This window comes from Coregonus lavaretus (genome assembly GCF_964263955.1).
Source record: "Coregonus lavaretus genome assembly, contig: HAP1_SCAFFOLD_2585, whole genome shotgun sequence".
Classification (NCBI taxonomy): Eukaryota; Metazoa; Chordata; class Actinopteri; order Salmoniformes; family Salmonidae; genus Coregonus; species Coregonus lavaretus.
Genome location: NW_028159210.1, coordinates 1 through 71,871, shown reverse-complemented (window position 1 = coordinate 71,871; position 71,871 = coordinate 1). Strand labels below are relative to the sequence as shown.

The 71,871-nt window shown below is 44.3% G+C and overlaps 4 protein-coding genes across 4 annotated transcripts in view; all 4 read left to right on the top strand.

The window, feature by feature from the left end:
- The window catches only part of LOC311123180 (kin of IRRE-like protein 1), a gene marked incomplete at its 5' end in the record, with an annotated part of 7,961 nt that extends 6,474 nt beyond the window's left edge, over window positions 1–1,487 (top strand). The window contains one exon of the mRNA XM_084197442.1: window positions 1–1,487. This exon is cut by the window's left edge and continues 1,513 nt beyond it.
- A 19,381-nt stretch (window positions 1,488–20,868) lies between these two features.
- Window positions 20,869–31,638, top strand: LOC311123181 (NADH dehydrogenase [ubiquinone] iron-sulfur protein 2, mitochondrial-like). Its single transcript, XM_084197443.1, has 13 exons — window positions 20,869–20,988; window positions 22,074–22,177; window positions 22,556–22,746; window positions 22,966–23,086; window positions 26,237–26,349; window positions 26,541–26,615; window positions 26,836–26,999; window positions 27,102–27,221; window positions 27,566–27,695; window positions 27,971–28,066; window positions 28,429–28,512; window positions 31,050–31,107; window positions 31,388–31,638. The coding sequence occupies exons 1-13, from the start codon at window positions 20,882–20,884 to the stop codon at window positions 31,423–31,425; spliced, it is 1,401 nt and encodes a 466-aa protein (XP_084053569.1). The 5' UTR covers window positions 20,869–20,881; the 3' UTR covers window positions 31,426–31,638.
- A 210-nt stretch (window positions 31,639–31,848) lies between these two features.
- LOC311123182 (high affinity immunoglobulin epsilon receptor subunit gamma-like) lies at window positions 31,849–46,800 on the top strand. The gene is made up of 5 exons (XM_084197444.1): window positions 31,849–32,001; window positions 43,373–43,464; window positions 45,524–45,580; window positions 46,085–46,108; window positions 46,264–46,800. The coding sequence occupies exons 1-5, from the start codon at window positions 31,938–31,940 to the stop codon at window positions 46,324–46,326; spliced, it is 300 nt and encodes a 99-aa protein (XP_084053570.1). The 5' UTR covers window positions 31,849–31,937; the 3' UTR covers window positions 46,327–46,800.
- A 1,592-nt stretch (window positions 46,801–48,392) lies between these two features.
- Window positions 48,393–71,818, top strand: LOC311123179 (nectin-4-like; the record flags this gene model as incomplete). Its single annotated transcript, XM_084197441.1, has 8 exons — window positions 48,393–48,447; window positions 50,852–50,973; window positions 51,082–51,157; window positions 51,489–51,656; window positions 52,121–52,399; window positions 53,145–53,262; window positions 71,227–71,378; window positions 71,659–71,818. Coding segments are annotated over 8 exons (1,130 nt in total), but the record flags the coding sequence as incomplete, so codon positions are not given.
- Window positions 71,819–71,871: the final 53 nt, after the last annotated feature.

Sequence of the window (71,871 nt, the reverse complement as noted above, 5' to 3'; positions counted from 1 at the left end):
ACTGAATTATTTTTGTCATATTTCTGTGAAGGAAGTGTCTGTGGACCAAAATGTTCAAACTTGAGAGCGTTTAGTATTTGTTTGGGTGATATTCACCTCAACAAACAAAGAGAAACACAAATAAGTATTTGTGGACCTGTTTCTGTCAGCCATGATGACTGGCAGAATTCAGGAAGTGGGGGTATATACAGGAAACTTTTTACCAAGTGTCCATGTTGCTCTTTATTTTGATGTAAATCTTGGGTTACAAGCATTTATGCAGTAGAGGTCCTTCTATGGGCAGGTGTTGTGTGTTGCTAGGCCTACCAAGGGTTTCGGTTCCGGGCATATGGAACTATAAGCCTGGTACCCTGGGATTCAAACGGAATTTGATTTGTTACACCATTTATATGAATATACTACATCATTTATATGGTGAAACATTGCGAATTCAGCTTGGATCCAGACTATAAGCCTTAGCCTGGTGCCCCCTGCTGAAATAGAAAGAGGAGATGTGGTAGCCTGGTCCCAGATCTGTTTGTGCTGTCTTGCCTACTCCTATGGTCATTGTCACACTTGCGAACAAACAGACATGGGACCATGGCTAGTGAGATGGTGTGTATGGGGGTTTAGAACAGAGTGGCCTTAGGGAACATGTCGTAATGCTTTCTTTACTCATACTCAATCACCCATGATGACGAGGCCAGAGGAGAATGTGTATGGAAAGGTGCAATGAAGGTTTTTCTACAGTATTGACATATAGTGGCGTGTGAATGTGTGTGGGTGAAATAAATAATGAGCAAAAGGGAGAGAGAGAGAGAGAGAGAGAGAGAGAAAGAGAGAGAGTGTGCAGTGTGTGTGTGTGTGTGTGCGTGCACATCTATTTGTACAGTGTTTGTATAGATGTGTGAATGGCTGTGTGTGTGTATGTAACGCATATACATACAGTACTCTACCTGCGTGTGTGCGTGAATATTGTATGCATGTCAGTGTGTACAGTATGTGTGTGTGTGCATGTCTGTATGTGTTTATGTGTGTGAGTGTGTTTCAGTAATACAGCGTTTCCCAAACTCGGTCCTGGGGCCCCCCCTGGGTGGACGTTTTGGTTTTTGCCCTAGCACTACACAGCTGATTCAAATAACCAACTCATCATCAAGCTTTGATTATTTGAATCAGCTGTGTAGTGTTAGGGCAAAAACCAAAATGTGCACCCCTTGGGGTCCCCAGGATCGGGAAACACTGCATTAATATGTCCATATCATTTCTCTTCGCAATCCTGTTACAATACTTTTATACCTCTGGTAGGACTGTATCCTGTATTATTGTGTCTTTGAATTTAGAAATACAATGTTAATCTTATTGTACTGTTCTACGTAGCAGAGAAAAACTGTTCAAAAGATGTACAACAAAAATCACATTTTCATTTTTTAAGTTCATTATCTCCAATATTTTTTAAAAATGGTATGTAATTATTTTTCCACAGTATTACAGAAATAAAAAGCACTGTTTTTTAGAAAATAAAACATGTGGTGTGATGCTTTCAGGGGAATGGGATAACTACCAATTCAGAGAATACAGTTTATTTTGTGTTTTCCCCTACAATCAACATATATTATTACCTACAACCCAATGTAATACATATATATATATATATTTTAATAATCTTTCATTAGAGCCAAATTTGAACAATTTCTGAAAATGTGATTAATCACAGCAAATCAATGCAATTAACTTTATTAATATCATTTGACAGACTTTATCAGTACACATTCAATTTACTAATAATTATATTATATAAATGTGAAAAAGCACAACAACACCATGCTTATATACTTCTACTGGGCAACTTGACTATTTTTCTAATTTCACCTTTATTTAACCAGGTAAACCAGTTGAGAACAAGTTCTCATTTACAACTGCGACCTGGCCAAGATAAAGCAAAGCAGTGCGATAAAAACAACAACACAGAGTTACATATGGGGTAAAACAAAACAAAGTCAAAAATACAACAGAAATACATATATATACAGTGTGTGCAAATGTAGCAAGTTATGGAGGTAAGGCAATAAATAGGCTATAGTGCAAAATAATTACAATTAGTATTAACACTGGAATGATAGATGTGCAAGAGATGATGTGCAAATAGAGATACTGGGGTACAGATGAGCAAAATAAATAACAATATAGGGATGAGGTAGTTGGGCGGGCTAATTTCAGATGGGCTGTGTACAGGTGCAGTGATCGGTAAGGTGCTCTGACAACTGATGCTTAAAGTTAGTGAGGGAGATAAGAGTCTCCAGCTTCAGAGATTTTTGCAATTTTGTTCCAGTCATTGGCAGCAGAGAACTGGAAGGAATTGCGGCCAAAGGAGGTGTTGGCTTTGGGGATGACCAGTGAGATATACCTGCTGGAGCGCAGACTACGGGTGGGTGTTGCTATGGAATTTGCCTAGCAGTGATTTATAGATGGCCTGGAGCCAGTGGGTTTGGCGACGAATATGTAGTGAGGACCAGCCAACAAGAGCGTACAGATCACAGTGGTGGGTATTATATGGGGCTTTGGAGACAAAACGGATGGCACTGTGATAGACTACATCCAATTTGCTGAGTAGAGTGTTGGAGGCTATTTTGTAAATGACATCGCCGAAGTCAAGGATCGGTAGGATAGTCAGTTTTACGAGGGCATGTTTGGCAGCATGAGTGAAGGAGGCTTTGTTGCGAAATAGGAAACCGATTCTAGATTTAACTTTGGATTGGAGATTCTTAATGTGAGTCTGGAAGGAGAGTTTACAGTCTAACCAGACACCTAGATATTTGTAGTTGTCCACATACTCTAGGTCAGACCCGTCGAGAGTAGTGATTCTAGTCGGGTGGGCGGGTGCAAGCAGCGTTCGGTTGAAGAGCATGCATTTAGTTTTACTAGTGTTTAAGAGCAGTTGGAGGCTACTGAAGGAGTGTTGTATGGCATTGAAGCTCGTTTGGAGGTTTGTTAACACAGTGTCCAATGAAGGGCCAGATGTATACAAAATGGTGTCGTCTGCGTAGAGGTGGATCTGAGAGTCACCAGCAGCAAGAGCGACGTCATTGATATACACAGAGAAAAGAGTCGGCCCAAGAATTGAACCCTGTGGCACCCCCATAGAGACTGCCATAGGTCCAGACAACAGGCCCTCCGATTTGACACATTGAACTCTATCTGAGAAGTAGTTGGTGAACCAGGCGAGGCAGTCATTTGAGAAACCAAGGCTATTTAGTCTGCCAATAAGAATGCGGTGGTTGACAGAGTCGAAAGCCTTGGCCAGGTCAATGAAAACGGCTGCACAGTACTGTCTATTATCGATCGCGGTTATAATATCGTTTAGGACCTTGAGCGTGGCTGAAGTGCACCCATGACCAGCTCGGAAACCGGATTGCATAGCGGAGAAGGTACGGTGGGATTCGAAATGGTCGGTGATCTGTTTGTTGACTTGGCTTTCAAAAACTTTTGAAAGGCAGGGCAGGATGGATATGGGTCTGTAACAGTTTGGATCTAGAGTGTCACCCCCTTTGAAGAGGGGGATGACCGCGGCAGCTTTCCAATCTCTGGGGATCTCAGACGTTACGAAAGAGAGGTTGAACAGGCTAGTAATAGGGGTTGCGACAATTTCGGCGGCTAGTTTTAGAAAGAAAGGGTCCAGATTGTCTAGCCCAGATGATTTGTAGGGGTCCAGATTTTGCAGCTCTTTCAGAACATCAGCTGTCTGGATTTGTGTGAAGGAGAAGCGGGGGGGGCATGGGCAAGTTGCAGCGGAGGGTGCAGAGCTGGTGGCCAGGGTAGTGGTAGCCAGGTGGAAAGCATGGCCAGCCGTAGCAAAATTTCCACTACGACTGCATTCACTATTTCTACTGTTACTATTCCACTAAAGGCTACTATCCCACTACTACAAAAGTCATACTTCTACAATACACTAGCGTCAAATTTTCAACACTAACAATTTTAACTTCTTCCACTACCATAACAATGCTTTTGGAGTATTGTCACACAATTTTTCTAGCGCCAACTCAACTTCCATTATATTTCAGTACGATAGGTGGCAGTAACATAATTCTGTCATCTTTGCTTCCCAAACCAAAAAATAAGAAAATAATTGTCACCGACTGCACAGCCAGAGATACTTTTGAGGAGATGGGAAACTTCATTGGAATAGCATAAACGCCTATTGTGTACATTGCAAATGCTACGTGAATGGGCCGTGCAGTGCATTCTGGGCGATTCTGGGTGAAGGAGAGCTCTTCTTCAAGGATGAATGGGAGTCAATTGAACATTAGATCAAAAACCCATCATTAGCATGACTTTCGTCAACAAGAAGTACAACATTACAAATCTTTTCAGAGATGTGAGATAATTAACTTGCTATATATGATATTATATAGCTTTGGAATCGTGACATTATGTATTTTCAAACAAAATAGGCACCTTTCTCAACTCATAGCCTGACTTTGAGAAGAGATTGCGTGATGATTAACTTTCCATTCATTGCCCAATGGGATTCCTATCTCCTCCTTTCTGTTATACACTACCGGTCAAAAGTTTTAGAACACATACTCGTTCAAGGGTTTTTCTTTATTTTCACTATTTTCTACATTATAGAATAATAGTGAAGACATCAAAACTATGAAATAACACATGGAATAATGTAGTAACCAAAAAAGTGTTAAACAAATCAAACTATATTTTATATTTGAGAATCTTCAATTAGCCACCCTTTGCCTTGATGACAGATTTGCACACTCTTGGCATTCTCTCAACCAGCTACACCTGGAATGCTTTTCCAACAGTCTTGAAGCAGTTCCCACATATGCTGAGCACTTGTTGGCTGCTTTTCCTTCACTGCGGTCCGACTCATCCCAAACCATCTCAATTTGGTTGAGGTCGGGGGTTTGTGGAGGCCAGGTCATCTGATGCAGCACTCCATCACTCTCCTTCTTGGTAAGATAGCCCTTACACAGCCTGGAGGTGTGTTGGGTCATTGTCCTGTTGAAAAACAAATGATAGTCCCACTAAGCCCAAACCAGATGGGATGGCGTATCGCTGCAGAATGCTGTGATAGCCATGCTTGTTAAGTGTGCCTTGAATTCTAAATGAATCACACATTGTCACCAGCAAAGAACCCCCACACCATAACACCTCCTCCTCCATGCTTTACGGTGGGAACTACACATGTGGAGATCATCCGTTCACCCACACCGCGTCTCACAAAGACACGGTGGTTGGAACCAAAAATCTCCAATTTGGACTCCAGACCAAAGGACAGATTTCCACCGGTCTAATGTCCATTGCTCATGTTTCTTGGACCAAGCAAGTATTTTCTTATTATTGGTGTCCTTTAGTAGTGGTTTCTTTGCAGCAATTCGACCATGAAGGCCTTATTCACACAGTCTCCTCTGAACAGTTGAAGTTGAGATGTGTCTGTTACTTGAACTCTGTGAAGCATTTATTTGGGCTGCAATATCTGAGGCTGGTACTCTAATGAACGTATCCTCTGCAGCAGAGGTAACTCTGGGTCTTCCATTCCTGTGGCGGTCCTCATGAGAGCCAGTTTCATCAAAGCGCTTGATGGTTTTTGCGATTGCATTTCAAGAAACTTTCAAAGTTCGATTGCAAAAGGAAATAAGAGAAGTACAGTGGTAGTGGAAACTAGTAATTCCAAACCTAGTCCTGAGTCTTTTTTGGATCGATGTTGTTACCTGGGAGATCCGTTTGAAGTCTTTTAAAATTGTGGATGCGTTGGATGAGGTTGCGTCAATGAGAATAACGAGAAGTTGGCTTATTTAGTTTTTTTGTGTTTCTATGGAACAGAAGGAGCGTGCTCTGCCCCTCAAGAAGATGTCGGATTGGAATGTGTCGTATGTGGATCTTCGAAGCAGGGCGCCTATCAAGGGCGTTATCTCTGTGGTGGCGCTAGAAGTAAATGCAAAGGATATATATGTGAAGAATTGGATCAGGTGGTTGGTGCACAACGACTGATCTGCATGGTAGATGGAGTGCAGAAGCCCACTCCATCCATTCTATCGTTTTTTTATGAAGTGTCATGAACCCTGCATCCTGAGTCGGTTCCTGCCTGTGTTGCCATTTTTCTGCTCGGAATCTCCAGTTTCCTGAGGGTTCGTGAACGCTCCCGGCCTGGTTGCCGGGCAACGTTGCTAGGCGGGAGATCTCCCGATTAACCGCACCTGCATCTCATCAGCGGTCTGCACACCTGGTCCTGATCATCACCCTTCTTAAGCCCTGACCTGACATCCATTCCCTGCCGGATCGTTAGCCATGAACAGTATGTTTGTCAGTGTATCAGCCTTGGAGTTTCTAGCGTTAGTTTTGTTGTTTTGCACCTTGTTGGCTTGCCGTGTACCTACCTCCGTTTTGTTTCTATCTGCAGTCAATCTCCCGGAACCTTCACCCAACCCCTGCCTGGTTGTCGGCGGCTGCCGAGCCATTCTTGGATCTACCACTGCACCTCCACCAACTCATCTCCGCCGTCCGCTCTGTCCCCTGGATTATTCTACATCGTTTTTTTGAATCTGTTAAATAAATACTCACCTTCGTTTCAACTCACCTTGTCCTGGTCTGCTTCTGGGTTCTGGCTTAGTAAACCGTGACAGAACGATCCGGCCAGAAATGAACCCAGCGGACCTGGACTCTGTTCGCCATGCCATTACCCATCAGGAGAAGATGTTGGGACAACATAGCACGGCGCTACAGGAGATAGCTTTGTCCGTTCTGAACTTTTCTACCAGTCTGACGAAGATCCAGGCTCAACTCGGTTTGCCGGTGAAAAATCCACGACCGGTTTCACCCATCTCGCCTGCCGCTTCTGGAGCTGTGCCCTTCCGTGAGCCCAAGGTTCCGACGCCTGATAAATATGAGGGGGAGTTGGGAAGATGCCGTTCTTTCCTTATGCAGTGTGGATTAGTGTTCGATCTACAGCCCCACTCTTATGCCACAGACAAGGCTAGGATAGCCTTTGTCATTGAGTTGCTGCGTGGTCGAGCTCTGGAGTGGGCTTCAGCCGTTTGGGAACAACAGGACACCTGCATGGCCTCATACCAGGATTTCACGGCCGAGATGAGGAAGCTATTTGAGCATCCCGTCCGAGGTATGGACGCAGCTAGGCGCCTGTTTTCGCTTCGCCAAGGAACTCGCACCGTTGCCGACTTCGTGATCGAGTTCAGGACTTTGGCTGTGGAGAGTGGGTGGAATGAGGAGTCTCTGCAAGCGGCCTTTTACCAGGGGCTGTCGGAGCAGCTCAAGGATGAGTTGATCTCCTATCCGGAGCCTAGTGACCTGGACAGCTTGGTAGCCTTGTCTATTCGGGTGGATAACCGAGTTCGAGAGAGAAGGAGGGAGAAGCAATGGGGCCCGTCCACTTGTTCCCGGCGGTCGTCAAACTGCTCGGCTCGCTAAAGTTGGGAGGACTTTTAGCGAGCCAGTTTCAACCTCTCAATACCTCTGTCAGACCCCGTTTCCCGGCTACCCTCATGAACAGGAATCAGAGTCTAGCGATTAACGCTTTCGTCGATTCAGGTGCCGATGGAAGCTTTATTGATGCCGAAGTGGTGGAACAGCTGGGGCTTTCCAAGGAGCGATTACCGGAAGCCATTGAAGCTACCACTCTGAACGGCAGTAGTCTGGCACGTATCACGATGAGGACTGAACCGGTTAAGATGCTGTTGTCAGGGAATCATTCTGAGGTGATCTCATTCTTCATTCTGCCTTCTTCCCATGTTCCTCTGGTCCTTGGATACCCCTGGCTGAAAGAACACAATCCCATGTTCGATTGGGTGACTGGCAAGGTAACTAGTTGGAGCCTTGAGTGTCATGCTAACTGCCTCAAGACTGCCTGTTCCCATTCTGTTCCCAGTCAGGTGATTGAGGCTAGACCCCCAGATTTGTCCCTGGTTCCCGAGACATATCACGATTTGGGGGAAGTGTTCAGTAAGCAGAGGGCTCTGTCACTCCCTCCCCACCGACCATATGACTGTGCCATAAACCTGTTCCCTGGAGCTGTCTATCCCAAGGGACGGTTATACAGCATCTGCCGACCTGAACGTGAGGCTTTGGAGACCTACATCAAGGAGTCCCTAGCGGCTGGTCTCATTCGTCCCTCATCATCACCCCTGGGGGCAGGATTCTTCTTTGTGGGTAAGAAGGATGGCTCTCTTCGACCGTGTATTGATTATCGGGGGTTGAATGATATCACGGTCAAGAACAAGTACCCCCTGCCCTTGATGAGCTCTGCCTTCGACTCCTTACAGGGTGCTACTGTGTTCACCAAGCTAGACCTACGCAATGCGTATCACCTGGTCCGGATCAGAGAGGGGGACGATTGGTTGACGGGTTTCAATACACCGATGGGTCACTTCGAGTATCAGGTGATGCCGTTTGGACTGACCAATGCTCCAGCAGTGTTCCAGAGTATGGTGAATGACGTCCTGAGAGATATGATCGGTCTCTTTGTGTTTGTTTACCTGGATGACATTCTTATCTTCTCAAAGGAACCTTCCAGCCACGTCCAGCATGTCAGGCAGGTTCTGCAGCGATTGTTGGAGAATCGCCTGTTCGTGAAGGCCGAGAAGTGCGAATTTCACGCCCACACTACATCCTTCCTCGGGTACATCATCTCCAGGGGAGAGATCAGGATGGACCAGGAGAAGGTTAGGGCGGTTCTGGAATGGGCCCAGCCCGGTACGAGATTCATCCGGGATTACAGCCGTGTGGCCGCTCCTTTAACTGCCCTGACTTCCAGTACCAGGACCTTCAGTTGGAACCCTGAGGCGGACCGAGCGTTCCTGGATTTGAAGAGGCGATTCACCAACGCACCGATTCTCTCTCAACCTGACACGGCCCGTCAGTTCATCGTGGAAGTGGATGCGTCTGATGTGGGGGTTGGCGCCATCCTGTCCCAGCGATGCTCCACTGACGGGAAACTCCATCCCTGCGCCTACTACTCTCGTCGTCTTTCGTCTGCGGAGAGGAACTACGATGTGGGTAACCGGGAGCTTCTCGCGGTGAAGCTTGCCTTGGAGGAGTGGCGCCATTGGTTGGAGGGGGCGGAGCAACCGTTTATTGTCTGGACCGACCACAAGAATCTTGCTTACGTGCAATCGGCTAGACGTCTCAACTCCCGTCAGGCCAGGTGGGCTTTGTTTTTCGGACGCTTTAATTTTTCCCTGACATTCCGACCTGGGTCTAAGAACGGCAAGGCGGACGCCTTGTCCCGGATGTTCTCCAAGACGGAGGAGAGTGGGGCCAAGACCGAGACGATTCTTCCCCGGAACTGTGTCGTGGGAGCAGTTATGTGGAGGATTGAGGAGGAGGTTATGGCGGCCCTTCGGACGCAGCCCGGTCCCGGTAACGGTCCACCCGGTCGTTTGTTTGTGCCTGAGTCGGTTCGTTCTGCTGTCCTCCAATGGTCCCACGCCAGCAAGATGGCTTGTCACCCTGGCGTGGCCCGGACGATGGCGTTACTTCGCAGATGATTTTGGTGGCCGGCCATGGGAGAAGATACTCGGAGGTTTGTTGCTGCCTGTCCAGTGTGTGCGCAGAATAAGAGTGCCAACCGGCCCAGCTCTGGACTACTTCACCCCCTCCCTATTCCCCGGCGACCATGGTCGCATCTGGCCCTGGACTTTGTCACTGGGTTGCCCTCTTCTGAGGGGAACACGGTCATTCTGACCATCGTGGACAGATTCAGCAAGTTCGCCCACTTTGTGCCCATTTCCAAGCTTCCCTCGGCCTCTGAGACGTCCGAGATCCTGGTTAGGGAGGTTTTCAGGGTCCACGGGTTGCCCAGTGACATAGTTTCCGACCGTGGCCCTCAGTTTACCTCTGCTGTCTGGAAGTCTTTCTGTTTGGCCATTGGAGCTACAGTCAGTCTCACATCTGGTTTTCACCCCCAATCTAATGGTCAGGCGGAGAGAGCCAACCAGAAGATGGAATCCACGCTATGCTGCCTTGTCTCCTCCAACCCCACCTCCTGGGTCTCTCAGTTGCCTTGGGTTGAGTATGCCCACAATACTCTCCCTACATCTGCCACTGGGATGTCTCCCTTCCAGTGCCTGTATGGCTACCAACCTCCCTTGTTTCCTTCTCAGGAGAAGGATCTCTCAGTGCCCTCTGTTCAGGCCCACATTCGTCGTTGCCACCGGACCTGGCATCGGGCCAGAAAGGCCCTCCTTAGAGTTTCTGACCGGTATCAGCTCCAGGCGAATCGTCGCCGGATTCCCGCCCCCACCTATACCATCGGAGATAGGGTCTGGTTGGCCACACGGGATCTTCCTCTGCGGACTGAGTCTAAGAAACTGTCACCGAAGTTCATTGGTCCGTTTGTGGTGGAGAAGGTGATCAATCCTGTGGCGGTTCGACTCAAGTTACCTAGAACGCTCAGAGTCCATCCCACCTTTCATGTCTCCTGCCTCAAGCCTGTTCTCCTCAGTCCTCTGTTACCCCCTCCGCCTCCTCCTCCTCCCCCTCGGATGATCGGAGGTGGTCCTGCCTACACGGTGCGCCGCATTATGGATTCCAGACGGCGGGGCCGGGGTTTCCAGTATCTCGTGGACTGGGAGGGGTATGGTCCTGAAGAGAGGAGTTGGATTCATCGGCGCCAGATCCTGGATGCTGACCTCCTTCGTGACTTCTACCGCCTCCATCCTGGCGCTCCGGGTAGTCCGCCCGGTGGCGTTCGTCGGAGGGGGGGTACTGTCATGAACCCTGCATCCTGAGTCGGTTCCTGCCTGTGTTGCCATTTTTCTGCTCGGAATCTCCAGTTTCCTGAGGGTTCGTGAACGCTCCCGGCCTGGTTGCCGGGCGACGTTGCTAGGCGGGAGATCTCCCGATTAACCGCACCTGCATCTCATCAGCGGTCTGCACACCTGGTCCTGATCATCACCCTTCTTAAGCCCTGACCTGACATCCATTCCCTGCCGGATCGTTAGCCATGAACAGTATGTTTGTCAGTGTATCAGCCTTGGAGTTTCTAGCGTTAGTTTTGTTGTTTTGCACCTTGTTGGCTTGCCGTGTACTTACCTCCGTTTTGTTTCTATCTGCAGTCAATCTCCCGGAACCTTCACCCAACCCCTGCCTGGTTGTCGGCGGCTGCCGAGCCATTCTTGGATCTACCACTGCACCTCCACCAACTCATCTCCGCCGTCCGCTCTGTCCCCTGGATTATTCTACATCGTTTTTTTGAATCTGTTAAATAAATACTCACCTTCGTTTCAACTCACCTTGTCCTGGTCTGCTTCTGGGTTCTGGCTTAGTAAACCGTGACATGAAGAGTCTCTTCCTTCTCACGTGTATTTGGGTTATATGAGATTCCCTGTGAGAGCCTTCGTGCCCAAACCCATGCAGTGTGATAAATGTAAATAATTTGTTAATGTGTCAAGTGTATGTAGACGGGAGGAGTATTAAATGCCAGCTGAGCCTAAATTCTGCAATTGTGGTGGTGAACATGCACCCGAATTTCTGAACTGTCCTGTTAAGGTGAAGGATACGGAGGTGGCAAGAATAGCGGCTGTCCAGAATGTCTCCTATCAGGAGGCATTGAGAAGAGCGGAAGAAAGTTGTGAAGTTGAAGAAGTAATGGTAGTAGGAGTAGAAACACAAGATGATGTTCCTTGTCAACAGGGGGATCCTGACATGTTTAATGTTAAGAAGGTGGACTTTGTAGCGTTTATTACTTTGGTTATCAACTGCACTGCGCAAACGGAGAGGAAATCGGAGAAAATAGGCATCATTGTGAGTGCGGCTGAGCGTTTTTTGGGACTCAGGAACTTTTCTGCAGAGGCATTACAAGGAATCCTGTCGATGAATGCTCTGTCCTCACAGGCACCTGAGCCTGTGTAGGGATGTCATTTGAATGTGACGGAAGGAGTTGGATGGTTGTTTAGATTTTTTTTGTATTTTTTTGTAATATATCTCGGGTCCCCCCTTCCATTGCGGGAAGGGGGGACCCGAGATATATTATTTTTGTTTTTGTTTCAATACCCCGTACAGTAGGTGGCGGCAATACAACAATAAGTCTAGTCTGCCATACAACTTTGAAGAAGAAGAAGAAGAAGAAGAAGAAGAAGAAGAAGAAGAAGAAGAAGCACAGACAATGGGATGCACTCCCCGGAAAAGATGGTGAAAGCGGACGCTGATGTGGAGCGTCAATATAATGGCTGGGGAATCAAGGAGAACTGGAATATTGTCCAAAAGAGTAGAAAACGAAGCAAAGTAGCATACAATGGCCGCAACACCTCCTTTGGCCGCAATTCCTTCCAGTTCTCTGCTGCCAATGACTGGAACAAATTGCAAAAATCTCTGAAGCTGGAGACACTTATCTCCCTCACTAACTTTAAGCATCAGTTGTCAGAGCACCTTACCGATCACTGCACCTGTACACAGCCCATCTGAAATTAGCCCGCCCAACTACCTCATCCCTATATTGTTATTTTGCTCATTTGTACCCCAGTATCTCTATTTGCACATCATCTCTTGCACATCTATCATTCCAGTGTTAATACTAATTGTAATTATTTTGCACTATAGCCTATTTTATTGCCTTACCTCCATAACTTGCTAAATTTGCACACACTGTATATTATATGTATTTCTGTTGTATTTTTGACTTTGTTTTGTTTTACCCCATATGTAACTCTGTGTTGTTGTTTTTATCGCACTGCTTTGCTTTATCTTGGCCAGGTCGCAGTTGTAAATGAGAACTTGTTCTCAACTGGTTTACCTGGTTAAATAAAGGTGAAATAAAAAAAATTAAAATAAAAAACAGTGATGAGACTGTCCCTTCTTATCTTGTAGGAGTCCATTTTGTTAATGAGGAGCAGCTAATTGGATTACCAATTTTGAAGAAACCATTTGATTTATCCAAACTGGTGGAGAGAGTGCTGGGTAAAGTGAATGCTGTGAGGATCACTATAGGGGGGCTTGTTTAGATGTTTTGTTCTTCAGAGGATCAGAAGGAGCGTGTGTTGCGTCTCATCCGATTTTAGAAGTTTGATGTGTCCTGTGTGTCTCTTCGGAACAGTGCATCCCTCAGGGGGGTAATATCTGGCGTTTGTGGGAAGTGGATGTTGAAGAGATGGCAAATATTCCTGGAGTGATTGATGCTTGTCGGATGAATCGAAGAGTCTGTTCTTTTGTTTTTTGATAAGGAGTCTCTCCCTACTCAAGTGCAGTTGGGATATTTAAACTACACAGTCAGAGCATTTGTTCCAAGACCAATGCAGTTTGATCATTGTAAAACTTTTGGACATGTTTCAAGTGTTTGCAGAAGGGAGAAGCTGAGATGTTAAAGTTGTGGGAAAAATCATATCAAGTGTTTTAAAAGTGATGAAAATGTGACATGTTGCAATTACGGTGGGAACCATGAAGCCACGTCTTTGGAATGCCCAACACGGGTGAAAAAGAATAAGGTGGCCATAGTCAGGGCTGTCCAGAGCATTTCATATGCAGTGGCTGTTTAAAGCGTTGTGGGTTCGAATGGTGCTCCTGAAGAGTCCTGGATAGGCCTTCACTGAAGGCTGCAGGGGTTGCCGTTCAATATCAGGACCCAGATATGTTAAAGGTTAAGAAGGTGAACTTTGTGGCCTTTATAACTATGGTGATTAATTGACTGCCAAGTCCAGGAAAATAGATATCATTGTGGATGCGGAGGAACAGTTCCTGGGACTGAAAGACTTCTCGACGGAGGAGTTGAATGTAGTATTGTCACAAGCAGTACCACCCTCTCAGGTAATAGAGGGCGGCAGGTAGCTTAGTGGTTAAGTTGTGCCAGTAACTGAAAGGTCGCAGGTTCTAATCCCCGAGCCGACTAGGTGAAAAATCTGTCGATGTGCCCTTGAGCAAGGCACTTAACCCTAATTGCTCCTGTAAGTCGCTCTGGATAAGAGAGTCTGCTAAATGACTCAAATGTAAAAAGCTTGAGGAGATTTAAGGAGATTTGAAGGAAGGAAGAAGTGTACATTTTTTGTTTTGTCAATGTGGTTTATTATTGTTTTATTTTGGTTGGATGAAGTTAGTTTTTCCTACCACGTCCACGAATGGTTGTTCTATATCGTGGAGCTCCGCCCCATAGGGGAGCTCTGCTCCTAATGGTTTACCCTCTGCCCTAAGGAAGAAGCAGCCTGAGACAAAATTATGCACACACCTACAGCCAATAGGAGTACAGGTGTCCCTATAAGAGGGGGTGCCTCCCCTCAATCAGCCTCCCTTTTTCTTCAGCGACTGGATGACTAGACTGAAGAGCCAAGAAGAGACGAAGCACGAAGACTCAGGACGAAAACGCCGTTGATATTCCAGTCATCAACGTCGTCTAAATGAGCACACCGGGAGATTTTCCACCCCCAAAAGCTCTTTTCAGAGCTCAGTGCAGATGCACTTCCATGGCGGCCGGTGACCACCACGACTTATGTTTCGTGTGTTTGGGATCCCAGCATGCCAAGGAAGGCGTCTGCAGTCCCCCGAATTGCGCCTCCTGCGCCCTCCTTTCTTTAAAGGAGAGGAAGCAGCGTTGGGCGTTTTTCAGGGAGGACATCCCCCTTGAGGATGTGTTGTCGATACTAGCCTCTGCTTCAGAGGCGTCGTCCGACGGCGCAGACTCGGGGGAAGATGGGGATTTTGAGGAAGGGTCTGGCATTCCAATGGAACAGTCGGACCCCGTCCCTCATACTTTCAAGCTCTCCTTTGGAGAGCGAGAGGGCTTGTAGTCCCTATAGCGAAGGGGATACGAGCTCTGAGAGATCAGAAGCTCTCTCTTTCGCTGCAGCCTCTCTGAGAGCGGATTTTCCGGGTCTCATTGAGAGAGCTGCTCAACGGCTGGCAATAAAGCTGCCCCCTCTTCCCTCCGCACCGGAGGTTGATATGATGGAGGGCGGTCCTTATTCCAGGCCAAGGAAGGCGGCAGAGCCAGTGGCTCCTGCCATGCCTTCTTTGGCTAGGTACGTTGGAGGCTCGTGGGAGGCACATTTAGCGGCGCGTTCGCCTGTAAAAGCGTATCTCCCATTCACGAGAGTGGAAGGAAGGCTTCAGGGTCAGGGAATCCCCAGGTTAGAGAGCGCCATGGCGGCGTATCTCGTACCGGGATCGAGCCCTTGGCCCTCTTCCAAGAAGGCCACGTTGCCATCCCAGAAGGACCGACTCACAGCGTCGCTGTTAGAGAAGTCTTTTGGGTTGGGAGCCCAAGCTGTAGCAGCAGCTAACAACATTGCCCTCTTGGCGGCCTCTCTGTCCCGTTTAACCACGGGTAAGACAGAGATGGCACCGGAGGAGGTGGAGGAGGCGTCCAGAATTTCTGGCGCCATACTCCACCTTACACAGGCGTCCGCAGTCTGCGCGGGGAGATCCATGGCCACTTCAGTGGTAGGGGAACGACACCTCTGGTTGTCTTTGACTTCCATGAAAGAGGCAGACAGGACGTCTCTCTTGAACGCCCCCCTCTCTGACGACGGCCTCTTTGGGGTCGCAGTCAAAGAGGCGACGGAGCGTTTTTCGAAGTTGGAGGAGGAGAAGAAGCAGTTGGCCAAGCACCTGCCGTTGGCAGGACGACTCGGCCCCCCTCCTCCCCAAAGGCCATCTACCTCCGCCCCTCTAAGTAGACCGGGATCTACGACGAGGCGGCGTAATCGGCGTCATCCGGCGGCCACGAGCAGCAAGGGAGCGGGCTCGGCCCTCCCAGCAGCTACGGTAGCCCCACTACAGCCGGCGAGGGAGGTGACGAGGACGCCGACCTGGCCCTCCAAGGGAGGCAAGAGGAGGCGTACGTGACGGGACGCGGGGGAGAGGATGGAGGACGCATCGATGGTGTCGAACGCGCCCACTGTTCCCCCCCACCCTTCGGTTGAAGGGACGGGTGCTGATGTAAATGCTTTTGTTGATGTGTTTAATAAAGAGTTGGCTCCACCTGACTTTGTCAAAAAAGAGCCTCTTTTCCATAATACGTCCGAGAGCGTTCAAATCTCACCCTCTCTTCCTTACCACTCTAAGAGCCGTTCAGCCCACCGAGGGTGCGTTGCTGAACAGGCACTAAGAGTAGGTATCCAGAAGACCTCAATCAGGTCGTCACATCACACTTCACGTATAAGAAGTGCTTTACATAGAAGGCAGCAGTCCCGGTCAGATTCTGACATGAGGACGCAGCCGCTATTTGGGGATGGCGCACTAGTACAGACTAAGGTCTCCACTAGTACGAGCCAGACCCATGCTGCGTTCACGGAGGGCCCGATTACCGCGGTCACCAAGGTGCCCAGAGTATCGGCGCCCCCAGGCATTGTAACACAGCAGCTATCTGGGGACGGCGCATTATCGCAGACCAAGGTCTCGGTTAATGCGATTCAGACCCATGCTACGTTCACGGAGGGCAGGATTACTAGCGTTATGGGTATAACCAAAGTATCAGCTCCCCTGACAGAACGAGCCAGTACTCACCACACTGAGCGTGAATCAACCCACCAGGGGTGCAGAGTTGAACACACACAGAAGGTGAAAGTTAAGAAGGTATCAAGGCGCCGCCTTGTTTTACCTCATAGAGACCTCATACTACAGACTTCTAGGAGTACTGTAGTGAAGGGCTCTGATAGCGAATTGCAGTCACCTAAGATGACGCAATCGCTTGCTGGGGATGGTGCCCTGCCGCAGGCTGTGGCCTCGGTCAGTGCAATTCAGACGGGTTACGGGTTTAACCGACGTCCCTACTCCTCTTTCTTTCTCAAAACGCATTTCCTCTCCCTTTCACGGGAGGCCCACCTTGGGCTGTTCCACCACTTCAATGTTGGGGAACAGTGGCGGTAAGGGCCATAGAGGAATACAGGTCCTTCCTACTGGATGCACCACAGCTTCGCGCCCAGCCACTTTCTCAGCATTGCTGGCAGTGGCGAAGAAGCTGCACCCTCTCACGCTGGCTAGAACAGACGTTGCAGAAGGGTTATGCTCTCCAATTCCACCGGACCCCACCCCCGTTCAGGGGAGTGGTGGAGACGGTGATGAAAACGCCAGACAAAGTGGCCGCTCTGATGACAGAGATTACGGAACTTTTGGCGAAGGAGGCGGTGACAGTAGTTCCCCGGGAGCAAAGGAACAAAGGGCTATATTCGCCTTATTTCCTAGTGCCCAAAAAGACGGGGGGAGTGAGGCCGATTTTGGATTTACGCATTCTCAACGAGAGCATAACCAAACGGCCCTTCCGAATGCTAACGACAAAACGTCTGCTGGAATGTGTCCAGAGAGGGGACTTTTGTACGAGCATAGACCTAAAGGACGCGTACTTTCATGTGCCGGTTCAGCCGCGTCACAGGAAGTTTCTGCGGTTCGCCTTTCAAGGGGTGGCGTACGAATACACGAGGATGCCATTTGGGTACGCCCTGGCACCTCGCACATTTTCCAAGTGTGTGGAGGCGGCATTGGAACCGTTGCGTCGTCAGGGAATACGGCTACTAGCCTACCTGGACGACCTACTGGTTCTCGCCCCGTCAGCAGAGCTGGCGATCACTCACACAACACAGACAGTGATGCATCTCACAAGTCTGGGGTTCGCTGTGAATTGGAAAAAGAGCGCGCCCTGGCCCACTCATCAGATTGTCTACCTGGGGATACAGCTAGACACTGTGAGGATGAGGGCTCGAATCTCGGACCCCCAAAGGGTAGCCTTGTTGCTAGCCCTAAGGAAGTGTCGTCCGAATCACACGGTGACGGCGCTGTCGATCATGTCACTTTTGGGTCTCATGTCGTCAGCCCACTCTGTGGTTCCGCTGGGACTCCTGCACATGCGCAGGACGCAGCGATGGTTCGCCCAACTAAGACTAGACCCATTGCGTCAACGTCATCGGTTGGTGGTGGTTCCCCTCTCGCTCAGTGCAGACCTAAACTATTGGAGAAACTCGCGCGTTCTCACGCACGGAGTCCCGATAGGAAAGGTGTCCTCTCACATCCCAGTATTCACGGATGCGTCCCTGACGGGATGGGGAGGGACATGTCAGACACAAGCGATAGGAGGTGTGTGGCCTCAATCAGGTCGTCACATCAACCTCCTGGAGTTGGAAACGGTTCGACTGGTTCTGACCCACTTCGCGTCTACCCTTCGGGGTCGCGATGTGCTGGTCTGGTCAGACAACCGGACCACAGTAGCCCACATAAATCGCCAGGGTGGAGTCAGGTCGCCTGCTCTCCATCGGGCGGCAGAGGAATTGTGGCTGTGGGCTCACGAGCACCTTCGCTCATTGAGACCAGCACACATTCCGGGCTACTTGAACGTAGGAGCAGACCTCATGTCAAGAGGGGGTCCTCGAGACGACGAGTGGTGTCTGCATCCAGACATTGTTCTCCAGATTTGGGAACAATTCGGGAGAGCCGAGGTGGACCTATTCGCGTCACGCGTGAACGCGCAATGTCCTCTGTGGTTCTCTCTGAGGGAACAGGACGAACCGCCACTGGGAAGGGACGCCTTTGCGCACCAACCGTGGCCGAGAGTTCTCCTGTATGCATTCCCTCCTCTGTCCTGCATTCTCCCACTGCTAGCCAGGGTGAGGTCAGGGGGGCTGTCAGTGATACTGATAGCGCCCGATCGCCCGGGGGCTCTGTGGTTTGCGGAGATGAGTCAGATGTTGATTGCGCCACCTTGGCCAATTCCACATCGACGGGACGCGTTGTCTCAGGCGGCTGGCACGATAGGGAAATTGCCCATAATCGGCCAACCACTGAAGGCCTGGCTGCTGAGAGGGACAGGCTAGAGCGCCGTGGGTTATCTGATGCAGTGATCAGGACCATACAGGGTTCACGTGCCAGTTCCACTTCTAAGATGTATGCCAGTAGATGGAACATGTTTTCACGATGGTGTGTCACACAAGGTGTGGACCCCATGAGCTGTCAGGTGGAGAGTATTCTCTCTTTTCTGCAGCTCATGTTTGATAAGCAAAAATCGCCTGCCACGATTAGAGTGTTTGCAGCAGCGATTTCAGCTTGTCATGAGGGTTTTGGCAGAGACAATGTCTTTAGTCACCCTCTAGTGAAACGCTTCCTATTAGGAACGCGGCGACTTAGGCCAACACCTAGAGTCACGCTTCCTCAGTGGGATTTGGCTTTGGTACTCGAAACGCTATGTAAGTCGCCGTTCGAGCCATTGAATCAAATACCCCTCAAGATGCTGTCTATCAAGACAGCACTGTTGCTCGCTTTGACTACAGCTAAGCGGGTCAGTGATTTGTGTGCTCTTTCGACGAGACCTGACTGCCTGGCCATCAATGGTGACCTGAGCAGAGCAGTGTTACGTCCTAACCCGGCATTTGTGCCGAAGGTTATTAAGAGTTCATATAGGTCACAGACCGTGGAGCTGTGGGCTTTTTCTCCTCCTCCTCATAGAGAGAGGAGTGAGGAGAAGCTCCATCGCCTGTGCCCGGTACGCGCTTTGGCGTGTTACGTCGAGCGCACAGCAGCGATTAGGTCATCGCCTCAGTTGTTTGTGTGTCACGGTGCGGCTGCACTAGGTAGACCACTTTCAAAACAGAGGCTGTCTCACTGGCTTTGTGAAGGCATTGAGACAGCTTATGAGGTAGCAGGGCGGCAATTGCCTCAGGGTATCAGAGCTCACTCCACTTGTGGAGTAGCGGCTTCTACTGCCCTTTTTAGAGGAACAGGAGTAGAGGATATCTGTAGAGCAGCATCCTGGTCGACGCCGTCTCCATTTATCCGTTTCTATCTCTTAGATATGTCTTCTAATTCTCTGGCTCGATCTGTACTCAGCGTGGCTGAAGGGAGATCTTGAGCAAGAAAGAGAGGAGAAGCAGGACTGTGGACTCAGGTTTCCATCAGGTCCGCTTTGGTTAGGAAGACGTGTTTTTGACAGATGTGTTTTCTAACTCTTTGGCTCGGTCTGTACTCAGCATAGCTGAAGGGAGATCTGGAGCTAGGAAGAGAGGGAAAAGCAGGACTATGGACTGGGTTTCCATCAGGTCCGCTTTGGATAAGAAAACATATTTTGTGACATGAATCCTGACTGACAGGATCAGCACAGTAGAGGCATGCGTTGATTAACAGAATATGAGGTAATCTATCTGCTTGTTCAGTTAGTATGACTCATGTTTTTGTTCCTGCCCACTAATCTCTGGGATTCCATTGAGTGAGTGAGGCGGTCTACCGTGTTCATAATGTAGAGTGACACTTGATGTCATTCCATTAGTGGTCGGTAGTGTTTTCTCAGGATATTGAGGCACATCTATCTGCTAGTACAGATTAGTATGGCTTCTATTCTGGTGATCTGCCCACTAGTCATTGGCATTGCCATTGGACTAGGTGGGGCGGGTTTTTTAACCGATGACGCGGTATATTGTGACGCCCGTAGGGGTTTTTAGTTGCAGTACTGCGGGACTCGGTTGCAGCCATTGTTAGGCTTGACTTTCTCGTTTCGATGGGAAGTGTTAGGCTCGGCAGGGAGTACATTTTGGAGCGCTACGCTCCGCCTTAAACCATTAGGAGCAGAGCTCCCCTATGGGGCGGAGCTCCACGATATCGAACGATTAGTTACCGGAGTGTAACTCCAGTTCTATGAGTGGAGCGGAGCCCCATAGGACTTAAGGCCCTGCCGACCCTCGGGAGGCTGATTGAGGGGAGGCACCCCCTCTTATAGGGACACCTGTACTCCTATTGGCTGTAGGTGTGTGCATAATTTTGTCTCAGGCTGCTGCTGCCTTAGGGCAGAGGGTAAACCATTAGGAGCAGAGCTCCCCTATGGGGCTCCGCTCCACTCATAGAACTGGAGTTACACTCCGGTAACTAATCGTTTTTTAACCTTTTTATTTGTTTTACCCCGTCCAGTTGGTGGCGGTAATGCACCTTTTGGGGCTGCAGTCTGCTATAAAACCCACAGAAGAAGACTGCCAAGATGGCGGGGACAATGTTAAGGTCGCTTAGCAAACTTGGTCGTCCTTCAACAAAATGTATTTTAAATAGTAATTTGGTCAGCCCTGGCTGCACTGTCCTGCAAAACAGGTGAGATGTTAATTTTGATAAGTGCAATTATAGTTTAACTGGTCAATGATATCCAAGTAGGTTGTTCAGGGATAAAAAATAAATTCACATAACCGCTAACGTTATCTAGCATTAGCAAGCTAGCAAATTAGTCCTTAGCTTTAGGGCTTACCTGCTCACCATATAAAAGTGTTTGGGATTTTCGTTCAGACTTAACAGTCCACCTGACATCTAGATCTATGTTTCTTATGTTATGTCAAACATGACTGTTGTGTAGTTGTTGTAACGTTAAACAGCTTGAGAGTTTAGCTGCTTGTTCGTTATCTAGCCAACCGGTTAGCTACTTGAGCTGGAGTGGAGTTTAGTTCGGTACTTAGCCGAATCATGTGGATTTTGAGTTGATATTAGCACATTCGTGACCGGCTTGTCATCTTGCTAGCGAACTAACTAGCTAGCATAGTACCTAACAATTTGTTAATGTGCTGAAGCAAATGAAATGCATGCTTTTCACTGTCGTCTGAAAAACCATTTGTACAAGGAGTGGAATGTTGACACTAAACAGGTCTGAATTCCAGGCTAGCTAGCTGTCCACCTTGACTTGTTCTAGTTAGCTAACGTTACTCAACAACAACATGTTTAGCTACTTAGCTGAAGTTATGGGAAGTGCCATTTACAGCATTGAGGTCAACAACACTTCAGAGTCAAACATCAATACGTGTAAGACAGTAACTTGAAACAGTTCAGGCTTTTCAAGGGGCGGAAAAACATACATTTGTGCCTTGACAAGTAGGCTATGTACCCGTACTAACCGTTTTGGTACCATGATATACTGTGCAACACCAATGCTGTGTGAAATGTGATTAGTGACCCATCTGTTTTGGCTGACCTAGAATGTAATAATGCCCAACCCTGACCTCTACGTCATTATCATTAGGAGGAGTTTCCTTGGCACGTGTGGTTGCTCTGAGACTGGGTTAGCTTACCTCAAGAGCCTGTGTAGGTTAAACACTGGCTAAACAACATCCACATCCACACAGCGGCTTAGAAACAGTACTGATTCATTCCCCATTGACACATCATGGTTGCTTGTTGTTCTGTTCTTCCAGACAGAAACAATGGCAGCCAGATGTGGAGTGGGCGGAGCAGTATGCCGGGGCGGTGATGTATCCCAGCGCCATCACTGAGAAATGGGTCCCCCCACCATGGAATGGTACGCCCTTATCTATAGGCTAGTTATTATTTAGGCAGAGACCTGTATAAATATTGAAATGTTTGTGTGGTAGTTGTATTTTATTGCCTGCTATACTTGATCACTTTATCATAGATTTAGAATCATTCCACATCATACTCTGTGACTTTATCATACAGTCATTCTACATATAGATTTAGCGCAACTCGTATGCATGAATTCCAAACCAACTAGCCCCTCTGCAACCTCTCCTACATTTTTCAATCTGTAAAACCCAGATGAAGGCCAAGAGCCGAAACGCATTGGTTTTACTTTTAACAATAACAAAGCTTTCTTATCAACTTCCACTGTCCTCCAAGAGTTGCTGAATCTCCTCTCAACCACTCTTTCTCACCACAGATAAGGATGCTCCTATGGAGAAGGAGGTGTCTAACCTGACCATTAACTTTGGCCCCCAGCACCCCGCGGCCCACGGCGTGCTGCGTCTGGTGTTGGAGCTCAGCGGGGAGTCGGTAAAGAAATGTGATCCCCATGTGGGCCTGCTGCACCGCGGCACAGAGAAACTCATCGAGTACAAGACCTACCTGCAGGTACGTAGCCGCTACCATGTTATAGCACACCCAGAGACATTAAGGTATGTGCAGCGGATATCAAAATTGGCTGAAAGTAACTTGAATCAGTGTCCTGGCTAAGATGCTTGTAATGTACATGATGCATGTTTAGACTCTTCTGTATCAGGCATATTTTTATAGGATAAATTGCATTAGTGTGTGTGTGTGTGTGTGTGTGTGTGTGTGTGTGTGCTTTAGGCGCTGCCCTACTTTGACAGGCTGGACTACGTGTCCATGATGTGCAATGAGCAGGCTTACTCTCTGGCCGTGGAGAAGCTGCTCAACATCCAGGCCCCACCCCGCGCACAGTGGATCAGAGGTGAGACTAGGTGCTGCTAGATGACCATGCCAGAAAGGACAAACATACCAGTAGCTCAGGTACTGGGGTGTATTCATTAGTGCAATTAAAATATTTTGCAACATAAAAAGGGTTTCTTATTGGACAAGTCCAGGTAAGCCCTCCCTATTTCAGCCTGTTTGCTGCCGTTTGGTACCTAGTGAATATGTCCCTAATAAGCAAGCCAAGTATATAAGCTTTTTGACCTTAGTTTAGGTTTAGAGAGAACGGTACGTTTTGGATCAGGGATGAACATTTGTGGTTAGAAAAGTGCTGCACCTCCCTCCTTTACCAGCACGACAGTAACAAGCGTGAGAAGCACAACCTTGTAAGATCATCTGGACCTATTTTCCCTCTTATACAAGGTCACTAGGGGGCAGTAGGTTGCTACATGGAGTTCAACAGTCAACATGGATATACAGAGGGAATGTGGCCTGTCATGGAATGCAATCTAAATACACCTCCGCTGTCTTCAACCAGGATCTCAGCGATCACTGCCTTATTGCCTGCGTCCGTAACGGGTCCGTGATCAAACGACCACCCCTCATCACTGTCAAACGCTCCCTAAAACACTTTAGCGAGCAGGCCTTCCTAATTGACCTGGCCCAGGTATCCTGGATGCATATAGATCTCATTCCGTCAGTAGAGGATGCCTGGTTGTTCTTTAAAAGTAATTTCCTCTCAATCTTAAATAAACATGCCCCATTCAAAAAATACAGAACTAAGAACAGATATAGCCCCTGGTTCTCCTCAGACTTGACTGCCCTTGACCAGCACAAAAACATCCTGTGGCGTACTGCATTAGCATCAAATAGCCCCCGCGATATGCAACTTTTCAGGGAAGTTAGGAACCAATATACACAAGCAGTTAGGAAAGCAAAGGCTAACTTTTTCAAACAGAAATTTGCATCCTGTAACACTAACTCCAAAAAGTTTTGGGACACTGTAAAGTCCATGGAGAATAAGAGCACCTCCTCCCAGCTGCCCACTGCACTGAGGCTAGGAAACACTATCACCACCGATAAATCTACAATAATCGAGAATTTCAACAAGCATTTTGCTACGGCTGGCCATGCTTTCCACCTGGCTACCACTACCCCGGCCACCAGCTCTGCACCCTCCGCTGCAACTTGCCCATGCCCCCCCCCGCTTCTCCTTCACACAAATTCAGACAGCTGATGTTCTGAAAGAGCTGCAAAATCTGGACCCCTACAAATCATCTGGGCTAGACAATCTTGACCCTTTCTTTCTAAAACTAGCTGCCGAAATTGTCGCAACCCCTATTACTAGCCTGTTCAACCTCTTTCGTAACGTCTGAGATCCCCAGAGATTGGAAAGCTGCCGCGGTCATCCCCCTCTTCAAAGAGGGTGACACTCTAGATCCAAACTGTTACAGACCTATATCCATCCTGCCCTGCCTTTCGAAAGTATTTGAAAACCAAGTTAACAAACAGATCACCGACCATTTCGAATCCCACCGTACCTTCTCCGCTATGCAATCCGGTTTCCAAGCTGGTCATGGGTGCACCTCAGCCACGCTCAAGGTCCTAAACGATATTATAACCGCGATCGATAATAGACAGTACTGTGCAGCCGCCTTCATCGACCTGGCCAAGGCTTTCGACTCTGTCAATCCCCGCATTCTTATTAGAAGACTAAATAGCTTTGGTTTCTCAAATGACTGCCTCGCCTGGTTCACCAACTACTTCTCAGTTCAATGTGTCAAATCGGAGGGCCTGTTGTCTGGACCTATGGCAGTCTCTATGGGGGTGCCACAGGGTTCAATTCTTGGGCCGACTCTTTTCTCTGTGTATATCAATGATGTCGCTCTTGCTGCTGGTGACTCTCAGATCCACCTCTACGCAGACGACACCATTTTGTATACATATGGCCCTTCATTGGAAACTGTGTTAACAAACCTCCAAACGAGCTTCAATGACATACAATACTCCTTCAGTAGCCTCCAACTGCTCTTAAACACTAGTAAAACTAAATGCATGCTCTTCAATCGAACGCTGCTGGCACCCGCCCACCCGACTAGAATCACTACTCTCGACGGGTCTGACCTAGAGTATGTGGACAACTACAAATACCTAGGTGTCTTGTTAGACTGTAAACTCTCCTTCCAGACTCACATTAAAAATCTCCAATCCAAAGTTACATCTAGAATCGGCTTCCTATTTCGCAACAAAGCCTCCTTCAATCATGCTGCCAAACATGCCCTCGTAAAACTGACTATCCTACCGATCCTTGACTTCGGCGATGTAATTTACAAAATAGCCTCCAACACTCTACTCAGCAAATTGGATGTAGTCTATCACAGTGCCATCCGTTTTGTCACCAAAGCCCCATATACTACCCACCACTGTGACCTGTACGCTCTTGTTGGCTGGTCCTCACTACATATTCGTCGCCAAACCCACTGGCTCCAGGCCATCTATAAATCACTGCTAGGCAAATCCCCGCCTTATCTTAGCTCATTGGTCACCATATCAACACCCACCCGTAGTATGCGCTCCAGCAGGTATATCTCACTGGTCATCCCCAAAGCCAACACCTCCTTTGGCCGCCATTCCTTCCAGTTCTCTGCTGCCAATGACTGGAACGAATTGCAAAAATCTCTGAAGCTGGAGACTCTTATCTCCCTCACTAACTTTAAGCATCAGTTGTCAGAGCACCTTACCGATCACTGCACCTGTACACAGCCCATCTAAAATTAGCCCACCCAACTACCTCATCCCCATATTGTTATTTATTTTGCTCATTTGCACCCCAGTATCTCTATTTGCACATCATCTCTTGCACATCTATCATTCCAGTGTTAATACTAATTGTAATTATTTTGCACTATAGCCTATTTATTGCCTTACCTCCATAACTTGCTACATTTGCACACACTGTATATAGACTTTCTATTGTGTTATTGACTGTACGTTTTGTTTATTCCATATGTAACTCTGTGTTGTTTTTTCCGCACTGCTTTGCTTTATCTTGGCCAGGTCGCAGTTGTAAATGAGAACTTGTTCTCAAATGGTTAAATAAAGGTGAAAAAACTAATTCTCCACACAGGAAGAACAGGGGCAACAATAGTGAAGTAAGTATGCATTTTCAGTGTGTATTTCTGTGTTGTAGTTCTTTTCGGAGAGCTGACTCGCATCATGAACCACATCATGGCCATCACCACACACGCCCTGGACATCGGAGCCATGACACCCTTCTTCTGGATGTTTGAGGAGAGGGAAAAGGTGAGGGCACTGGATAGACTAGAGTAGTGTATGACCTTTCTTTGAGGTGATAGGACGCAGGTTGTCATTGTTAATAAGAATTTATTAATTGACTTGTGTTATTAAAGGTTTGCTGTAGAAGCCATTTTGAGCTCATTCACAGATGTTTTTTTTTTAAAGGGTGTTCTGTCTTGTGTCTATCCTTCTCCTAGATGTTTGAGTTCTATGAGCGTGTCTCAGGGGCTAGGATGCATGCAGCCTACGTCAGACCTGGAGGAGTACACCAGGTGAGGGCTGCCTAGGAACTAAGTGTTATGGGGTTGCTCCTGGGTGATGTTTCCCCTAGGTCCAGATCTAGGATCAGGATCCTCTCCCCCAATCCTAACCTTAACGCAAAACTCACCCAAGATCAACATCTAGGGGTAACTTCACCCTACACCTATGGATTCGATGTATGTGATGTAATGGTGGCTATAAAACTAAGATTGCGTTATCTGTTTGTTCCAGGACATGCCACTGGGGCTAATGGACGACATCTACGAGTGGTGCAAGAACTTCTCCATCAGAATAGATGAGGTGGAGGAGATGTTGACCAACAACCGTATCTGGAAGAACCGAACTGTGGACATTGGGGTTGTGTCTGCTGAGGACGCACTCAACTATGGCTTTAGGTGAGGCAAACATATACTGCGCACTCTCTCGCTTTTCCTCTCAAACTTTTGAAAACCGAATGAAATGTGTAACTAACTCCCTCTGCTTGTCTTGTCTGTCAGTGGTGTGATGCTGAGGGGTTCAGGCATCAAGTGGGACCTGCGGAAGTCTCAGCCCTACGACAAGTATGACGAGGTGGAGTTTGACGTCCCCATTGGCAGTAAGGGAGACTGCTACGACAGGTGAGAGGAACTCCTATTATCCTCTCTCTATTTGTCAGCCTCGCTCTCTTTTACTTAGTATTGCCTTTGCAGACATGAGAGATTTTGTCTGTCTTTTGAGTAATATTTTTGTGCTGCCTGACCCGGAACACATATGCCCCTGGAGGCAGCGGTTCACCAATCCCGCATTCCGCTACTCACTTTTCTCTGCAATATCCCTCATCTGTCTCCCCATCTACATATCTAACCGGTATCTGTCAATAAAATGTGAAAATACTGTCAATAAAATGTGAAAATACATCAACTATATATATATATATATATATATATATATCTCACACACACACCTCCTTGGTGTTGGTCAGGTACCTGTGCAGGGTGGAGGAGATGAGGCAGAGTCTCAGGATCATGATCGAGGCCCTCAACAAGATGCCAGCAGGAGAGATCAAAGTGGATGACGCCAAGGTGGCCCCACCCAAGAGATCTGAGATGAAGGTGAGACTCAATAACTGGCTGGAATAATAATACATTCGATTTAAAGCGCCTTTCAAAAAACCCAAGGAAACTGCAGCAAAAAAAAGAAGCATGGATAAAAACAATTAAAATCAAAGCTTCGATGTGAAATTATTTTAGGACATTTAGATCATCCGCGCAGATTATATCTGCTTTACTCTATAGTTAAATGTGCATGGTGGAGTGTTGCACATTTAGTCTATTATATAAGCATAAACATCAGTTGTAATGGTGGTTTAATTATGTTCCAATGTTAGATGTCCATGGAGTCTCTGATCCATCATTTTAAGCTGTACACAGAGGGTTACCAGGTGCCCCCCGGATCCACATACACAGCTGTTGAAGCACCCAAGGTAAGCCCTTCCTCCCTCAGACATGGATGTAACGGCTTTGAGACGCTCTCTTGCATTTCACCTATCCTCAAATACTGAGGCTATTTGATAGGTGCAGTTTACCATTACTAATGGTGAGATTATCCTTCACCTGATCCATTTTGTAGGTCATAGGATGCCTTTAGATCGAACACAATATCATATCCTTTATTGCAGATATTATATTTGACAGCCAGGGACATTCTGTAAATGTACCAGATTTTAACCAGCTGGCTAATTCTAATCTGTAGTCCCTGTTTAGGTAGATGAAGACATTGAATGTAATGTGCTGTAGGTGGGTCTGTTGTGTAATGTGACGTGATCTCCTCTCTTGTCTCTTTCAGGGAGAGTTTGGTGTGTATCTGGTGTCTGACGGCTCCAGCAGGCCCTACCGCTGCAAAATCAAAGCTCCGGGATTCGCTCATCTGGTACGTGGAGTTTAAGCTATATATGCACACTCACACAGACAGACTTCACACCCTGCATTGTTCAATGTAGTTATTAATTATTAAATGTGTTAAACGAGATCCTCAAGGCTATTTATAGTTAATTCCCGTTAGAGTCGATGTCCCAGCCCCGCTAAAATCGAATTATCATAATTTTTAAAATCCCCATTAATATCTAAGCTAGAGTTATCTGTGTTTTTGCATGGGCAGAGTAACATCAGGGTTTGTCAGACCATGAGACATCCTGAAAATTGGTCTTCTCACGAAATTGTCTGTAGCGTCCAAACGGTTTGGCCTATAAACTATTATGACCCCTCTATGGAAAGATGAGACTCACGAACACAATGGTGTTTTGCTCTACGACCCCCACAAGCGTCTTGGGACTCGTCTGTCAGTACAGATGATCTGCCAACTTCTGTCTGAACAGTTTGGGCTACACACTAATATGTGTATAAAAAAAGTGTGTATATAGAGTGGGGAAAAAAAGTATTTAGTCAGCCACCAATTGTGCAAGTTTTCCCACTTAAAAAGATGAGAGAGGCCTGTAATTTTCATCATAGGTACACATCGACTATGACAGACAAATTGAGAGAAAAAAAACCAGCAAATCACATTGTAGGATTTTTAATGAATTTATTTGCAAATTATGGTGGAAAATAAGTATTTGGTCACCTACAAACAAGCAAGATTTCTGGCTCTCACAGACCTGTAACTTCTTCTTTAAGAGGCTTCTCTGTCCTCCACTCGTTACCTGTATTAATGGCACCTGTTTGAACTTGTTATCAGTATAAAAGACACCTGTCCACAACCAGTCACACTCCAAACTCCACTATGGCCAAGACCAAAGAGCTGTCAAAGGACACCAGAAACAAAATTGTAGACCTGCACCAGGCTGGGAAGACTGAATCTGCAATAGGTAAGCAGCTTGGTTTGAAGAAATCAACTGTGGGAGCAATTATTAGGAAATGGAAGACATACAAGACCATTGATAATCTTCCTCGATCTGGGGCTCCACGCAAGATCTCACCCCGTGGGGTCAAAATGATCACAAGAACGGTGAGCAAAAATCCCAGAACCACACGGGGGGACCTAGTGAATGACCTGCAGAGAGCTGGGACCAAAGTAACAAAGCCTACCATCAGTAACACACTACGCCGCCAGGGACTCAAGTCCTGCAGTGCCAGACGTGTCCCCCTGCTTAAGCCAGTACATGTCCAGGCCCGTCTGAAGTTTGCTAGAGTGCATTTGGATGATCCAGAAGAGGATTGGGAGAATGTCATATGGTCAGATGAAACCAAAATATAACTTTTTGGTAAAAACTCAACTCGTTGTGTTTGGAGGACAAAGAATGCTGAGTTGCATCCAAAGAACACCATACCTACTGTGAAGCATGGGGGTGGAAACATCATGCTTTGGGGCTGTTTTTCTGCAAAGGGACCAGGACGACTGATCCGTGTAAAGGAAAGAATGAATGGGGCCATGTATCGTGAGATTTTGAGTGAAAACCTCCTTCCATCAGCAAGGGCATTGAAGATGAAACGTGGCTGGGTCTTTCAGCATGACAATGATCCCAAACACACCGCCCGGGCAACGAAGGAGTGGCTTCGTAAGAAACATTTAAAGGTCCTGGAGTGGCATGGCCAGTCTCCAGATCTCAACCCCATAGAAAATCTTTGGAGGGAGTTGAAAGTCCGTGTTGCCCAGCGACAGCCCCAAAACATCACTGCTCTAGAGGAGATCTGCATGGAGGAATGGGCCAAAATACCAGCAACAGTGTGTGAAAACCTTGTGAAGACTTACAGAAAACGTTTGACCTGTGTCATTACCAACAAAGGGTATATAACAATATAAGTATTGAGAAACTTTTGTTATTGACCAAATACTTATTTTCCACCATAATTTGCAAATAAATTCATTAAAAATCCTACAATGTGATTTTCTGGATTTTGTTTTCTCATTTTGTCTGTCATAGTTGACGTGTACCTATGATGAAAATTACAGGCCTCTCTCATCTTTTTAAGTGGGAGAACTTGCACAATTGGTGGCTGACTAAATCCTTTTTTTTCCCCACTGTGTGTGTGTGTGTGTATATATATATATATATATATATATATATATATATATATATATATATATATATATGCGCGTTTCCTGATCTTTCTTATACATTATGTATCTCTCAGATATATAGGAGAGACACTTCAGAACAAACTTCCTTTTTGATTTTTTTTTGGGGCGGACTATCTGTTCCATAGTGAATTTGTTAATCTGTACTTTCATATGGGCTAACAGCAGTAAGGCCGAATCCATATTTTTCATCAAATATTTTTTTACATATCTTCAAGGGGTCTTAAAATTCAAAATCAAAATGATCCTTGGTGTATGACCTTCTTAAAACAATTGCATATAGCTTAGTAGAACTCCCCTGGCTTAGACAGGGTTTAGACTGTAATGGGTTAATAGTTGGATTGTAGTTGGTTGATTGTAGTTGGTTAATAGTTTTGTATTGTCTTCCCCAGGCTGCCCTGGATATGATGGCTAAAGGACACATGCTGGCTGATGTGGTGGCCATTATCGGTAAGACATGTTTCTACTGGGTTGTGTTCAGTAGGGCACACTGCAGCAATGTGTTGCAACGAAAAACAACAAACATCTGTTCTGATTGGACAAGTTCATGTAGTACCCCTCTGTTTCATAAAAAAAAAAATCCTTGCTGAACATTACCCTGATGTTATCATTGAAACCATTGATTATCAGTATACTTATAACTCAAACAGCAATTATCTTTGTAATTCCTGTTAAAATAGTTATGGTTGAGGTTAAACCAATGATTTAGGTTTTTTTTCTGTTGTGACAGGCACCCAGGACATTGTGTTTGGAGAAGTTGACCGTTAAGTTAAAACAACAGACTGTTGTGTTGATAACAATGGTTCCACTCTGAAGAGGATATCTCCCTTCTCGGTCTTCGTGATCTGTCTGTCTCAGATGAAGTTTCTGTCCATAGCCTCACATAGTGTATCATCTATATGATCTGTAGTGACAAATTCCACTCGTAATCATCGATGTATAATGCTGTAATGATAAACCTAATAAATATTATATGACTGATTGGTCAAATGGTGTCGTTTTCTCACGGTTAGTCTCGTGAAATAGAAATATACTGTAACCACTTCAGATTTTTTTTAGCGTGTGATATTGTTTCAAAATGCCCTGTTGCACAAAAACAAATGGACTGAGCTCGACCACAACTTCCCCCCCGCTCTACTGTGGCTTTCTTTGCAACACTACGTCATCACCTCAAACCACTAACTTCAGCCCTGCTCAACCTACATGCTTTTTACTGACTGAGCAGTCAGACGTCCGGTAAAAAGAATCTTGCTGTGTCCGTTTGTATACCTGTTGCTGTGATGATGGGAGGCAGATTCCCAGTTCTTTCAGCTCTTCCTCTGTGGGTGAGCTTTGGCAGTGCTGGTGAGTCGAGTTTAATACTACAACCTCTGATGTTTGGTATTGACCTTGGTTATGAAATTGTTGTATGTCTGTGGGATTAACATGATGATAAATTAGCAAAACAGTTTTCGGTTAGTGTAATTGTAAATACATTTAGTCCCCCACTGGAATAAATATTTTTAAATATAGTTAATGATGTATCATGGTTAAGTCCCATGGTTGAGATCAGATCTCATGGGCGAGTCCAGAGCATATGTTGGTCTTCAGTAAAAATATTGGAAAATGTAATCTGTTTGGAACTCATTGAACTGTTATTTGGTAATATTAATTATTGACCGTTTAGTTGATACCCTGTAACGACATGTTTCAATAGTTGTTATTGAAGTGGGTAACGTTCATTTTTCCTTCCTGTAAATCATAGCTGTTTCTACTGTCTAAATGGTTTTGCCCATTGTAAGTCGCTTTGGATAAAAGCGTCTGCTAAATGGCATATTAATTAATAATTAATAATTGTTTTATTCATAGATTCTTTTTTGATAAGCCAGAGTTTGGAGCAAATTATGTAATTTTATATACAGTTGAAGTTGGAAGTTTACATACAGTGAGGGGAAAAAGTTTTTGATCCCCTGCTGATTTTGTACGTTTGCGCACTGACAAAGAAATTATCAGTCTATAATTTTAATGGTAGGTTTATTTGAACAGTGAGAGACAGAATAACAACCAAAAAATCCAGAAAAACGCATGTCAAAAATGTTATAAATTGATTTGCATTTTAATGAGGGGAAATAAGTATTTGACCCCCTCAATCAGAAATATTTCTGGCTCCCAGGTGTCTTTTATACTGGTAACGAGCTGAGATTAGGAGCACACTCTTAAAGGGTGTGCTTCTAATCTCAGTTTGTTACCTGTATAAAAGACACCTGTCCACAGAAGCAATCAATCAATCAGATTCCAAACTCTCCACCATGGCCAAGACCAAAGAGCTCTCCAAGGATGTCAGGGACAAGATTGTAGACCTACACAAGGCTGGAATGGGCTACAAGACCATCGCCAAGCAGCTTGGTGACAACAGTTGGTGCGATTATTCGCAAATGGAAGAAACACTAAAGACCTGTCAATCTCCCTCGGCCTGGGCCTCCATGCAAGATCTCACCTCGTGGAGTTGCAATGATCATGAGAACGGTGAGGAATCAGCCCAGAACTACACGGGAGGATCTTGTCAATGATCTCAAGGCAGCTGGGACCATAGTCACCAGGAAAACAATTGGTAACACACTACGCCGTGAAGGACTGAAATCCTGCAGCGCCCGCAAGGTCCCCCTGCTCAAGAAAGCACATATACAGGCCCGTCTGAAGTTTGCCAATGAACATCTGAATGATTCAGAGGAGAACTGGGTGAAAGTGTTGTGGTCAGCTGAGACCAAAATCGAACTCTTTGGCATCAACTCAACTCGCCGTGTTTGAAGGAGGAGGAATGCTGCCTATGACCCCAAGAACACCATCCCCACCGTCAAACATGGAGGTGGAAACATTATGCTTTGGGGGTGTTTTTCTGGTAAGGGGACTTCCCTCAGCCAGGGCATTGAAAATGGGTTGTGGATGGGTATTCCAGCATGACAATGACCCAAAACACACAGCCAAGTCAACAAAAGAGTGGCTCAAGAAGAAGCACATTAAGGTCCTGGAGTGGCCTAGCCAGTCTCCAGACCTTAATCCCATAGAAAATCTGTGGAGGGAGCTGAAGGTTCGAGTTGCCAAACGTCAGGCTCGAAACCTTAATGACTTGGAGAAGATCTGCAAAGAGGAGTGGGACAAAATCCCTCCTGAGATGTGTGCAAACCTGGTGGCCAACTACAAGAAACGTCTGACCTCTGTGATTGCCAACAAGGGTTTTGCCACCAAGTACTAAGTCGTGTTTTGCAGAGGGGTCAAATACTTATTTCCCCCATTAAAATGCAAATTAATTAATAACATTTTTGACATTAGTTTTTCTGTTTTTTTTGTTATTCTGTCTCTCACTGTTCAAATAAACCTACCAAAGCCTACCATCAGTAACACACTACGCCACCAGGGACTCAAATCCTGCAGTGCCAGACGTGTCCCCCTGCTTAAGCCAGTACATGTCCAGGCCCGTCTGAAGTTTGCTAGAGTGCATTTGGATGATCCAGAAGAGGATTGGGAGAATGTCATATGGTCAGATGAAACCAAAATATAACTTTTTGGTAAAAACTCAACTCGTCGTGTTTGGAGGACAAAGAATGCTGAGTTGCATCCAAAGAACACCATACCTACTGTGAAGCATGGGGGTGGAAACATCATGCTTTGGGGCTGTTTTTCTGCAAAGGGACCAGGACGACTGATCCGTGTAAAGCAAAGAATGAATGGGGCCATGTATCGTGAGATTTTGAGTGAAAACCTCCTTCCATCAGCAAGGGCATTGAAGATGAAACGTGGCTGGGTCTTTCAGCATGACAATGATCCCAAACACACCGCCCGGGCAACGAAGGAGTGGCTTCGTAAGAAGCATTTCAAGGTCCTGGAGTGGCCTAGCCAGTCTCCAGATCTCAACCCCATAGAAAATCTTTGGAGGGAGTTGAAAGTCCGTGTTGCCCAGCGACAGCCCCAAAACATCACTGCTCTAGAGGAGATCTGCATGGAGGAATGGGCCAAAATACCAGCAACAGTGTGTGAAAACCTTGTGAAGACTTACAGAAACGTTTGACCTGTGTCATTGCCAACAAAGGGTATATAACAAAGTATTGAGAAACTTTTGTTATTGACCAAATACTCTTTTTCCACCATAATTTGCAAATAAATTCATTAAAAATCCTACAATGTGATTTTCTGGATTTATTTTTCTCATTTTGTCTGTCATAGTTGACGTGTACCTATGATGAAAATTACAGGCCTCTCTCATCTTTTTAAGTGGGAGAACTTGCACAATTGGTGGCTGACTAAATACTTTTTTCCCCCACTGTATATAGACTCAATTCTACGTATAGTTCAGGGCCATTTCTGTGAAAGCAGAAGTGAAGCCGTGGCCACATCGGTCCTCTTTTTAACACTTGTAAAAATTATAGCATTATGTGTAACAATGTCAGCACACTAACTACATGGCCCTAACTACCTACCAGAACCCCCCCCCCCCCCCCCCCCTCACACACACACACACACACGGTAAACACATTTTTTTTCGCAGCATCAGTGTATGGTTTAAGTTAATATATTCACATGTAGCTATAGCTGTTTCATCACAGATATGAGGAAAGGAAATCAAAATAGATTCTAGGTTATTAACCACATCACCCTGGTCCCCCCTCACACACACACACCAAAGACAGAAAAAAATATAAAATGATCAAATTGTTCAAGTGAAAACTGAGACACTTTTCATGAGAATGTGATGACATTAAACTAGCCTTTGTCCTCATTTATTTAATTTAACTTTTATTTTGACAGGAAGTCAATGCTGAGACCAACAACAATTTCCCAGATGAAACCTGTATAGCACCACGACACACATCAAAATACAATGAAGACATTACGTGACATTCATATACACATTAAAATACACGTTATTATACACAAAAAGCAAAACACAATCATAAAAAACACACATTATTCAGTAAAAAGGTCCCCTATCAACAGTCTGAAATGCCCTAGAGGCACTAATTATAAAAAATTTAAAGTGTATTGTAGATCATTCCACAAGGTGTAAAACAACCTAATAGCAGATCTACCCAACTCAGTGGAGATGGAAGGGATCTCCACACTTAGCCATCCCTGAGCCTGGGTCCAGTAGCCTGTACATCTATAGCTTAACAATGGGGTAAGGTATTGCAGAAGTTTATGCAAGAGGGCTTTATAGACAAAAAGAGCGCAATGCACCGATCTACAAGGAGGGCCAGCCCACATTCTGATACAAAATGCAATGATGTGTACTGCATGGTTTCCCAAACTCGGTCCTGGTGCCCCCATTGGTGCACATTTTGTTTTTTGCCCTAGCACTACACAGCTGATTCAAATAATCAAAGCTTGATGATGAGTGTGTTATTTGAATCAGCTGTGTAGTGCTAGGGCAAAAACCAAAACGTGCACCCAGATGGGGGGGTGTACTGAACCTATCGCCCGTAATAAAGCACAGTGCACAATGGGAAACTGCACCTTTTTTTCTTGTGTATTATATACACTCAGTATAACAAACATTAGGAACACCTACTACCATACCCCGTTCAAAGGCACTTCAATCTTTTGTCTTGCCCATTCACCCTCTGAATGGTACACAGACACAATCCATGTCTCAATTGTCTCTAGGCTGAAAAATCCTTCTTTAACCTGTCTCCTCCACTTCATCTACACTGATTGAAGTGGATTTGAACGGGGTATGGTATTAGGATTAACCTGGTCAGCCTATGTCATGTTTTGTATACTCAGTGTATATTTCCTCACTATGATGTTGGAATAGGCTAATACTGCGAAAATGTGAAAATTATTATAGAGCCCTTTTAGTGTAAGAGCTGTTTGAAAAGACCGCCTGAAATTTCAGCTTGTTTTGGTGGGATGGAGCTTTGGCCTGCCTGGTGACATCATCAAGCGCTAAATTAGTTAATAGACCAATAAGAAAGACAGTTCCAAATCTCCCTGCCAATAACAGCTAGTTTTCAGTTTTCCTCTCCCCATTCAGACCACTCCCAGACAGTCCTAGCAACATTCTTGCTTGAGAAATTGCCCATTGCTAAGAAGCTATTATTTTTGTCAATTTTAATTGAAAACAATCACTGTAAGGTACTTAATTGTTACCCTTTAACTAACTCATCAACACGGTTTTTGAAAAATAGCTTTTTGTCAATCCAGATGTCCAGATATTTATAGGCGGGGACATGATCAATGAGGGCACCATCTGAAGTACAGCACATATGCATAAATCATCAGATACATTTTTACGTGAATTGGAAAATAACATATCCTTGGTTTTACCTGCATTAAGGACCAATTTCAGTTCAACAAAGGCTTTCTGCAGGGCAGTGAAGGTGAAAGTCATCTGCACACAGGTGAAAGTTATTATAATTCTATATATATTTTTATAGATAAACCAATATTGTTACTGTAAATAGTGAAAAGAACCAGACCAAGAATCGATCCCTTTATGTCCAGAAAACCTGATTTAACACCATCAGTAAATTCACACAGTGTTCTGTCCTTTAAATAATTTTCAAACCCGCTACATGCAGCCTGGTCCAGGCCAATTGATGAAAGCCTCTTAATAAGCAATGAGTGGTCCACAGTATCGAAGGCTTTAGACAGGTCAATAAAAAGGGCCACACAGTGTTTCTTCTTATCCAAACAACTAAAACCTGACTGGTGTACATTTAGAATACATTTTGTAGAATGTATTATACAAGAGACAAAATTCACAAATTCTACAGCACAACGGCAGAGCCATGTCTTAACTTTAAAACTAATAATGACTCAATAATCCAAAGTCTGGAAGTTGTGGGCGGAGCTAGAAAGTTGGCCGTCAGAAGTATTACAATGTAAACATACTTTTAATCCGTCTGTCTGTATATGGGGGTGTAGTGAGATACCCAATGACCTGGACGATTCTCTTCTCATCACTTATCTTGAAAAAGCGTAGGCTAAAAACATGGAAATCAATCAATCTGTCATCATTAACACAATGGAAAAATCTAATGATTTATTATTGAAATATTGAAAAACGAATTGAGACAATTTAAGGCCAAGTGGCAAACAATAATGCAGGCACTGGGGATGGGGATTGTGAGTATGTGGGTCTGAGCAGATGATATGTAGTCAGTGGTGGAAAAAGTACCCAACTGCCATACTTGAGTAAAAGTAATGATACCTTAATAGAAAATGACTCAAGTAAAAGTGAAAGTCACCCAGTAAAACACTACTTGAGAAAAAGTCTAAGTTAAAGTAAGTATACAGTGAGGGAAAAAGGTATTTGATCCCCTGCTGATTTTGTACGTTTGCCCACTGACAAAGAAATGATCAGTCTATAATTTTAATGGTAGGTTTATTTGAACAGTGAGAGACAGAATAACAACAAAAAAATCCAGAAAAACGCATGTCAAAAATGTTATAAATTGATTTGCATTTTAATGAGGGAAATAAGTATTTGACCCCCTCTCAATCAGAAAGATTTCTGGCTCCCAGGTGTCTTTTATACAGGTAACTCTTAAAGGGAGTGCTCCTAATCTCAGTTTGTTACCTGTATAAAAGACACCTGTCTAGAGAAGCAAGCAATCAATCAGATTCCAAACTCTCCACCATGGCCAAGACCAAAGAGCTCTCCAAGGATGTCAGGGACAAGATTGTAGACCTACACAAGGCTGGAATGGGCTACAAGACCATCGCACAGTTGGTGCGATTATTCGCAAACGGAAGAAACACAAAAGAACTATCAATTTCCCTCGGCCTGGGGCTCCATGCAAGATCTGACCTTGTGGAGTTGCAATGATCATGAGAACGGTGAGGAATCAGCCCAGAACTACACGGGAGGATCTTGTCAATGATCTCAAGGCAGCTGGGACCATAGTCACCAAGAAAACAATTAGTAACACACTACGCCGTGAAGGACTGAAATCCTGCAGCGCCCGCAAGGTCCCCCTGCTCAAGAAAGCACATATACAGGCCCATCTGAAGTTTGCCAATTAATATCTGAATGATTCAGAGGAGAACTGGGTGAAAGTGTTGTGGTCATATGAGACCAGAAACGAGCTCTTTGGCATCAACTCAACTCGCCGTGTTTGGAGGAGGAGGAATGCTGCCTATGACCCCAAGAACACCATCCCCACCGTCAAACATGGAGGTGGAAATATTATGCTTTGGGGGTGTTTTTCTGTTAAGGGGACAGGACAACATCACCGCATCAAAGGGATGATGGACGGGGCCATGTACCGTCAAATCTTGGGTGAGAACCTCCTTCCCTCAGCCAGGGCATTGAAAATGAGTCGTGGATGGATATTCCAGCATGACAATGACCCAAAACACACGGCCAAGGCAACAAAGGAGTGGCTCAAGAAGAGCACATTAAGGTCCTGGAGTGGCCTAGCCAGTCTCCAGACCTTAATCCCATAGAAAATCTGTTGAGAGAGCTGAAGGTTCGAGATGCCAAATGTCAGGCTCGAAACCTTAATGACTTGGAGAAGATCTGCAAAGAGGAGTGGGACAAAATCTCTCCTGAGATGTGTGCAAACCTGGTGGCCAACTACAAGAAACGTCTGACCTCTGTGATTGCCAACAAGGGTCATGTTTTGCAGAGGGGTCAAATACTTATTTCCCTCATTAAAATGGAAATCAATTTAGAACATTCTTGACATGCGTTTTTCTGGATTTGTTTGTTGTTATTCTGTCGCTCACTGTTCAAATAAACCTACCATAAAAATATAGACTGATCATGTCTTTGTCAGTGGGCAAACGTACAAAATCAGCAGGGGATCAAATACTTTTTTCCCTCACTGTAAATCATTTCAAATTCCTTACATAAAGCAAACCAGACTGCACCATTTTCTTGTTTTTTTTGCCAGGGGCACACTCCAACACTCATAAATAATTTACAAACTAAGCATATGTGTTTAGTGAGTCTGCCAGATCAGATAAGTGTGTGAGTTGGACCAATTTCCTGTTCTTCTAAGCAACCAGAATGTAATGAGTACTTTTGAGTGTCAGGGAAAATGTATGGAGTAAAAGGTACATTATTTTCTTTAGGAATGTAGTGGAGTAAAAGTAAAAGTAGTCAAAAATATAAATAGTAAAGTAAAGTACAGATACCCCCAAAAACTACTTTCAAGTATTTTTGCTTAAGTACTCTACACCACTGGATATAGTCATTGTTTGTGTGCATCTGTTAGTTGTTGTTCGTATGTATAAGTTTGTATATGGAGCAGAGAAAAAAAAACAGGAAAAAAACACCAAGAATTCTAGAATATTTGCTTGACAAGAGAGTTTGGAAATAGGCCGATAATTGTTATGTTTCACGGGTCACCACCTTTGTGAAACGGTAGTATATGGGCCGCCTTCCAGACGCTAAGGATGGTACGAGAAATAATTGTAAGGGAAGAAATATGTGTTACAGCTTCTGCAATCAGAGGAGCAGAAAGCTGCACCAAGAAAGGATCAAGCAAATCAGCACCGTTTTTTTTTTTTTATCAATCTTGCGCAAGCCGTCTTGTACATCACAAGAACAAAGTTGTAGAAATGAAAACAAAGGTTCACTAGAAGTTGACGGATCTTCCATCGAGCCAACTGGAGACTGAGAGAGGGGCAGGCAGTTGACTGGATGACCAGGGTCGGTTATTTCAAATAAAAAATCTGCCGAGATTAAATGCTGATTTAAAAGCATCACATCAAATGTTTCTCAGTAAGGATGAGTCTCACACAACTTGCTTAGGCAGGGAAGGAAATTAATTTCCTTGCTTCAGTGCATTAACTGTTTTCCAAAATGTAGATGGATCACCAGCGGAGTCTAAGATATAACTTAGAAAGTAGCTAGATTTAGCTTTCTTGATTGAGGAAGTGCATCTATTTCTCAATTCCCTGAAAAACTGCCAATCAGCTACAGACAGTTTTTCTAGCCATGGCCCAGGCTGGATTTCCCATCATAACAACATCTTACATTTCTTTAGAAAACCAAGGATTTGTTCTATTTTTTACTGTAATGTGTTTAAAGGGAGAGTGTTTGTCTGCCAGAGATAAACAAATAGATTAGAACAATTCTAGATCTAATTCAGGGTCAGGCATGCAGCTGATAGAGGAAAAGTCAGACTAATACATTCATGAAGAAAAACTTGTGGGGATTTCTTTTATGTCTCTTCATAATTATAAGAGGATCGGTGTTAATCTGTTTGGTATCTCTAATACACGCAATAGGACAATGATCACTTAGCTCATTAGCAAAGACACCACTGGACAAGTACTTGTCAGAATTAAGGTCAATCAGTGAAGAGTTGCTGGATTTTCTTTTCATTAGTCTGTGTGGGTTTTGCAATCAGTTGAGTCAGGTTAAAGTCAAGACAAATATTATTTAAGTGGTCTGAGTCCAGGGTAAGCCAATCTAAGTTAAAATCCCCTAAAACGAACAACTCAGATGACAGAAAAGTCTTTAAATACTCAGAAATGGACTCCCGAGTGGCGCAGCGGTCTAAGGCACTGCATCTCAGTGCTTGAGGTGTCACTACAGACCCCCTGGTTCGATTCCAGGCTGTATCACAACCGGCCGTGATTGGGAGTCCCATAGGGCGGCGCACAATTGGCCCAGCGTCGTCCGGGTTTGGCCGGTGTAGGCCATCATTGTAAATAAGAATTTGTTCTTAACTGACTTGCCTAGTTAAATAAAATAAAAATAAAAAATAGCACCAACAGCGGGGGCTGGTAAATCCCTGCAACAGATACATGTTTATTTTTGTCTTATGCCCACATCTATAACCAAAACCTATATTTTTGGGGGGGATAGTGATATTTAGAGAAGATGATGCCACAAGAGTTGATTTCACATACAGTGGGGAGAACAAGTATTTGATACACTGCCGATTTTGCAGGTTTTCCTACTTAGAAAGCATGTAGAGGTCTGTAATTTTTATCATAGGTGCTCTTCAACTGTGAGAGACGGAATCTAAAACAAAAATCCAGAAAATCACATTGTATGATTTTTTAATAATTAATTTGCATTTTATTGCATGACATAAGTATTTGATCACCTACCAACCAGTAAGAATTCCGGCTCTCACAGAGCTGTTAGTTTTTCTTTAAGAAGCCCTCCTGTTCTCCACTCATAACCTGTATTAACTGCACCTGTTTGAACTCATTACCTGTATAAAAGACACCTGTCCACACACTCAATCAAACAGACTCCAACCTCTCCACAATGGCCAAGACTAGAGAGCTGTGTAAGGACATCAGGGATAAAATTATAGACCTGCACAAGGCTGGGATGGGCTACAGGACAATAGGCAAGCAGCTTGGTGAGAAGGCAACAACTGTTGGCGCAATTATTAGAAAATGGAAGAAGTTCAAGATGACGGTCAATCACCCTCGGTCTGGGGCTCCATGCAAGATCTCACCTCGTGGGGCATCAATGATCATGAGGAAGGTGAGGGATCAGCCCAGAACTACACAGCAGTACCTGGTCAATGACCTGAAGAGAGCTGGGACCACAGTCTCAAAGAAAACCATTAGTAACACACTACGCCGTCATGGATTAAAATCCTGCAGCGCACGCAAGGTCACCCTGCTCAAGCCAGCGCATGTCCAGGCCCGTCTGAAGTTTGCCAATGGCCATCTGGATGATCCAGAGGAGGAAAGGGAGAAGGTCATGTGGTCTGATGAGACAAAAAAATAGATTTTGGTCTAAACTCCACTCGCCGTGTTTGGAGGAAGAAGAAGGATGAGTACAACCCCAAGAACACCATCCCAACCGTGAAGCATGGAGGTGGAAACATCATTCTTTGGGGATGCTTTTCTGCAAAGGGGACAGGACGACTGCACCGTATTGAGGGGAGGATGGATGGGGCCATGTATCGCGAGATCTTGGCCAACAACCTCCTTCCCTCAGTAAGAGCATTGAAGATGGGTCGTGGCTGGGTCTTCCAGCATGACAACGACCCGAAACACACAGCCAGGGCAACTAAGGAGTGGCTCCGTAAGAAGCATCTCAAGGTCCTGGAGTGGCCTAGCCAGTCTCCAGACCTGAACCCAATAGAAAATCTTTGAAGGGAGCTGAAAGTCCGTATTGCCCAGCGACAGCCCCGAAACCTGAAGGATCTGGAAAAGGTCTGTATGGAGGAGTGGGAAAAAATCCCTGCTGCAGTGTGTGCAAACCTGGTCAAGACCTACAGGAAACATATGATCTCTGTAATTGCAAACAAAGGTTTCTGTACCAAATATTAAGTTCTGCTTTTCTGATGTATCAAATACTTATGTCATGCAATAAAATGCAAATTAATTACTTAAAAATCATACAATGTGATTTTATGGATTTTTGTTTTAGATTCCGTCTCTCACAATTGAAGTGTACCTATGATAAAAATTACAGACCTCTACATGCTTTGTAAGTAGGAAAACCTGCAAAATCGGCAGTGTATCAAATACTTGTTCTCCCCACTGTATATAGCCACTCCTATAAGATTAGGGCATCCGCTTTGCTGACAAATTTGTAGGCTATGACGATGATCAAAGCCTACTTGTCAGTACAGAATGATATATTAGCCAAGATCCTTTTTGACATGGTGTGGATAGGAGTAGGTAGGTAACAGCCAAACAGGTAATGGAGGATAACCTTGAGATCTGCATGATATACTGAGGTTACTGGTGGTCACTTGCAATAACTGTGATATTTTGCCTATAAATAGCAATTGTTCTCCTTTGTCCTCAGCGGCCATGGGTGAGTCTCAGATCTGCTATATCCTGGACGGTATCTTGTTTCTGTACGGTATCATCCTCACCGTGCTCTACTGTAGGCTCAAGGTACAGCTGCATTTCAGTCCCTCTCTTTCCCTTCCTCCCTAAATTATCTTTGATCTCTTTCTTGCTATACCCACTCTCAGAGGGTCTCTACCAATTCACACCTGTATAATACACACTTGTGCATGTGTGAAATAGGACAAATATAATCAACCACTTAATTATTATTATTATACCCTATCCAATAGCCACGACAACTGTAACTGGCATTTCATGTACAGTGAGGGAAAAAAGTATTCGATCCCCTGCTGATTTTGTACGTTTGCCCACTGACAAAGAAATGATCAGTCTATCATTTTAATGGTAGGTTTATTTGAACAGTGAGAGACAGAATAACAACAACAAAATCCAGAAAAACGCATGTCAAAAATGTTTTAAATTTATTTGCATTTTAATGAGGGAAATAAGTATTTGACCCCTTTGCTAAACATAACTTAGTACTTGGTGGCAAAACCCTTGTTGGCAATCACAGAGGTCAGACGTTTATTGTAGTTGGCCACCAGGTTTGCACACATCTCAGGAGGGATTTTGTCAACTCCTCTTTGCAGATCTTCTCCAAGTCATTAAGGTTTCGAGCCTGACGTTTGGCTACTCAAACCTTCAGCTCTCTCCACAGATTTTCTATGGGATTAAGGTCTGGAGACTGGCTAGGCCACTCCAGGACCTTAATGTGCTCTTCTTGAGCCACTCCTTTGTTGCCTTGGCCATGTGTTTTGGGTCATTGTCATGCTGGAATACCCAACCACGACCCATTTTCAATGCCCTGGCTGAGGGAAGGAGGTTCTCACCCAAGATTTGACGGTACATGGCCCCGTCCATCGTCCCTGTGATGCAGTGAAGTTGTCCTGTCCCCTTAGCAGAAAAACACCCCCAAAGCATAATGTTTCCACCTCCATGTTTGATGGTGGGGATGGTGTTATTGGGATCATAGACAGCATTCCTCCTCCTCCAAACACAGCGAGATGAGTTGATGCCAAAGAGCTCCATGTTGGTCTTATCTGACCACAACACTTTCACCCAGTTCTCCTCTGAATCATTCAGATGTTCATTGGCAAACATCAGATGGGCATGTATTTGTGCATTCTTGAGCAGGGGGACCTTGCGGGCGCTGCAGGATTTCAGTCCTTCACGGCGTAGTGTGTTACCAATTGTTTTCTTGGTGACTATGATCCCAGCTGCCTTGAGATCAATGTCAAGATCCTCCTGTGTAGTTCTGGGCTGATTCCTCACCGTTCTCATGATCATTGCAACTCCACAAGGTGAGATCTTGCATGGAGCCCAAGGCTGAGGGAGATTGACAGTTATTTTGTGTTTCTTCCATTTGCGAATAATCGCACCAACTGTTGTCACCTTCTCACCAAGCTGCTTGGCGATGGTCTTGTAGCCCATTCCAGCCTTGTGTAGGTCTACAATCTTATCCCTGACATCCTTGGAGAGCTCTTTGGTCTTGGCCATGGTGGAGAGTTTGGAATCTGATTGATTGATTGCTTCTGTGGACAGGTGTCTTTTATACAGGTAACAAGCTGAGATTAGGAGCACTCCCTTTAAGAGTGTGCTCCTAATCTCAGCTCGTTACCTGTATAATAGACACCTGGGATCCAGAAATCTTTCTGATTGAGAGGGGGTCAAATACTTATTTCCCTCATTAAAATGTAAATCAATGTAGAACATTTTTGACATGCGTCTTTCTGGATTTTTGTTGTTGTTATTCTGTCTCTCACTGTTCAAATAAACCTACCATTAAAATTATAGACTGATCATTTCTTTGTCAGTGGGCAAACGTACAAAATCAGCAGGGGATCAAATACTTTTTCCCTCACTGTAGATCTGAAAGATTTTAGATCAGTCTTTATACTTATATACAATACAGTATGGCCATGGTAGTAGCTCCACCTTGTCCTCTGAATGGTTAGGTGGAAATTTCAACATATTGCTTATACTGATCCTACCCATCCAATCCTTTCAGATCTAAGTGCCTAAAGTCCCTGAGGCTAGGGGGTTGTTTTAGTTTCCTCTCTCTATCTCTACCAAGTTCTTACCCCATCTATCTCTCAACACTCAGTTCACCCCACAGATGTCTCCGGTGACTGATACTGGGGCTGCGACAGAAAAGCCAGCGGTGAGAAACACACTGTAACATGATCTACATCCAACTCCATTAAACTAGACCCCATGACACCCAGACACCCAGATACATAGAAACTAGACCCTGCAGCCAAATCGATGTAACGTGATATATGCTCCAATCCATTTATTTAGTCCTGTATAACACAGACAGACAAATCTACTGCCCTACAGCTTTACAGTGGGTTGAGGGCAGAAGGGGGTTTCCAGACGAACATTAAACCTAATAGCTAATCTCTCACACGCTTCCTAAAAGAAATGCAATACACACACACACACACACACACACAGTCAAAGTCACAGTCACACACACAGTCCCAGTCCCACACACATCCAAGCGTATCCTGTTTCAAGATGTTGTGAATGTCTACACTTAAAAACAGTTGGGTTGGTAAATGAATAGGGTAGAAAGTATAAAAGGAAGTCACATGAATAGTGATTTATTAAAGTTCCTCTGTGTGTTTGTGTTTTTTCGAATTCCTCTTTAACGCCGACACAGAAAGCGGAGGAGGGTATCTATACGGTGAGTTGATGGTGATGATGATGATAATGATGATGGTGATAATGTGATGATGATGGTGAAGATGATCTTAGTCAATGTGTGGAGTTTCAATTGTAGGGCCTTGCTTAATGATATATTTACTCTCTCTCTTTCTCTCTCTCTTTTCTCTATGTCAGGGTCTGACCCCTCATACTGCGGATACCTATGAGACCATCGGTCAGAAGAAAAGATTGAAGTAGTACAGGATGAAGAGTTGAAGAAATCATCTGTCAAATCATTTTTGTCTCTCCAAGCCTTTCCCAGGCCTCTTATGTCTTTTATTTAACATAGCTTTTAACGTTTTGAGAGAAAATGTATACATTTTTTAACATTTATTTGCATTTCATATGTGAAAGCCTCCTTTGTATGTTGTGGTATGTGTAGTAAGAGAGAGAAATGTGAGAATATCAAAAGAGGGAAGTTGAGCTGTGGGTAAAAACGTCCCACTTTTGACAGTGTATGTCTTCTTTGTATCTTACTTATACAATTCTTTTGTTGTTGATTTAGCTTGAGATTGATGTTTTTAGTATTTTCAAAACTTCTCAAGTATGTTTTTATATAGATCAATATACCGTTTTATCAAATAATATACTGCTTTTTAACTCTTGAGATTTGTGTTCTGGGTGTACTTCTATGGTGCTTTTATAATAAATTCTAATAAAATATCAAAATGATGGGTCTGTGGTATCGTCCTCTTCTTTCTCACACAGTTTCTCATAGCTATTTCAGAGGCTGATTTCCGTTACACCAATGTCGTGACAACTGATCATAGCCACCGACCACACACTGTCCGACTCACATCCTGTGCGCACTGCAGAAAACCATTGTGGTGGTGAGGGCGGGATTTATCTGCATAGCCTAATGCAATGTCTGATGCCGTTAACAAGCAATGACGCTGTAACAGCTACTATGGCCTCACTTAACTGAAAGGAGAAAACAGTGAAAACATTGCAAAACATATATGGTAACAGTTTATTAAGTTGCTCTTGTACCTGTGTAATAGCGTATGTAATATAATTACACTAGCTACAACCTTCTACATTCACATAGCTTACTTACATTCATTCATTACACACCATAGAAAAACAGGACGACAGCTGACCTAAACATGACCTGAACATGCAAACTCAAAAAGATGTCGAATTATGAAACATGTCTTGGCAACTGTACTGGATAACAAAATAGGGCATAGGCAGTGACATTAAATCAAAATCTCACATTTCAACTTTTGAATGATGCTCCTAATCCAATGAGTGTGTACGAAAGAGAGAGGGGGGGGGGTGGGGGGGGGGGCGGCGAGAGAGCGAGAGAAAAGAAAAGGTGGTCAGTTTACCCAGCAGAAAGTGCCTGAGGGGTTTAACTGAACTGTTTTAGAGGTAGACAGATACCTGTTTCATTTCTTCTTGAACCCCTTCAGTAGAGATGTCATTCTGTCAGCTTACCTTTCAACTCTTTTTAATGCACAGGTTTAGCAATTAATTGTTACCCCACCTATGTAGATGTCAACAACCATTTTCTGGTGTCTAAATTGATAGATGTAGATCATGATGTAGATAGATAGATGTATCTTAGTTTGTTTCTTCGATATAAAGATAAGTTGTTTAGGCTACTGCATCTAGAGGGCCTGTGTACTGTGCCTACATCATTTCACCTCACTGTTGAGCCTCGTGGAAGGCTACATGTAAAGGCTTGAAAATAACTGTCTGTTACTTTAACTAAACTGGAAAGGTGACTTCCCAGGTGTGTGTGTGTCAGAGAGAGAGAGAGAGAGAGAGAAAGAGAGAGTGTGCTTGTAACAGGTGTATCCAAGAAAACAGGTAACCGCGCCTACTTTTGAGAAGCCAGAATATCGTATGTTAGTGTCAATGAAACAGAACATAATTTGTGCATTTCACTAGGCATCAATTATTACTTTGCCAAAACGCAATAAAAGGCATAGGCAGCACTTTTCGCATTGAGAGAAAGAGCAACTTTCCAAAGGACTTGGAATAAGATAAACCAACAACAGCAAGCCAGACATTGTCCAATCATAAACATTGGCTAAATCTGAGGATCTATACTACTTTTAGCCTTCTTTACACTCCTGTCTTGGATTTGACACTGGATGAAAGAAAGTTCACTGTCTGATGAGATCATAAACTGAGGTTAAGCGGAAATTGGACCAATGTCACGACAAATTTCAGCGTTGGAATAGACCACAAACCTCTAGCTGTCTCCAGATCTATTAAGGCACAGTCGGGCGGACCACTCCACCGAACTGGGGAGAATGACATCTCACCTGGGCAGACTGACACCACTGTTGTGGATCCTTTGGAGTTTCAGTAAGTTATGTATTCATTATTTAATGTTTAGACTATGAGAAATAACACTGCAATAGGGCTAAGTAAGGCGCTATGAACAAAATAACACACAACAATGACAACTATATACAACTAAAGCGCTGCATTTTTATTTTGGTTTATCTATAGTCCTATGTATTTTGGTAATTGACCTAGCAAGTCGTTTTTTATATAAGTATTTAAATAAATAGGCTACTGCCAACTTTGGCTCTTGTTCAGCTTCCTGGGTTAGTCTTTGCTGGATTAGATGAACAACACTTGAGGAGATATTTCAGGAAAAACAGGTTACTGTTGATCAATTTCCCCCCTCATGTCTGTGATTCAGTCTGACTCCTATCCTGTGCACTCTCTCTCTCTCTTTCTCTCTCTGACACACATCTGTCTGTATGGGGATAAGAGAAGGATTGCAGAAGGCGCCAATTGACCTATACTGTATTTATATAAGCTGATGTATAATGACTGTTTTTAAATGAGGAAAACAGAGACATGGTTTGTGTGAGACAGAGACAGAGTGAGAGAGACAGAGCGAGAGAGAGACAGAGAGAGAGAGAGAGAGAGAGAGAGAGAGAGAGAGAGAGAGAGAGAGAGAGAGAGAGAGAGAGAGAGTATGTCTCTTATCCTGACAGTGTGTATTTAATCATGCTCAGAGGAGATGAGAGACAGTCAGTCAGACAGACGGGCCGGATGCTGTGTCATAGGTGGAGTGTTATGCCAGTAATGTGGCACAGGTAGATTCCTCAGCAAACCTAAAATCCTTGCCTGCCTCTACTCCATGTTCACTACTCTTATGTGACACAAGAGTAACACACTGCTCACATGGAAAAATACAGCACCTGGCAGCTTGGTAGACAACAAAGTGAACTGGTAAATACATAAATCATACTAAAGACAATCTGCCTGCTGTTTACACACACACGCTCACGCTCACGCATGCCACACACACACACACACACACACACACACACACACACACACACACACAACACTACTAGTTCAACAACAACAAAAACAACCACCGTTGAATCAGTACAGCCATATCAAAACAGCTTTTACTATGGGCATATAATATGTTATCTGGAACTGGTATCTTTAACTAAATGTATCATGGGTCAAATCAAATCAAATCAAATTGTATTGGTCACATGCGCCGAATACAACGGGTGCAGACATTACAGTGAAATGCTTACTTACAGCCCTTAACCAACAGTGCATTTATTTTAAACAAAAAAAGTAAGAATAAAACAACAACAAAAAAAGTGTTGAGAAAAAAAAGAGCAGAAGTAAAATAAAGTGACAGTAGGGAGGCTATATATACAGGGGGGTACCGTTGCAGAGTCAATGTGCGGGGGTACCGTTGCAGAGTCAATGTGCGGGGGCACCGGCTAGTTGAGGTAGTTGAGGTAATATGTCTAAAATATAGCCTACATTGAACAAGATTACAATATATTTACATAACATTTGTATTAGTATTTGGTAGGGTGTATATATGATTTTTCTGTTAGGCTAAGAGTGAGCTGTTTGGCAAAAAAAGAACGCTTTGTTTTAATGGTAACAGCAGATTGCAATCAGGCCTTCATTCCATAAGGATCATCAATGTTGTGACTTGGCAAAACAGTCTGCCACTGTAGAGAAAATAAGATGACTACATTGAATTGGTCAGTGAGTTTACAGTTCTACCTAAATACACACAGGTTGCGCATACATACGAGTGTGTATATGTGTATGTATGTGTGCATGCCATGCATGCGTGTGTGCGTTTGCATGCACTGTGTGCGTGCACGTGAGTATGTGTTTGTGTGTTTCTCTGGACAAGAGGTTCACTAGCGCAACAAGTCGAGCAACATGTCTTCACTGACACATCGAATGGCTTGTCCTAGTTTCTCTCTGTCCTCCCTCTGACTGCCTCCCTTTCTTCTTTGTGTACTCTTCCTCCCCCCATCTCTTGGCCTCTGTCTTCTTTCCAATCACATCTCTCTATTCTCTACACCTCCTCTGTTCTCATACTTTCTGTCGCTCACTTCCTAAAGTATATGGAAGGACAGTGAGGAAAGTGTCAGACTACAAATCCTCAGTCATGGTTCAGTGCAGTCTTCCTCTCTCTCTCTCTCTCTCTCTCTCTCTCTCTCTCTCTCTCTCTCTCTCTCTCTCTCTCTCTCTCTCTCTCTCTCTCTCTCTCTCTCTCTCTCTCTCTCTCTCTCTCTCTCTCTACACTGTAACATTGTGTTGTATTTCTATTGTAACTGTCTTTATCCTGTGTTTTTTTAAATGATGTCAACGATGCCACACACATTTTCCACAAGGGGACAATAAAGTCAACAAATAAAAAGTCTCTCTTTCTCTCCCCTCTCCCCCTCCATCTCTCCTTCCCACGCTCTCTCTCCCCCAGTTGCTGTGGTGCAGGGGGACTTTGTGGAGCCCTCTCCCCTGTTCTTAATGCGCTCCCTGGCCGAGGCTGAGACCCGGCTGCCCTGCCAGTTCAAGGTGGAAGTGGGCCAGGTGGTGGTTCAGGTCTGTAGCATGATTTACTACAGTACCCATAGTGCTCTGTTCAACATATCTGGTTTTATCTTAGAAAAGACGTCCCTAACATAATGGTCTCGTCTCTCATTGTCACAGGTCACCTGGACCAAGGAGAAAGCAGATGGCACCAAGGACCAGATCATCACAGTACACCACACCGCCGGACACACAGGTAGGACACACACGTATAGGTGTTAAAGTACTAAGAGTGTCAACCATCCATCTCTTTATATTACATTGGTCGTTCATCTGCTTTGCTAGCACTCGAAGCCTCACAAGTTATATTTTGAGTAGATGATGAAACCACAGATGCAGTTTTAACGTAACTACTCCATCTCACTCTTTTTGCCACCCCAATATCTCACTTCCTCTCTATCTCTCTTTCTATCTCTGTCTTCCACTCTCTCACCCCTGCCCCTCTTTATCCTCCCCCCCCCCCCCCCCTCCTCTCCTCCCCTTCTCCTCCCTCTCCCCCCTCTCTTCCCCCTCTCTCCCTCTCTCAGAGTTTGGTCAGTACTCGGGGCGTGTGCGGTTTGGCAGCAGTGAGCCCACGGTGGACTCGTCTCTGATCATCATGAACACTGTGGAGTCAGACGAGGGCAGGTACAACTGTCACATCAGCACCTTCCCCTCTGGGAACTTCGAACGACAGCTGTCACTCACCGTGTGGAGTAAGTCCCTCCCCTTACTTCCCCTTCCTCATTGTATTCCTTTGACTGATGATGATGATGTTTACAGGTGTCAGTTGTAGTATTACTAGCTGAAACAATAGCTTTAGTGGTGATAGTAGTCATGTGAGCCACAACTGTCATTGTAACTGTCAGTGTATCCAGCTGTCTGAGTTTTTTTAGGATAACATTTCCTCAAAGCACTGATCTGAGTTTTTTAAACACCTACCTAACAGAGCACATTAGATCTCAGCCTGGGTCATAAAGCTGATCCTAGTTCAGTGTTTAAGAACTTCCACCCCCTGAAGCATCATGTCACAATGATCTAGGATCAGCTTAACCTCCAATTAACAACTAAGACCAGTTCTAAGATCAGTTCTAAGATCACCTCCCCAAGCACTAAGACCAGGGAATAGTTTATTCCTATCCCTGAAGGAAGTCTGACATTTGACCCTTGACCCCTGCAGCCACACCCATCTCTTCCCTGGACCCTGTGATCCTTGTCGAGGGCCAGTCCTTCCGATTGGCCGCGTCCTGCCGCTCTGTGGCCCGCCCTCCGCCCCACCTCTCTTGGGACACAGACCTAATGGGCCAAAAACACAACAGGAGCTCGGAGGGCGGGTCAGTCTCCACCCACTTCTCTCTGCACCCCCTGAGGAGTATGAACGGGAAGAGGCTGGACTGTCTGGTGTGGCACCCGGCTCTGGAGGGACCCCGCAGGATCACCAACAACCTGGTGGTGCACTGTGAGTTTAGACTTCACATTAAAAGATCCAATGCAGCCGTTTTTTTATCTCAATATCAAATCATTTCAGGGTAACAATTAAGTACCTTACAGTGATTGTTTTCAATTAAAATGGTCTTCGCAAAGGGCAATTTCTCAAGCAAGACATTTTACTAGGGGATTTTTTGTTGCTGCTGTTATTGGCAGAGAGATTTGGAACTCTCTTTCTTATTGGTCTATTAACTAATTTACTGCATGGTGATGTCACCATGGAAGGCCAAAACTCCATCCCACCAAAACAGGCTGAAATTTCAGGCAGTCTTTTAAAACAGCTCTTACACTATCAGCATTTTCATCATTCTCACAATTTCACAGTATTATTCCAACCTCAGTGTGGAAATATATATAAAATATAGGAAAATCACGTTTTTGACTGCACTGGGCCTTTAACTATAAGTCTAGATGTGAGATGAAATACAATTTTTAATTGTGATACCTTACTACACGTTTATACAGACTTCTATGCCTTCGGTGACTTTTCCGTTTAATATTGCCCTCTTTATTTAAAGTCCCTGGTAGAATTCAGAATCCCTCAATATATCATGACTAAAGTAACTTTATTGTAAGTTGACTGTGCTTCTTTCTCACCAAGAAGATATTTTACAGATAATTTTTTATCCTGCCTTTATTGTTAGCTTGTGTAATTGTGGATTTCTGTGTATCTGCCAGTAAAACATTATGACTCTGATCATGTTCCTCTGTTCTAGATCCTCCCAATGCAGAGATCTCAGGGTTTGATCAGAACTGGTATGCTGGTCTGGAGGAAGCTGCCCTCAGCTGTGTCAGTGGAGGGAACCCCAAACCACAGAGTTTCATCTGGACCAGGTAACACTTACCTTCCCAACCTACCCTCCCTACCTGTCTGCCTGTCTGACTCACATTATGTCTGGCTAATCTGTTTTTGTTTGATTTACTGGTAATTCTATTAGTCAATGATTAATAGTGTTACTAAGCCTAAGGGAGTTCAGGAGTTGTTTTTAGTTTTGCTCTGAGTGCCACTTGCCAGGCAGTCATTGTCAATAATAAGGCAATTGACTTGAATCTTGATTGACTTACATGGTTAAAGAGATTCTCCGGTACGTTTGTATACTTTTTAGCCAGTAGTTCTGAAAGTAGCGCTCACAAGACAAAAGTGGTCCCCGAAGATTGCGTACTATGTCACATTTGTGCAGATGTGTGCACCACGTCATTGCTCTCGCTAGCTGTCACTCAAATGGCGAGGGGCTGAAGTTCATTGGCTGAAACTTGAATTGCTAGGGGACTGGCCATTGCAGGGGAAAATGTATGGAAAATGGCGCTGCACAGCTTCCAGAAAACACTCGCTTTCAAACTAGGGATTTTATGGCTAATTGAGGTAAGACAGTAATTCTGCTCATATATAATGCATGTATGAACTACACATTGACACATCCAGCCCAAAGCAGGAGGTTTAAAAAATACCTAAAGGGGAATTTCACCCTGGGGGAATCTGGGCTTGTTTTCATAATGTCTGAGGCATTTCTATGACAGTGAGATGTGTTTCACACATAATTGCCCAGGAGGAAGGCAGGTCAGGGCTTCACGCGCTGAATGATACACCCTATGACGGCTTCCGGTGTATTGATCTAAAAATAAATATAGTCCTACTTTGTGGCATTTCGTGAAGGTTCTATGTTATACTGATCACAATATACGTGTTTGTGGGTGTAGATATGGTTGTCCTTGTTCGACAGAGCCATTGGATGTCTTTCAGTAATGTTCCTATCGGCAGATTCATCAGTAAATGTACAAGCAGACACATTTTCTCCAGTCGCTGAAAGACTACAACTTGTGTTGGACGGTGCTTCATGCTCTGGCCCCCGTCCCTCCCCCAAGGCGGGCTTTTTTGAAAAGGAGACACTAACAACATCCTTTGGGCAAAATGTATAGAACTGACCAGACGCAATGGCTTCAAGTGATTCCTCTCATCAACACGAATTTGACGATGGAGCATCTATTAACTACATGGTGACATTCAACCATACATGTTTCAACTGGAATATAGCGATGAGGATTCGAAACAAAGACTTGGATTTAGCTAAAGTTAGAAGCTCAGCTACAGCCGATTCCAGCACCAAGAGGACAGATGACAAATACAGTGCCTAGCTAAGTAAGTTATTTTTCCTGCAAGCCATCTAGCTAGCTAGCTAACTTTAGTTTATCTAACGTTGCTATACATTACTTTTACCCATTTTATAAGAGAATCACTGAAATTGAAAAAATCCAGGCATTTATAAATAAAATCCAGTCTTACTTTATCAAAGGCCTTTTCAAAAACGTGTGGTTTTACTTAATTCTCTGTACTGGCCAATGATTATAACAGCAATTCTGATCCAACCATAAAATCATACATTGTACCCCTGGCCTGAGAGGATGGAAGTTCAATATGTAGCTACAGTGGGGAAAACAGTATTTAGTCAGCCACCAATTGTGCAAGTTCTCCCACTTAAAAAGATGAGAGAGGCCTGTAATTTTCATCATAGGTACACGTCAACTATGACAGACAAATTGAGAATTTTCTTTCCAGAAAATCACATTGGAGGATTTTTTATGAATTTATTTGCAAATTATGGTGGAAAATAAGTATTTGGTCACCTACAAACAAGCAAGATTTCTGGCTCTCACAGGCCTGTAACTTCTTCTTTAAGAGGCTCCTCTGTCCTCCACTCATTACCTGTATTAATGGCACCTGTTTGAACTTGTTATCAGTATAAAAGACACCTGTCCACAACCTCAAACAGTCACACTCCAAACTCCACTATGGCCAAGACCAAATAGCTGTCAAAGGACACCAGAAACAAAATTGTAGACCTGCACCAGGCTGGGAAGACTGAATCTGCAATAGGTAAGCAGCTTGGTTTGAAGAAATCAACTGTGGGAGCAATTATTAGGAAATGGAAGACATACAAGACCACTGATAATCTCCCTCGATCTGGGGCTCCACGCAAGATCTCACCCCGTGGGGTCAAAATGATCACAAGAACGGTGAGCAAAAATCCCAGAACCACACGGGGGGACCTAGTGCATGACCTGCAGAGAGCTGGGACCAAAGTAACAAAGCCTACCATCAGTAACACACTACGCCGCCAGGGACTCAAATCCTGCAGTGCCAGACGTGTCCCCCTGCTTAAGCCAGTATATGTCCAGGCCCGTCTGAAGTTTGCTAGAGTGCATTTGGATGATCCAGAAGAGGATTGGGAGAATGTCATATGGTCAGATGAAACCAAAATATAACTTTTTGGTAAAAACTCAACTCGTCGTGTTTGGAGGACAAAGAATGCTGAGTTGCATCCAAAGAACACCATACCTACTGTGAAGCATGGGGGTGGAAACATCATGCTTTGGGGCTGTTTTTCTGCAAAGGGACCAGGACGACTGATCCGTGTAAAGGAAAGAATGAATGGGGCCATGTATCGTGAGATTTTGAGTGAAAACCTCCTTCCATCAGCAAGGGCATTGAAGATGAAACGTGGCTGGGTCTTTCAGCATGACAATGATCCCAAACACACCGCCCGGGCAACGAAGGAGTGGCTTCGTAAGAAGCATTTCAAGGTCCTGGAGTGGCATGGCCAGTCTCCAGATCTCAACCCCATAGAAAATCTTTGGAGGGAGTTGAAAGTCCGTGTTGCCCAGCGACAGCCCCAAAACATCACTGCTCTAGAGGAGATCTGCATGGAGGAATGGGCCAAAATACCAGCAACAGTGTGTGAAAACCTTGTGAAGTCTTACAGAAAACGTTTGACCTGTGTCATTGCCAACAAAGGGTATATAAAAGTATTGAGAAACTTTTGTTATTGACCAAATACTTATTTTCCACCATAATTTGCAAATAAATTCATAAAAAATCCTACAATGTGATATTCTGGATTATTTTTTCTCATTTTGTCTGTCATAGTTGACGTGTACCTATGATGAAAATACAGGCCTCTCTCATCTTTTTAAGTGGGAGAACTTGCACAATTGGTGGCTGACTAAATAGTTTTTTCCCCCACTGTATCTCGATTAACGAGAGAAGATTTAAAATAGACAAGATGTCGGCAAAAATCTTTGAGTAAATCACATTGGTGTAACAATCTGTAACTATAGTTCCCTGCACTTGTATGTCTTTACACCTGAGACACACTCGGACACACTGAACTGTACTACACTGTTCATACCTTTTTTTTGTATTTTACTTTTACCATATAACATTGTTGTTGAATACCCAGTTCTTGAGTTAACATTAAATAGTGTACAGTCTCCTGTATTTTAGATTTTGACAAATAAACAAACATTCTTTGGATATCTGAATGTCTAGCATCTGTTTCTTGCTACAGAGCCCTGTACAGCGTATATAAAAAATATCTTCATTGAATCCATAAGGGCAGACAAATGTAGAAGATTGATAGAAAATATCCATATTTATTTTATGGTGGTTCTACATCAGGGCTCTCCAACCCGGTTCCTGGAGAGATACCATCCTGTAGGTTTTCACTCCAACCCTAATCTAGCACACCTGATTCAAAAATGAGCTGCGTTTACACAGGCAGCCCAATTCTGATATATTTTCCACTATATATATATTTAAAAAAATATATATATATATATTTCCCTTTATTACTTTCCAACCCCACCACCCCTTCCCTAATTGGAGTAAACTAGTGAATAACAACGCTTAGGCCTCTACTTTCAGCTTATACATACTATATACATTTTATGGACACAGTCAATTTTACAATAATTCTATTTTGCTTGATTTTACTCCTGAACTTCCTCTACCCTCAACCTCTCTGATCATTTTCATGATGTCCATCCGGTTTGCTTCTATATGCCATATCTCTCCAACTGTGCTCCTTCACAAAAGCTCTCAACCTATAACCTATATACTTATTATGGACACAGCATGCCCTACATTAGTTATCTTTCTGTTATTAGTTGTTATTAGTTGTTATTAGTCCCATCTTTCAGCTCCATTCAACACCTCCCATCTATCTCTTAACACCATCCATATTGCATTTCTATTTGCCATATATTTTTCAACTGTACTTTGATGTTTCACAAAAGTTCTGAACCCTTCTATTGTCATTGTTTCTACACATTGTACATTGAAAATAAACATTTTTGCTAAAAGTATTATTATATTATTGATCGATTGACTATGACTTTTCAGATCACCCAGTAGTGCAGGGTTATTTTTTATTTATTTTATTTATTTTTTGTCATTTAGCAGACGCTCTTATCCAGAGCGACTTACAGGAGCAATTAGGGTTAAGTGCCTTGCTCAAGGGCACATCGACAGATTTTTCACCTAGTCGGCTCGGGGATTAGAACCAGCGACCTTTCGGTTACTGGCACAACGCTCTTACCCACTAAGCTACCTGCCGCCCTGTAAATATTGCAATCCTTCAGCCATTCCAACCTGTTACCCATTTCATATACAGTGCATTCGGAAAGTATTCAGACCCCTTGACGTTACAGCTTAATTCCAAGATGTCTTAAATTGTTGTTTTCCACTCATCAATCTACACAGAAAACCCAATAATGACAAAGCAAAAACAGGTTGTTATTTCTAAATTTATAAAAAAACTAAAACAGAAATATCAAATTACATAAGTATTCAGACCCTTTACACAGTACTTTGTTGAAGCACCTTTGGCAGAGATTACAGCCTCAAGTCTTCTTGGGTATGACGCTACAAGCTTGGCATACCTTTATTTCTTGAGTTCCTCCCATTCTTCTCTGCTCTGTCAGGTTGGATGGGGAGCGTCGCTGCACATCTATTCTCAGGTCTCTCCAGAGATGTTCGATCGGGTTCAAGTCCGGGCTCTGGCTGGGCCACTCAAGGACATTCAGAGACTTGTCCCGAAGCCACTCCTGCGTTGTCTTGGCTGTGTGCTTAGGATCGTTGTCCTGTTGGTAGGTGAACCTTCGCCCCAGTCTGAGGTCCTGTGCGCTCTGGAGCAAGTTTTCATCAAGGATCTCTCTGTACTTTGCTCCATTAATCTTTTCCTTGATCCTGACTAGTCTCCCAGTCCCTGTCACTGAAAAACATCCCCACATCATGATGCTGCCACAACCATGCTTCACCGTAGGAATGGTGCCAGGTTTCCTCCAGACGTGACGCTTGGCATTCAGGCCAAGGAGTTCAATCTTGGTTTCATCAGACCAGAGAATCTTGTTTCTCAGGGTCTGAGTCCTTTAGGTGCCTTTAGGCAAACTCCAAGTGGGCAGTCATGTGCCTTTTACTGAGGAGTGGCTTCTGTCTGGCCAGTCTACCATAAAGACCTGATTGGTGGAGTCCTGCAGAGATGGTTGTCCTTCTGAAAGGTTCTCCCATCTCCACAGATAAACTCTGTAACTCTGTTAGAGTGTCCATCAGGATCTTGGTCAACTCGCTGACCAAGGTCCTTCTCCCCCGATTGTTCAGTTTGGCCGGGCGGCCAGCTCTATGAAGAGTCTTGGTGGTTCCAAACTTCTTCAATTTAAGAATGATGGAGCCCACTGTGTTCTTGGGGACCTTTAATGCTGCAGACATTTTTTGGTACCCTTCCTCAGATCTGTGCCTCGACACAATCCTGTCTCGGAGCTCTACAGACAATTCCTTCGACCTCATGGCTTGATTTTTGCTTTGACATTCACTGTCTACTGTGAGACCATATATAGACAGGTGTGTGCCTTTCCAAATCATGTCCAATCAATTGAATTTACCACAGGTGGACTCCAATCAAGTTGAAGAAACATCTCAAGGATGATCAATGGACACAGGATGCACCTGAGCTCAATTTTGAGTCTCATAGCAAAGGGTCTAAATACTTATGTAATTAAGGTATTTCTGTTTTTTATTTTTAATACATTTGCAAACATTTCTAAAAACCTGTTTTCACTTTGTCATTATGGGGTATTGTGTGCAGATTGATGAGGAAATGTTTTTAGAGTAAGGCTGTAATGTAACAAAATATGGAAAAAGTCTGCAAAACATGACTTAGTACTTGGTGGCAAAACCCTTGTTGGCAATCACAGAGGTCAGAGGTTTCTTGTAGTTGGCCACCAGGTTTGCACACATCTCAGGAGGGATTTTGTCAACTCCTCTTTGCAGATCTTCTCCAAGTCATTAAGGTTTCGAGGCTGACGTTTGGCAACTCGAACCTTCAGCTGGCCTCCACAGATTTTCTATGGGATTAAGGTCTGGAGACTGGCTAGGCCACTCCAGGACCTTAATGTGCTTCTTCTTGAGCCACTCCTTTGTTGCCTTGGCCGTGTGTTTTGGGTCATTGTCATGCTGGAATACCCATCCACGACCCATTTTCAATGCCCTAGCTGAGAGAAGGAGGTACTCACCAGATTTGACGGTACATGGCCCCGTCCATCGTCCCTTTGATGCGGTGAAGTTGTCCTGTCCCCTTAGCAGAAAAACACTCCCAAAGCATAATGTTTCCACCTCCATGTTTGACGGTGGGGATGGTGTTCTTGGGGTCATAGGCAACATTCCTCCTCCTCCAAACACGGCGAGTTGAGTTGATGCCAAAGAGCTCGATTTTGGTCTCATCTAACCACAACACTTTCACCCAGTTCTCCTCTGAGTCATTCAGATGTTCATTGGCAAATTTCAGACGGGCATGTATATGTGCTTTCGTGAGCAGGGGGACCTTGCGGGCGCTGCAGGATTTCAGTCCTTCACGGCGTAGTGTGTTACCAATTGTTTTCTTGGTGACTATGGTCCCAGCTGCCTTAAGATCATTGACAAGATCCTCCCGTGTAGTTCTGGGCTGATTCCTCACCGTTCTCATGATCATTGCAACTCCACGAGGTGAGATCTTGCATGGAGCCCCAGGCCGAGGGAGATTGACAGTTATTTTGTGTTTCTTCCATTTGCGAATAATCGCACCAACTGTTGTCACCTTCTCACCAAGCTGCTTGGCGATGGTCTGGTAGCCCATTCCAGCCTTGTGTAGGTCTACAATCTTGTCCCTGACATCCTTGGAGAGCTCTTTGGTCTTGGCCATGGTGGAGAGTTTGGAATCTGATTGAATGATTGCTTCTGTGGACAGGTGTCCAAATCTAAGCTCGTTCTCTATATTAAAAGACAAATCTCAGCTTGTTACCTGTATAAAAGACACCTGGGAGCCAGAAATCTTTCTGATTGAGAGGGGGTCAAATACTTATTTTCCTCATTAAAATGCAAATCAATTTATAACATTTTTGACATGCGTTTTTTGGATTTTTTTGTTGTTATTCTGTCTCTCACTGTTCAAATAAACCTACCATTAAAATTATAGACTAATCATTTCTTTCTCAGTGGGCAAATGTAAAAAATCAGCAGGGGATCAAATACTTTTTTCCCTCACTGTATATATATACACAGTACCGGTCAAAAGTTTGGACACACCTACTCATTCAAGGGTTTTTCTTTATTTGGACTATTTTCTACATTGTAGAATAATAGTGAAGACATCAAAACTATGAAATAACACATATGGAATCATGTAGTAACCAAAAAAGTGTTAAACAAATAAAAATATATTTTAGATTCTTCAAAGTAGCCACCCTTTGCCTTGATGACAGCTTTGCACACTCTTGTCATTCTCTCAACCAGCTTCACCTGGAATGCTTTTCCAACAGTCTTGATGGAGTTCCCAAATATGCTGAGCATTTGTTGGCTGCTTTTCCTTCTCTCTGCGGTCCAACTCATCCAAACCATCTCAATTGAGTTGAGGTCGGGTGATTGTGGAGGCTAGGTCATCTGATGCAGCACTCCATCACTCTCCTTCTTGGTCAAGTAGCCCGTACACAGCCTGGAGGTGTGTTGGGTCATTGTCCTGTTGAAAAACAAATTATAGTCCTACTAAGCGCAAACCAGATGGAATGGAGAATGCTGTGGTTTCCATGCTGGTTAAGTGTGCCTTGAATTCTAAATAAATTACAGACAGTGTCACCAGCAAAGCACCCCACACCATCACATCTCCACAGGAGATCATCCGTTCACCTACTCTGCCTTACAAAGACACGGCGGTTGGAACCACAAATTTGGACCGATTTCCACTGGTCTAATGTTCATTGCTCGTGTTTCTTGGCCAAAGTAAGTATCTTCTTCTTATTGGTGTCCTTTAGTAGTGTTTTCTTTGCAGCAATTTGACCATGAAGGCCTGATTCATGCAGTCTCCTCTGAACAGTTGATGTTGAGATGTGTCTGTTACTTGAACTCTGTGAAGCATTTATTTGGGCTGCAATTTCTGAGGCTGGTAACTCTAATGAATGTATCATCTGCAGCAGAGGTAACTCTGGGTCTTCATTTCCTGTGGCCGTCCTTCATCATAGCGCTTGATGGTTTTTGCGACTGCACTTGAAAATCTTTCAAAGTTCTTGAAATGTTCCGGTGTGACTGACCTTCATGTCTTAAAGTAATGATGGACTGTCGTTTCTCTTTGCTTATTTAAGCTGTTCTTGCCATAATATGGACTTGGTCTTTTACCAAATAGGGCTATCTTCTGTATACCACCCCTACCTTGTCACAACACAACTGATTGGCTCAAACGCATTAAGAAAGATTTGTGGTTTCAACCGCTGTGTCTTTGTAAGACGCAGAGTAGGTGAACGGATGATCTCCGCATTTGTGGTTCCCACTGTGAAGCATGGAGGAGGACGTGTGATGGTGTGGGGGTGCTTTGCTGGTGACACTGTCTGTAATTTATTTAGAATTCAAGGCACACTTAACCAGCATGGAAACCACAGCATTCTCCATCCCATCTGGTTTGCGCTTAGTGGGACTATCATTTGTTTTTCAACAGGACAATGACCCAACACACCTCCAGGCTGTGTACGGGCTACTTGACCAAGAAGGAGAGTGATGGAGTGCTGCATCAGATGACCTAGCCTCCACAATCACCCGACCTCAACTCAATTGAGATGGTTTGGATGAGTTGGACCGCAGAGAGAAGGAAAAGCAGCCAACAAATGCTCAGCATATTTGGGAACTCCTTCAAGACTGTTGGAAAAGCATTCCAGGTGAAGCTGGTTGAGAGAATGACAAGAGTGTGCAAAGCTGTCATTAAGGCAAAGGGTGGCTACTTTGAAGAATCTCAAATATAAAATGTATTTTGATTTGTTTAACACTGTTTTGGGTACTACATGATTCCATATGTGTTATTTCATAGTTTTGATGTCTTCACTATTATTCTGCAATGTAGAAAATAGTACAAATAAAGAAAAACCCTTGAATGAGTAGGTGTGTCCAAACTTTTGACTGGTACTGAATATATGTATATACTCCACAGGAGGTTGGTGGCACCTTAATTGGGGAGGATGTGCTCACGGTAATGGCTGGAGCGGAATGAGTGGAATGGTATCAAATACATCAAACACGTGGTTTGATGCCATGCCATTAGCTCCGTTCCAGCCATTATTATGAGCCATCCTCCCCTCAGCAGCCTCCACTGATATACTCCGGACTTCGACATTGCTCGTCCTAATATTTCTATATTCCATTCTTTTACTTTTTAGATTTGTGTGTATTGTTAGATATTATTCCACTGTCGGAGCTAGGAACACAAGCATTTTGCTACACCCACAATAACATTTGCTAAATATGTGTATGCGACCAATGCAATTTGATTTGATTGGATATGATTTATCCGGCTTCGGTACACTGGCAATGGTCGGCTTGGGAGGTTAGACTCTTTGTTCTTATAGCGATGGGCTTGTCCTGTCTGCTGTGCACGGCCAGCTGGATAAGACTGCCGATAGTGGTGTAGGGCTTCTTAACCACCTGGTCCTCTTGTAGAAGATTTGCTGGTACTGCACGTCTCCTGGAAAGACATGGTTGTGGTCATAGCATTTTAATTTTTTTGTGGAAGGGACGTAGGGCAACACACCTTTGTTGGTAAAGGTATCAACCAAATGGGAACGGCTAGCATATTGCTTAGGGACCATGAGGGGACATTGGGAGCTGCTTCTGAGAGAAAAGATCAGTCAATAAAGTGAATGGGCTGGGTGGCTAAAGAAGGTGTGAAAAGTCTTAGGAAGGCAGTTCTTACACAGTATGAATTGTTGTGTATGGGAGATTGAGGAGAAATGGCACCTCAAACGCTCTCATACACAACAATACATTTACTGTCTAAGCACAACCCTGCACATCCAAAAACCCTTTCCTCATCTCAAAGTGCTGTCTGTAAACCTCCCCAGTCCATTGACTTTGACAGATCATCCTTGTCAATAGTAGCCCTTTGGAGGGGAATTTTGTAGATGTCTTTGTATTATGTTTTGATAATCTGCAGAGAGAATAATGAGGTGGTTGTGTCATTACTGTTGTAGTCTTGATTTTATACCTTTCAGTGTCACTTGCTGGTTTCTGTCCCATAATCTTGTTGTGCTCCATAATTGCAAGGTGTGTCCGCTCACTCATGCTTGTGTACTCAAAATGTCCACGCTTTGGGGTATTTTTTAGCAGGGCACTGTGGAATGACTCCAGATAACATGAGTTTTACAAAGAGAAAAAGGAAAAAAGAGAAGAGGGGTAGACTAAATTGATTACATGGTCTGGAAGATACTCTGTGGTCCTCACGCTACCTCTAACCACCCGTAACCCCAAAACACGAACACAAACCATACAAAACACTACCCAATTCATGTTTATACCATGCTTACCATAAAGTGAGCTATCTTTGCCATCAGCTTGTAAATATTTTGGCCAACTTACCTTCACCTTGTACGGTGCTAGGGGTTGGAAGTGCATGTTGGTGGAATGAGATTCTGTACCACAGGCGTTTGGTGGCACCTTAATTGGGGAAGTTGGGCTTGTGGTAATGAGTGGAGCGGAATTTGGAATGGTATCAAATACATCAAACACAAGGTTTGATGCCATTCCATTTGCTTCGTTTTAGCCATTATTATGAGCCGTCCTCCCCTCAGCAGCCTCCACTGTTCTGTACCACCTACAACAAAATACACAACAATACACAATTTAACCACTCCACTAATTGTATTGATCTCTATTAGACTGGCTAGCTAAGCATACCTAACATTGACATTTCAATATTGTTATCTTGCTGTTAGCTAACTAGCGTCACTAAATTGGCAGCAAGATTGCTAGCCAGCTGAGACTGGCTGAGAACCAACTAACCAACCATAGATGATTTATACACATTCATCATTGCTACCAATACACAGAGTGAGTTAGCTATATAGACAATTCACATTTTAGTAACTGAGTGTTTTCCAGACTAGGGTGGAATAGATGGCTACCAAATTAAGATACTTTATTTGGTAACATTAGCTATCTTACGTTAGCTAACGTCAGTCAAAGATAGAATGAACAAACAAACATGTTTACTCTGCTGAAGGCAGCTACCAGTCTAGTAGTGACTACCATGGCATAGGCGAAATTGATTGACAGTGTGTATACCAAAATATACTGTAGATAGCTATATGATTTAGCTGATCAATCAATCAATCAATCAATCAATTTTATTTTATATAGCCCTTCTTACATCAGCTAATATCTCGAAGTGCTGTACAGAAACCCAGCCTAAAACCCCAAACAGCTAGTAATGCAGGTGTAGAAGCACGGTGGCTAGGAAAAACTCCCTAGAAAGGCAAAACCTAGGAAGAAACCTAGAGAGGAACCAGGCTATGAGGGGTGGCCAGTCCTCTTCTGGCTGTGCCGGGTGGAGATTATAACAGAACCATGCCAAGATGTTCAAAAATGTTCATAAGTGACAAGCATGGTCAAATAATAATCAGGAATAAATCTCAGTTGGCTTTTCATAGCCGATCATTAAGAGTTGAAAACAGCAGGTCTGGGACAGGTAGGGGTTCCATAACCGCAGGCAGAACAGTTGAAACTGGAATAGCAGCAAGGCCAGGCGGACTGGGGACAGCAAGGAGTCACCACGGCCGGTAGTCCCGACGTATGGTCCTAGGGCTCAGGTCTCTCAGTTGGCTTTTCATAGCCGATCATTAAGAGTTGAAAACAGCAGGTCTGGGACAGGTAGGGGTTTCGTAGCCGCAGGCAGAACAGTTGAAACTGGAATAGCAGCAAGGCCAGGCGGACTGGGGACAGCAAGGTGTCATCATGCCCGGTAGTCCTGACGTATGGTCCTAGGGCTCAGGTTCTCAGAGAGAAAGAGAGAACGAGAGAATTAGAGAGAGCATACTTAAATTCACACAGGACACTGGATAAGACAGGAGAAGTACTCCAGGTATAACCAACTAACCCCAGCCCCCCGACACATAAACTACTGCAGCATAAATACTGGAGGCTGAGACAGGAGCGGTCCGGAGACACTGTGGCCCCATCCGAAGAAACCCCCGGACAGGGCCAAACAGGAAGGATATAACCCCACCCACTCCGCCAAAGCACAGCCCCCGCACCACTAGAGGGATATCCCCAACCACCAATTTACAATCCTGAGACAAGGCCGAGTATAGCCCACAGAGGTCTCCACCACAGCACAAACCAGGGGGGGGGCGCCAACCCAGACAGGAAGATCACGTCAGTAACTCAACCCACTCAAGTGACGCACCCCTCCCAGGGACGGCATGAAAGAGCACCAGCAAGCCAGTGACTCAGCCCCTGCAACAGGGTTAGAGGCAGAGAACCCCAGTGGAGAGGGGAACCGGCCTGGCAGAGACAGCAAGGGCTGTTCGTTGCTCCAGCCTTTCCGTTCACCTTCACACTCCTGGGCCAGACTACACTCAATCATATGACCTACTGAAGAGATAAGTCTTCAGTAAAGACTTAAAGGTTGAGACCGAGTCTGCGTCTCTCACATGGGTAGGCAGACTGTTCCATAAAAATGGAGATCTATAGGAGAAAGCCCTGCCTCCCGCTGTTTGCTTAGAAATTCTAGGGACAATTAGGAGGCCTGCGTCTTGTGACCGTAGCGTACGTATTGGTATGTACGGCAGGACCAACTCGGAAAGATAGGTAGGAGCAAGCCCATGTAACGCTTTATAGGTTAACAGTAAAACCTTGAAATCAGCCCTTGCCTTAACAGGAAGCCAGTTTAGGGAAGCTAGCACTGGAGTAATATGATCAAATTTCTTGGTTCTAGTCAGGATTCTAGCAGCCGTATTTAGCACTAACTGAAGTTTATTTAGTGCTTTATCCGGGTAGCCGGAAAATAGAGCATTGCAGTAGTCTAACCTAGAAGTAACAAATGCATGGATTAATTTTTCTGCATCATTTTTGGACAGAAAATTTCTGATTTTTGCAATGTTACGTAGATGGAAAAAAGCTGTCCTTGAAACAGTCTTGATATGTTCGTCAAAAGAGAGATCAGGGTCAAGAGTAACGCCTAGGTCCTTCACAGTTTTATTTGAGACGACTTTACAACCATCAAGATTAATTGTCAGATTTAACAGAAGATCTCTTTGTTTCTTGGGACCTAGAACAAGCATCTCTGTTTTGTCCGAGTTTAAAAGTAAAAAGTTTTCAGCCATCCACTTCCTTATGTCTGAAACACAGGCTTCTAGCGAGGGCAATTTTGGGGCTTCACCATGCTTCATTGAAATGTACAGCTGTGTGTCATCCGCATAGCAGTGAAAGTTAACATTATGTTTTCGAATAACATCCCCAAGAGGTAAAATATATAGTGAAAACAATAGTGGTCCTAAAACGGAACCTTGAGGAACACCGAAATGTACAGTTGATTTGTCGGAGGACAGACCATTCACAGAGACAAACTGATATCTTTCCGACAGGTAGGATCTAAACCAGGCCAGAACTTGTCCGTGTAGACCAATTTGGGTTTCCAGTCTCTCCAAAAGAATGTGGTGATCGATGGTGTCAAAGGCAGCACTAAGGTCTAGTAGCACGAGGACAGATGCAGAGCCTCGGTCTGACGCCATTAAAAGGTCATTTACCACCTTCACAAGTGCAGTCTCAGTGCTATGATGGGGTCTAAAACCAGACTGAAGCATTTCGTATACATTGTTTGTCTTCAGAAAGGCAGTGAGTTGCTGCGCAACAGCTTTTTCTAAAATTTTTGAGAGGAATGGAAGATTCGATATAGGCCGATAGTTTTTTATATTTTCCGGGTCAAGGTTTGGCTTTTTCAAGAGAGGCTTTATCACTGCCACTTTTAGTGAGTTTGGTACACATCCGGTGGATAGAGAGCTGTTTATTATGTTCAACATAGGAGGGCCAAGCACAGGAAGCAGCTCCTTCAGCAGTTTAGTAGGAATAGGATCCAGTATGCAGCTTGAAGGTTTAGAGGCCATGATTCTTTTCATCATTGTGTCAAGAGATATAGTACTAAAACACTTAAGTGTCTCTCCCGATCCCAGGCCCTCGCAGAGCTGTGCAGATCCAGGACAGCTAAGCCCTGGAGGAATACGCAGATTCAAAGAGGAGTCCGTAATTTGCTTTCTAATGGTCATGATCTTTTCCTCAAAGAAGTTCATGAATTTATCACTGCTGAAGTGAAAGCCATCCTCTCTTGGGGAATGCTGCTTTTTAGTTAGCTTTGCAACAGTATCAAAAAGAAATTTTGGATTGTTCTTATTTTCCTCGATTAAGTTGGAAAAGTAGGATGATCGAGCAGCAGTGAGGGCTCTTCGGTACTGCACGGTACTGTCTTTCCAAGCTAGTCGGAAGACTTCCAGTTTGGTGTGGCGCCATTTCCGTTCCAATTTCCTGGAAGCTTGCTTCAAAGCTCGGGTATTTTCTGTATACCAGGGAGCTAGTTTCTTATGACAAATGTTTTTCGTTTTTAGGGGTGCAACTGCATCTAGGGTATTGCGCAAGGTTAAATTGATGGCTTTCAGAGTTCAATACAGGACTGTAATGTTAGCTAGCTAACTTACCCAGCTAGGCTAGCAAGCTAGCTAATGTCAGGTTACCTCTAATTAAGAATCTTCTGGTATGTTGTGAAGGAAAAAATGTATGGTATCGCATCCCTTCTCAGCTGTCGTCGAAATGGATTCCCCATCAGTTCAGCCTGAAAATCCCTCTGATAATCTTTGGTCACCTCATCATTCTTGATAGCCGCAAGCCACTGGCAGAATCAGGGTGAGTCTGGTAGGTAGAATGGTGAAAGATAACGCTTGTTTGTAATTAGTGAAATGAAAATGTGCTAGTTCTAGCTTGTGGTTTGGATAATTGTGATGTTTATGATAAAAACTAAATGTTGTTAATATAGTAATGACTATATGCCATTCCAGAGCCAGGGTTAAATACCCCTTTAATAGTCGTAAAGTTCCGGAGCATGTCTTTCAGTGGAGGCTGCTGAGGGGAGAAAGGCTCATAATAATGTCTGGAACGGAGTGAATGGAATGGTCCCATTCCGTTGATTCTGCTCCAGCCATTACCACGACCCGGTCCTCCCCAATTAAGGTGCCACCAACCTCCCGTGATGTCTTTAAATAAAGGTTAAATAAATAGTAGTACAGGTTTGGTTCAGGGACAGTTCAAATGTTTTGTTACACTTCAGTGCAGCTTTTGACATTATCGATCATAGTCTGCTGCTGGAAAAATGTATGTGTTATGGCTTTACACCCCCTGCTATTTTGTGGATAAAGAGTTACCTGTCTAACAGAACACAGAGGGTGTTCTTTAATGGAAGCCTCTCCAACATAATCCAGGAAGAATCAGGAATTACCCAGGGCTGCTGTCTAGGCCCCTTACTTTTTTCTAACTTTACTAACGACATGCCACTGGCTTTGAGGAGAGCCAGTGTGTCTATGTATGTGGATAACTCAACACTGTACACGTAAGCTACTACAGCGACTGAAATGACTGCAACACTTAACAAAGAGCTGCAGTTAGTTTCAGAGTGGGTGGCAAGGAATAAGTTAATCTTAAATATTTCAAACTAAAAGCATTTTATTTGGGACAAATCATTCACTAAACCCTAAACCTGAACTAAATCTTGTAATAAATAATGTGGAAATTGAGCTAACTAAACTAAACTGCTTGGAGTAACCCTGGATTGTAAACTGTCATGGTCAAAATATATTCATACAACAGTAGCTAAGATGGGGAGAATAAAGCGCTCGACCTTCTTAACAGCACTATCAACAAGGCAGGTCCTACAGGCTCTAGTTTTGTCGCACCTGGACTACTGTTCAGTTGTGTGGTCAGGTGCCACAAAGAGAGACTTAGGAAAATTGCAATTGGCTCAGAACAGGGCAGCACGGCTGGCCCTTGGATGTACACAGAGAGCAAACATTAATAATATGCATGTTAATCTCTCCTGGCTCAAAGTGGAGGAGAGATTGACTTCATCACTACTTTTATTTGTGAGAGGTATTGACATGTTGAAAGCACCGAGCTGTCTGTTTAAACGACTAGCACACAGCTCAGACACCCATGTATACCCCACAAGACATGCCACCAGAGGTCTTTTCACAGTCCCCAAGTCCAGAACAGACTATGGGAGGTGCACAGTACTACATAGAGCCATGACTACATGGAACTCTATTCCACATCAGTTAACTGATGCAAGCAGTAGAATCAGATTTTTAAAAAACTGATAAAAATACACCTTATGGAAGAGCGGGGACTGTGAAGCAACACAAACATAGGCACAGACACATGCATACAGACACATGATAACATACGCACTATACACACATGTACACATGGATTTTGTGTTGTAGATATGTGGTAGTGGAGTAGGGGTCTGAGAGCATTTGGAAAACATCCTGCTGTTAGGTGGATTAAACCATTCTCAGGGTGTGGTAGAGGGTGGAGGTGGAATGAACCATCTATTGGAAATTACTCTTAAAATGGCTCTTACTCATTATTCATACAAGTACAGTTAGGCCTTTAGGGAAAGTGTCTCATGAGTGTCATGCTGTATGTCTGATGTTAGATTTATAGAAGTTATGATTCAGTCTGATTAATTTTGTACTTGATCACACACTTTCTTACTCCCCCTAACACACACACACACACACACACACACACACACACACACACACACACACACACACACACACACACACACACACACACACACACACACACACACACACACACACACACACACACACACACACACACACACACACACACACACACACACACACACACACACACACACACACACACTCAACTCACACTCACACTCACACTCACACTCACACTCACACTCACACATACACACACCATGGTTGTTGCCTGTTGCAGTGGGCAAACCAGTTTGCTTCTTTTTACTTGTCAATGCAAAGCAACAGGTGAAGTAATAACCGTGCTGTCATATCGTCGTGTTGCAGCTTGTGCAGACAGCAGACAGAGGAGACAGTTTCACAAGAGGGAGGGAGGGGTGGGGGATGGAGGGAGGGGGGAGGTATGTTCCAAACAATTGGATTTGTTTGTAACATTATCATGCTGTGTGATCTGTGTCTATATGTAAAACTGTATGGTTCCTGTTTCTGGTTCCTCCTGCTCAAAAGGGAGTCTGTTCACACGACTCAAAGCAATAGAGTAGTGGTCAGAAATAAGCCATTTTAATGAATTCTAGTTTGTTGCGCCCACAAATTCTGAGTCATGTTTTTCTTTATATCACTGTGGTGCTCATGTAACATTTCAGGTTAGTGTTGTTGGTGATCAATAGTTAATAGTATTTTGGGCTGTGTTGCTATGATATTCAGGTTAGTGTTGTTGTTTTGAATGTGATGTTTTGTGTGATACTGTAGGGTGTGTTAAAGGGGTGCGTTCAGGTTCAATTCAGTACCTTGTGACGTTGTTGGGCGTTTATAGAGTCATGGCATTCAGAGCATTATTGTAAGATATCAACTGTACAGTTTTGTTAAACCCTATGTTAAGTGCTATAGTGTTTCTGTTATGCGCAGAAAAGGCGGAGACTTACCAGAGGGCGTGACCACGGGGAATGGATCCCTGCTGTTTAATAGGCCCCTCGGCCTGACGGACGCTGGCATCTACCAATGTGTGGCCAAGAACGTTGTGGGGACGGGGAAAGCAGAGGTGGAGATCACTGTGACAGGTAGGTTGGGCTATCACTCATATTAAAGAGTGATATTAAATTAGTCATAATTTTCTTACTTTAGTCCTGGATATATATGTTGTATTTTATTTTATATAATTTTTTTTATCCTGAAACAAAATTCTGGAAAATACTGTACCTTTGTTCTGTTAAACAAAGAAGTTTAGCTAACAAACCCAGTTTAAGCAATCACACATACAGTATGTTCATATTTTCAAAATTATGTGTATTTCTGTATCTCTGTGAATATACATCACTTCCTATTGTCCCTCTCCCTCAGAGTTGCCTCAGAAGCAGGCGTCGTTCGACAGTCTCCTGATGATAATAGTGGGAGGAGTGGCCGTAGTACTTCTACTAGTCATGATCATCATCGTCATCTCTGTGACCCGTCACCACAAACGCAAGAACAAGAAACTGTCGAGGGAACTCACTGTGAGGAAGTATGTTTTCAAACTTTACAGTAACTCCCTCGTTATAGAATCGTTATAGAATC

What these genes read in the sequence shown, in the direction of transcription:
- LOC311123181 (XM_084197443.1), top strand. Translation starts at nt 20,882, where the DNA reads ATGGCGGGGACAATGTTAAGGTCGCTTAGCAAACTTGGTCGTCCTTCA. An exon ending in AGTACAAGACCTACCTGCAG is followed by an intron (nt 22,747 to 22,965) that starts GTACGTAGCCGC and finishes TGTGTGCTTTAG; the next exon opens with GCGCTGCCCTACTTTGACAG. An exon ending in CAGCTGTTGAAGCACCCAAG is followed by an intron (nt 28,067 to 28,428) that starts GTAAGCCCTTCC and finishes TGTCTCTTTCAG; the next exon opens with GGAGAGTTTGGTGTGTATCT.
- LOC311123182 (XM_084197444.1), top strand. Translation starts at nt 31,938, where the DNA reads ATGATGGGAGGCAGATTCCCAGTTCTTTCAGCTCTTCCTCTGTGGGTG. An exon ending in GGTGAGCTTTGGCAGTGCTG is followed by an intron (nt 32,002 to 43,372) that starts GTGAGTCGAGTT and finishes CTTTGTCCTCAG; the next exon opens with CGGCCATGGGTGAGTCTCAG. An exon ending in CGGAGGAGGGTATCTATACG is followed by an intron (nt 46,109 to 46,263) that starts GTGAGTTGATGG and finishes TCTCTATGTCAG; the next exon opens with GGTCTGACCCCTCATACTGC.